The sequence below is a fragment of the Myotis nattereri genome (genome assembly GCF_964212035.1).
Source record: "Myotis nattereri genome assembly, chromosome: 1".
In the NCBI taxonomy this organism is placed as follows: Eukaryota; Metazoa; Chordata; class Mammalia; order Chiroptera; family Vespertilionidae; genus Myotis; species Myotis nattereri.
This window is the reverse complement of record NC_138075.1, coordinates 191,440,351-191,512,439: the sequence shown is the minus strand read 5'-3', so window position 1 is coordinate 191,512,439 and position 72,089 is coordinate 191,440,351.

Below are 72,089 nucleotides of genomic sequence, written 5' to 3'. Positions count from 1 at the left end.
ATATATGTCTAAAAATCTATATTATTATGACATGGCTTTTTCATTAGGTCAAATTGTTACTTTTACAATTAAGTTAACTAATTTCTATAATTTATCTTGGTGTATTTACTAAACATGAAAAACAAAAGTAAGTTTAATGTTTTAATCCCTATTTGAGTACAATGTTTAAATTTAACTAAGCCATAACAAAAATTATTTAAGTACAAGAATATTGAGATATGGAGAAATTCTAAATTTTCTTAGAAATATACTACAGTAAGTTCAGAGGTATTAGTTAAATAATTTAGCTCTCCACTAAAGCAGTTCATAACTTCAGAAAAGGTCATAGTCCTATATCATTATTATTTGACATCTAAATATCACCCAGGAATCTATTGCCCTTTGACATATGTCATAAACTATAGGAACTCCCTTGATTTACTTTCAGAGAGTACATTTAAAATGCCAAGAGACAGTGAGAAAAGTGGAGGGAATGTACAATCTTAATTAAAAAACCACAGTAAATGATAGACAAACACAGGTTTTCTCTAATTATGACACTTAAATATTTATTATAAAAATATAATATCCAAATAAGGTAAATGAAGCTTCTTTGGACCAGTCATATCTCAATAAAATATATAAAAGCATGAACAAAATACAGAACTGCAAATGAATACACTTTAAAACAGAGATCATCTTTCTGTGACTAAGCTCTGGAGACTGACATAACAGGGTCAGCATTCTGCCATGATCTGTTAAGGATGAAAAAAAGCCTAATCAAAATGTTCTTAGACAATTTGACAAATAGACCTACCAATTGCCTCAGGCTATACGTCCATGATGCCAAAGCAAATGAACAAAAAACTAATCACTTAACATTGTCAAATGTTTTATTTGTTGTTCTTATTTTCATATGAAGAGAACTACGATGAATAAATATAGATGACTTTACTATATTTAAATCAAATAATATTTATGTGGGTTTATTTCCAGGATTGGAATTCTATTCTTTTGGTCTATTTGTTTATTTTTTTCACCAATACTACACTCTTTTGGTTACTGCAGTTTTATAGTAAATCTCAAAGTTGGGAAATATTAGTCTTACAACTTTGCTCTTTTTCAATATTATTTCGGCTATCCTAGATCTTTTGTTTCTTCATATAAACTTTAGAATCGGTTTTTATATATCCATAAAATAACTTTCTGGGGGTTGTTATTGCTATTGAAGTGAATCTATAAGTCAAGTTGGGGAGAACTGACATCTTGACAATATTGAATTCCTGTTCATGAACAAGAAATATCTCTCTATTTATTCAATTCTTTGATTTCTTTCATCAAATTTTATAGTTTTCCTCATATAGACCTCATACATATTTTGTTAGAGTTATACCTAAGATTTAAAATTTTGAGCACTAATGTAAATTATATTGTTCTAAATTTTAAAGTGCAATTGTTCTATGCTGGTATGTAGAAAAGTGATTGACTTTTACATTAGCCTTGTATCCTATAACATTGGTATAACTTTTTTTATTAATTACAGTATTTTTTCAATGTTGGTCAATTTTCTCTATAGATAAATATGTCATTGTGAACAAAAAGTTTTATTTCTTTCTTCCTAATTGTATGCCTTTTATTTTTTTATTATAGAATTTTTAAAATATATTTTTATTGATTTCAGAGAGGAAAGGAGAGATAGAAACACCAATAATGAGAGAATCACTGATTGGCTGCCTCCTGCACGTCCTCTACTGGAGATGGAGCTTGCAACCCAGGTATATGCCCTTGACCAGAATCAAACCTGGGACCCTTCAGTCTTCAGGCCAATGCTCTCTCCACTGAGCCAAACCTGCTAGGGCACCTTTTATTTTTATTTCTTGTCTTATTGCATTAGCTAGAACTTCCAGCATGTTGTTGACAAGCAGTGGGGAGAAGGAAAATTCTTGCTTTATTCCTGATCTTAATGCGAGAGCTTTGAGTTTCTCACCATTAATTATAATGTTAGGTGTAGGACTTTTGTAGATATTCTTTATTATTTGGAAGTTTCTATCTATTTTTAGTTTATTGATAGTTTTTCTATTATTACAAAATGATGTTGAATTTTGTCAACTACTTTTTCTGCATCTTTTGATAAGGTTTTTTTTGTTTGTTTTTTGTTTTTTGTTTTTTTTTAGCCTGTTGATGTAAAGAATTACATTAATTGATTTTTGAATGTTGAACCAACCTTGCATACTTAGGAAAAATCCCACTTGGCCATGATGCATATTTTTTTATATACATTGTTAAATTTTATTTGCTAATACTTTGTTGAAGATTTTTATGTGAGTAATCATGAGCGATATTAGTCTGTAGTTTTCTTTTTTTGTAATGTCTATGTGGTTGTGATATAAGGTGATGTTGGTCTTATAGAACAAATTAGAAAGTATAGTGTTTGCCTCTTCTGAAAGTGATTATAGAGAGTTAATATTTGTCTTTCTTAAATGTTTGTTAGAATTCACTAGTGAATCCATATGGACCTGGTGCTTTATATTTTGGAAGGTGATTTAATATTAACTCAATTTTTTAAAATAAATATAGACCTATTCAGATTTTCTTTCTTGGATGAATTTTGAGCATTTGTGTATTTCAAGGAATTGTTCTACTTCATCTAGATTATCAAATTTGTGGCATCGTTTTTTTATAGTATCATTTTATTATTGTTTTTATGTAATGGAATGGAGTCTCTAGTTATATTCCCTCTTATATTTTGATATTAATAACTTATATCCTTTTTCTTTTTTTCTTAGACTTATTTTAATATGACATTATACAAAGACTATGCTTACTATATGAACCTCAAATAGTTTTATGTTCATATACTTTTAACATCACTAATTTTTGAAACAGATTATTTTATTTAAACTGCTTTCTTTTCCACTTAAAAAATGTGAGAACTTGTGTAATTATTCATTTACCTTTGTCTGAATTGTACTATATTTGGTTGTTAGCTAATGATCAAAATAAAATAAAGTACTCGGAAAATAATTTGAATGCTAGTATTGCTATAGTCATTATTATAATTTTAATTAATAGTGTTGTTATTCTAAATTTCTGTGTTAAATAATATTGTGGAATGCAAAATAAAATTAAATGTATTAAATGTTCAATTCATTAAAAAGTTGTCATTAAATTACTAATAAAAACACAAAATTAAATAAAATCCAGGACTTTATCAACAATTTAATAAATTTCTATACATTCACAAACTGAATTAAAAATCCCCCCAAAATATTGATGTTTTTCATTGGAACTTTTATAAATTTAGTATTAATTAATCTGACCACAAACTTTTTTATTAATCTAAACTTCCTTCATATATATAAAATTCACATACATATGCACACAGCAACAAAAAAAGAGGAAATTTCACTATAATAAAATTTATATTGAAACTGCTTTGTTACTTAATTGTTATTCAAGTAAGAAAATTGCTATTTTGTAAATGATTTAAATGCACAGAAAATCAACTAACTTCATCTCATGAATGAGAAATGTATTACCTCTAGAGGTCACTATTTTCCAACAATATTAGTATTGTCTTCTTCAAGCTAGTCTCTTAAATTAAGCACAAGAAACTTTAGAATGTATGTACTTTTTCAAAAAGTCTCCATTTTTTCAATAGAAATATGTTCTACTTGACTAGGTAAAAAAGATTAGCTTAATTTTTACATAAAGTGAAAAAGAGCCTAGAATAATAGCTGACTCTTCAGAGTCAGAAAAAAACATTTGATGTTAAGCCTTAATTTTGCTTTTTATGACAGGACATTTAAAAATGTTAATGGTATTTAGTAACGCAATATATGGAGATCTATAAAGTAATAAAGTTATTATTATAAATATAATATTAAAAAATAGAGGTAAAAATTACTCTCAAGATCCATCAAAATTTTTAATTCTATTTGAGGAAAGAAAACAGATTACAATTGTTGTGTTCTTTACTATATCATAAACTTTATTCATTTGTATTCAAAACATTTAAAATCAAATAATTATATAAATTTCCCCTTACAAGCAGTTTTTGCTTTATGGTAATAAATAATGACATTTACAGATGAACACTAGCTGGTCTTAAAATGCTACCATGTATGTTAATGTGACACAGACATTTCTCAGCCAATTCTAGCACACTAATAATAGGACAAAGAAAAAGCAAAGCAGATAACAGAGAAGTGGATGAAGAAAATTACAAAGAGGAAGAGATAGAGAAAGACAAAAAGTAGAAGAGGACAAAAAGGAGAAAGTGAAAATTGAAAAGAAGTAAAGGAAGAGGAGCAGCTGGTATAAAAAGAAGAGGAGGAAAAAAGTCAGAGAAAGAGAAACAGGAGAAAGAAGAGAAGAAACTGGAGGAAGAGAAAATGGAGGAGGAAAAGGAAAGCAAATAAATAACAGAAAAAAGGAGTGTAGGGAGGAGAAAAAGATAAGGGGGGGGGGGAAAGAAGGAAGAAGAGGCGAAAAAAAAAGAGTAATTGGTAAAAGAAGTTTCCCAAAATAAAAAAAAATATGTTGTAATATCCTATATAGTAAAAGGCTAATACGCAAATAGACCGAATGGTGGAACGACCGGTTGCTATGATGCACACTGACTACCCGGGGTCAGATGCTCAATGCAGGAGCTGCCACAAGTGGTCAGTGTGCTCCCACAGGGGGAGCGCCGCTCAGCCAGAAACCGGGCTCACAGCTGGCAAGCACAGCGGTGGTGGCAGGTGCTTCTCTCGCCTCACCTCTGTGGCAGCGCTAAGAAGCAGCGAGCCGAGCGGTAAGGAGCAACAAGCAGGTGGGTGGTAAGGAGCAAGGGGTCCCGGACTGTGCTGCGAGAGGGCACAAGCTGGGCTGAGGGACCTCTCCCCCCCGAGTGCATGAATTTCATGCACCAGGCACTAGTATATTAATATTCCCATAAGAATGATAAAGCTAAAATACAATACTCATAATATTCTTTATTAAATAAAGTAGAATCAAAGCTCTAAAAAGTTACTTGGAGACATTTGATCCTTTTCCAGTCTAATCTTTTTCTCTTTGTTCTCAATTCTTTTAACATTAATCCATTGATAAATCAATCAAAATAAATTGTGCATAGTAGTATTGTATAGTTTTAATATCACCCTATACATTTGTAATTATAGATTTTCTTTTGTGCCATAATATAGTGTCCTTTGATTTTATTCATTGAATGTGCCAAAGTATGTTTTGCTCTTTACAAAGAACCAGATTTTGCTTTAGTGAACTCTTGTATTTAAACACAAAACAAACAAAAAAAAAAACTTTTGTAACTTCAAATAACTTTAAACTAAAGGAAAATTGTAAAGATAGTACAGAGAATCTTTGTGAATGCCTCACATATCATATTGCATTAGACTGTTTGTCTTCTTCATCTCCTTCAAACTCTGACAATTTGGCATTCTTTCCTTGTCTGTATTCCTGGTTTGACCCTTCTTAAAATGCCTGTCAGATAAGTAAGCATAAGACAAATCCATGAGAGGGTATACGGTATTATAGTTATGTAATTTGTGAAGAATACCACAGAGGAGGTGACTTAATATAAATTAAATAGGGATAGAGAAAATCATGAGAGTTAAGCAAATTGAAAGTTTATTCCATAAAAAAAAAATAACATGGTTAATTGAAGGTTTTTAGCATACAAAAATCAAGGGAGCTGGTGGTGAAAAAAATAAGCCTTAAATAAGAGTGAGAAGCCAGATCATTAAGAACTTTGAATTCTACAATAAGAAATTTGGAATTTTTGCTTGAAGATACTGGATGGCAGATGAATAATATATTTGATTATTTATTTGTTTGTTTGCTTATTGCTTCGTTTGCTTTCATGACAAAGATGACTCTGGTTTTATGTGAAAAATAATTTAGAGTTAGATGAACTAGAAACCACGGGGAATAGTCAATAAGTTTCTGGGCAGTTTGATGGAAAGATGGACGCTGATAAATTAGATGCTGCATCTACAGTTGGAAGAACTAGTGTGAAAGAGAGGAGAGGTCTTGACTAAAGACATTTATTTTAATAAAGTTGGTAGATATATGCCTAATCATTAGTCTGTTTAAGAACACCGGTTTTGTTTGCTTATTTAGTTATGATGCAGCCTCCTAGAAAGTTCTGCTTAGGGACACTTCATGTAAATGAAACTATTCATATGTATAGCTCTCGTTTCTCCTCATTCTGGGTGCAGTCTGCCATATAAAACCACTGTGGGTATTTCAAGAAGAAAACAACTATGAGAATTAAAGCTTTGCTCAACCTTTAGAAGGATTACTAAAGTCAAGTTCAGCTAAATCATTGACTGTTTTTTTCCTGTTTTGTTGTTGTTGTTGTTTTAAGAAATCTGAAGGGCAGAAATCTCAGCTCCTTTCAGCTCCAAAATGGATAAGATACAGGAGCTCTTCCAGAAAGCCATCACAAAATCCATGTCTATCCTATTCCACAGGTCTGCCTGCCACCAGAGAATAATGCCTTTTTCTCTTGCACCTTCCATTAACTGTGCAAGTGCTACTTATTGGTGGTCAGTCTTACCTAGTTTCCCTCGAACAGGAAACTGAATAATTAAGTTCCCAGGTTCTTACCGATTTGCAGGATAGTGTGTGGGATAATGTTGCCCTGAGAAACAACAATTAGCATAATCCTATAACTCTTTCTAGTTTTCTACTCTGCATAGCTTTGGTGAACACTGGAAGCCATTTATATTTATACTGGAAGCTGGCCTATATAATTTGCCCAAAAAATAATCATTAAGTTATTTCTCCTTAGAAGATGAGAATATGTCAGAAGAATTAAGTAAATTTAGGCAATCAAAATCAGCAGTTAAATTTTTTCTCATCATTCTATGCCTGCATTTATAATCCTATCTAATAAAAGACAAAAGGGGTAATTCACCATACCTCCACTACATTTCCCATTGGCTAATCAGCGAGCTATGCAAATTAACTGCCAACAAAGATGGTGGCTGGCAGCCACGCAGCTGAAGCTAGCAGGAGGTTTGCTTGCTCCAGTGATGGAGGAAGCCAAAGTTCCCCCCCTGCCGCAGCCCAGCTCTAAGCGCCGAAAGAAAAAGCTCCAAAAGCAACAAAGTTTCAATTATAGAAGCCAAACAAACCCCAGATACCTGCTTTCAGCCAGCCATGGCCTCAGAGCTGGGAACACCAGTGACAGCAACAAAGTTTCAATTATAGAAGGTAAATAAATTCCAGAATTAAAAAAAAAAAGAAAAAAGGAGAGGAGCTTCAGTCACCGGCCAGCCTGAAAACGGCCCTCAGCCCCTCACCCAGGCTGGCCAGGCACCCCAGTGGGGACCCCCACCCTGAAGGGGGTGTGGCCAGCCTGAAAACAGCCATCAGCCCCTCATCCAGGCTGGCTGAGCACCCAAGCAGGACCACCACCCTGATCCGGGGCATCCTTCAGGGCAAACCAGTCGGCCCCCCCACATGCACCAGGCCTCTATCCTATATAGTAAAAGGATAATATGCAAACTGACCCTAACAGCACAACGACTGGGAATGACTGGTCACTAGACACACACTGACCACCAGGGGGCAGACACTAAATGCAGGAGCTGCCCCCTGGTGGACAGTGCATTCCCACAGGGGGAGCTCTGCTCAGCCACAAGCCAGGCTGACGGCTGCCAGCACAGCAGTGGTGGCGGGAGCCTCTCCTTCCTCCTCAGCAGCGCTAAGGATGTCTGACTGCAGCGTAGGCCTGCTCCCCCCTGGCAAGTGGACATCCCCCAAGGGCTCTCAGACTGCCAGCTTATGCCCAATTCCCCGGGGAGTGGGCCTAAGCCAACAGGTGGTCATCCCCTGATGGGTCCCAGACTGCGAGAGGGCACAGGCCAGGCTGAGGGGACATCCCCCCCCCCCAAGTGCACACATTTTTGTGCACTGGGCCTCTAGTACATAATGTTTATATATTGTTAAATAATGTGGTAAATAAATATCATTAATTTTAAAAACAAAAAAATAATCAGTTGACATTAAGTTTTTTTTTAGAGCTGTTTTGTATTTTATTCAGTAAGCTCAGCCTCACAAATGCAAACATTCTCTGTCACAGGCACTGTGTCTGGCAATCGTTTTTTTTTTTAACCTAATGTTGGTCCTGATAATAGTCTCTGCAGGTAAAACCAAAGGTTTAGGGAAGGAAAGAAAGATGTCTCTTTTAACTCAAGGCAATGAGACTACCACAACCTATATTTTTAAATATGTTTACATATGCACTAACAGATTTCAAAATCCCTGTGCTGAACTATTTAAAAATAAAGTTGCTTAATTTAAAAAATAAATTAGATAGGTAAATTTGTACCACAAATGCAGTGTTACAGTATTTTTTTTTAATTCAGTCTTAGTTGTACTTTTTTTAAAAGCAATACTACAAAAAATATGTCACATAGAAGTTTAGTTTTAAGACTTGTCAGCAAAGTCATGAATCAACCACTGTATTTTTTTTTTTTAGGTGGAATCTCAATGCAAGATGTCCTGGTAAACAGTTTTCTATCGTGTGAAAAGAGAACTGAAATGATTCGTGTACTGTTTAGAAATTTGGCTGGTTTCAAACAGATTGAGCAACTGGACAGAGAAATGTGCCATAGGCAGAGATGTGTGTAATTCTGTGCACTGATTTTCCCCAGAGAACTCAATCGTGAATAAGCAGGCCAGACATTTCCCTTTATCTTGCATTCTGTTCTCAAACACTATGCCAGCCCGTCTTCTGAACACATCACCTCACTGTTCAGCCAAGTTATAAGACCATCTGGTGCACTTAGCATTCCAGAAAACTGAGATTCTGGGAAGCATTGGTCCCTAAGTGCCTGAATAAAACACTCTTGTCTAAGCTAATAACTTGACAATTGTATGTTCATCTAAATGTAGATCACTGTATTTAATTTTTTACTTCAATATCAAGTATACGTATGTTTGCATATGTGTGTCTGTGTGCCTGTGTATCTCTATGTCTCTGTTTTTAAGAGTTGAGATTCTCATTAACTAACTTTGGGTAGCTTGTTAAAAGATTTGAATCTTAAATGTGGTGTGCACAAATATACATATAATATTATACATTTCAGGAAAAAATATTTCATCTCAGAAAACAATTATTAAGAAATTTTAAAAAACTGAACTCAATTTCCCATCTCCAAATATGTCCTTCATGAAATCTCAGTTACAGTACATGTCAACTTATCTTGGTCTAGTTGTTTGGCCAAAACATTGGAGTTTAATTTATTTCTTCTCTTTCTCACTTTTACTTATTTATTCTTTTTATACATCAAATTATCAGCAAAGCCTTTTATTTCAATTTTGAAACATATCCAATTTCTAACCTGTTCTTTCTCTGATCCTACCCATCAAAATCTCTCTTTTGGAATATTGCACTCACCTCCCAGCTTGTCATGACTGTACCCTTGCTCTTCTTAGCCTATTTTTGCCATAGTAATAGAGTGGTATCACTTTAAAATGTGAGTTAGATCATGCCACTCTTGGAATTAAGCTCTTCAATGACTTGCCATCTTAATCAGACTAAAAGTTTAATCTTTGCCCATAATTTACTAAGTGACTCTCCCCACTCTCTGACCTCATCTCCTATAACATCTCCCCTACTATTATTCTCTTTGAAGCTGTATTTCTCTGTATCCAGGAAGCTATTCACAATTCCATCCCAAAAGTTGTTGATCTATCTGCCTGAAATAATTATTTCTTACATTCTTCAAGTTGCTGCTCAGAAACCATAGTATCAAAAAAGTCTTTTCATATCACTGTATAAAGTAGTAAACCCTAACCTCTGATCTCCTGTCTTGCCAGGTTATATTATTCTTCATAACACTTTTTATCATCTGACATTCATCTAATAAAAGAGTAATATGCAAATTAGCCATCACTCCACAAAACAAAGATGGCAGCACCCACAGCCAATAAGGAGGGAATATGCAAATTGATGTCACTCCATGACAAAATGGTGGCGGCTGGGCCAGGACGCTTGCGTCATTGCCATGATGACAACACAGGTGTTCCGCCCCACCCTGCCCGCAGAGGGCCTCTGGGCCTGCTTCATCACTGCTGCTGCAGGGGCTGGAGGCGATGAGACATGAGCCTGCAGCGGGGCCTGGCACCCAGCAGCTCCAAGCCCCACGGCTGCGGCAGTGCTGGTGCTGCTGGGGCTAGAGGAGCAGAGACACAAGCCCACATGGGGGCTCAGCACCCTGCAGCCCCAAGCCCCATGGCCGCTGCAGCCCTGGGATTGCTGGGGCTGCAGCAGAAACACAAACCTGCAGGAAACCTGTGGAAAGGGAGATAAACTATCATAACTTTATCTCCCCTTCCACAAGATGAGAAAACTGACCCTATTTACTTAGTGATATGGCCCACACCTTTCTACAAGCACAGGGTATGTTATGAACACACCCAGGAAGGTCTGGTCAGAATACTGTCTCCAGGGAATAATGCTACTGTGGCAAATCATCTAAGAGAGGAAACAAGCTTTTGTTGGGTTTATTCTGAAGGTCAGTGACTATGCCACCCCAACATATGCCATGTTGTTATATTGATGATCTTGAGCTGCAGATGCTTGAAAAACAGCAAATCCAAGGAGAGGCTTTCACTGAAGTCCCCTGATCTGCCTAAAACTGGACCCCCCCAAAAGGAGCTTAAATGTCATAGGTCCCCTCATTGGGAAAAGTGTCATCAGGCCAGTGAAGACTGACTCCTGTCACAGGACAGGAGACTAGAAGTTGACATCACACCCAAACTTTGTTACAAACTATCTCTCCCCACCCCCATTCATCTTCCCTAAATGTCATCTATTCTCCTCTAAGAGGCCTTTATCTCTTGTCCCTTTTCCCTAGGAAGAGGGTATTTAAATCTGGATTCTAAGCCACCTTGGGGAGTTATTCATTTTTCCCTGGGATCTCCCATATATACATGAGTTATACATGTTAATGAACTTTTATTTTTCTCTTGGTAATCTGTCTTTCATTACAAGGGCCTCCGCTAAGAACTCAGAAGGGTAGAGGAAAACTATTTTTCCTCCTCCATAATTCTATCTCAGGAAATCCAGTACCAGGCTGAACAGTGAGGTTGGCTCAAGTGCCAAGCAGTCCCAGCTGAGGGGAGGGAAGCTTCTAGGGGGAAGTCAATGATATTGGCATCAAAGTAGGACAGAGGGAACATTCATAGTTGCTGGTGGGAGTTTAAAATGGTGCAACATTTTTGGAGGATGATTTGGCAAAATCGATAGAAATGTTCAAGGTACATCCAAGAGTCTTCTAGGAATCTCATCTGCTGAGATAAAGCACAAGATAATAAGCCCTGGTCAGAACCCAGGATGCTACTGTGGGCTTCCCTTCCTTGATAGGAAAACCTGCTAACAACCTGCATTTTTAGGAAAAGGTGGCATCTATATTAATAGAAGGGTAATATGCTAATTAGACTGAACATCTTCTGGACAAAGCCATGGTGGCAGAGCTGAGGCAGAGGTGGTTAGAGGCAATCAGGCAGGCAGGGGAGAGCAATTAGGAGGATCAGGCTGGCAGGGGAGAGCAGTTAGGGGTATCAGGCCAGCAGGCAGGTGAGCAGTTAGGAGCCAGCAGTCCCAAGGGGTCCCGGATTGGAGAGGGTGCAGGCCAGGCTAAGGAACACCTCCCCCCTCCCATGCACAAATTTCATGCACTGGGCCTCTAGTCCTATATAATAAAAGGCTAATATGCAAATTGTCCCCACAGGTGGGAGTTTGACTGACTGGGAGTTAGACATGCACTGACCACCAGGAGGCAGCACAAAAATGGCGGCTGTCGGCAATACAGTGCTGGCAGCGGGCAGCAGTGGAGGTGCTGCTGGCCCTGATGGGCCCAACGAGAGTGGGACCGTGGTGGCATAGTGGAGCAGGTAACCAGACCAAGGTGGATGTAAGCGGGGGCCCCAATCGCCCCGCCGACCAGGCCTAGGGTCCTTACCTGTGCACGAATTTCATGCTCCAGGCCTCAGTTTAGTTAAATAAGACATCATTGGTTATAAGACATTATACTAGTTTATATAGCAGTAGCTCAAAAAGAGCCTACAGTTAAACTATGATATATTGCTTTCTCATCACTTAAACATTTTTATACTTTTAAAAGGAGGTCTTATACATACTTAGATATTTTTAAACATCTGTTTAACCTTGTGGAAAATAAAATTAACTGGTAAAGGTATTCCTAATTTATTTTTTCACATTTGAGCCATATTTCACTAGAATATATTCTCTTTCTTTTTTGTTTTGTTTTGTTGTTATTGTTGTTGTTAATCTTCACCTGAGGATATTTTTCCATCGAATTTTAAAGAGTGGAAGGGAGGGGGACAAGCAGAGGGAGAGAAACATTGATGTGCAAGAGATACAGTGAGTGGTTGCCTCCCACATGTGCCCAAAACAGGCCCAGGAATTGAGCCTGCAAACAAGGTACCTGTCTTGACCAGAATAAGTCCCGGGACTGTTCAGTCCACGGGCCTACACTCTATCCACTTAAGCCAAACAGGCTAGGGCTGAAATATTTTCTGATTCAGCATTTTCAATGTCCAAATTTTCCCATAAAATGATGTACTTTGTGGCATCAAGAAATTTTGAAATGCAACATTTCCTAAAAGTGTTGTCTTCTGAGTCCCTGTGTCTTTCTTCAAAATAGATGACACCCAGTGCTTGTATTGATACTTTTCAAAAAATACTATTCTAGGTGATGTGGCTGGACCTGGTCCTCACAGGACACTTTGTATTGCCTAGTTATTGCTGCATGGAAAACAACCAAATATATCAGTGACATACAATGATGAAGTCACCTAGCAAAGTCAGGATCACTGGGATGGAGAAGTGTGCTCTTCTCCTAGAGACCAGGGATGGTGATAGTTGTACAGGATGCCAGTGATGAGGGGATTATTAACTGTTGAATAATAATTATACCTAAATACCAGAATGGCAGTATTCTTAGGATCTTTCTCTTGCATTGGTCACATTCTTCAGTAAAATTATCCTAGTCTTCTTGTTAAAGGGTAAAAGGCTGGCTGTCATAGTTTTAGACACATATGCATACAATTGCTCCAAGTTGAATGTGGCACCTTTTCCTTACTAACCATGCTGTGGTATGGTCCTTGTATCTTTGATTGTGCCTGGGTCCAAAGAATCTTTCACCCACTCTATAAAATAAAACCCCAGACTTCCAGCCAGCTATGTGAAGTGGCTTAGATCTCTGCATTCAACTGTTAATTACATAAACTTTCAAACAACCTTCTTGTTTATACCTTTTCTTTTGTCACTACTTAACAGTTAAATATAATTGAATCACTTAGTTTTTTGCTCTGTCACAAAGTAGCCCAAAATGAAGTGACTTAAAATGACAGGCATCTATTTGCTCATGATTCTGAGCTCAATAATTTAGGTAGAGCTTCATTGGAGTGACTCCTTTCTGATTCCTGTGTTCTTCCTTGGGCTGACCTTCCTTGGGTTTGTGACTCAGCTGGAACTTCTTTCATGTCGTCTTCCATTCTCTAGCACAGGCTTGTTCGTGAGTAGGAGCTGTGCAGTTTCCCGTGCCTGGGCTCAGGACTCCAACAAGGCCACTCCTGCCACATTTTGGGTAAAAGCAAGCCACAAGGCTCACCCACATCCTAGGAGTGGGGAAATAAACCCGCTGTAGCTACTATATATGTGTGGCCATGGGCAATCTATATACCGGTGCAACACAGTCTGAACGTTAGGAGGCTAGCGTGAAAGAAATCATGTGCTTCTCAGATTTCCTCACCAAAGTATTCAGTTTCTTAGGTCGCCTAACACAGTTCCCACACTAGAGTTTCCCCGCTTTTATCAGTTTGTTTCTGCTGTCTTCTCTGCTATTGTGTCAATCCTGCCAAGTCTATGCCACCTCCTGTGCCTCAAATTAGCAAGGAACAAAAAAATTGCGTAGTTCATTTATTTTAATAGAGCCCAGGGAGGAAACATTATTAAAAGCTTCTGTGAAATTCAACATCCTTGACTTGAAGATACTTATCACTCCTTTACATGGAAAATTCCTGTTTAGGCTCCATAATTGTACCTTCAGGCTCCACCTCAATGAAGTCTTCTTTAACCATCTCACAGAGAGTTTTGATCACTTCTCTTATTAAAATTTATATGTTCATTTAGGAGACTATCATCTATATTAGAACTGAATTTTTAAAAAGGCAAGATAGTGAAAAGTCCAGGCTTTAGAGATAGACTCTCTGGGCTCAAATCTCAACTTTCACGACTTACTAGCCATGTGACCTTGGCACATCTCCTAAACTCTTAGTATCTGCTTCTATTTCTTATACAGTTGTTTTCAGAGTTAAAGGAATTCACCCATGTAAATTACTTAGAACAATGCATGACACATACTGAGGGATCAATAAGTGTTATTTATCATTACTACACTAGGGGCCCAGTACATGAATTCATGCACCTTGAAACAAACTGTGGGCCATGAGGCTGTGGTAGGCACAGGGGGCGGGTCTCGGCCCATCTTCCCCTCCCCCACCCAGCCCCTCCTGCCTCAGCCCTTGTCCCCTGTCTGTTGGCATCCCAACTCCCGCCACTGTCTCCCACATGCTGATGGCGCCAGCCCTGCTCACACCTGTTGAAGGCGTGGAGCAATTTGGGATTGCACCAGCAGCGGGTGCTAGCAGAGCTGGCACTGTCAGCAGGTGTGAGCAGTGACTGCTGCCCCGATCACCCCTCAGGAGCAGGGGGAGGTGGAGAAGCCCTCAGGGGCTATCGGGGCCAGCAGCCGCCACTCACTCTTGCTGTCAGTGCTGAGTGATCAGGACCAGCGCCAGGTGCCAGCAGTGGGTGCAAATAGCAGTTCTAGTGCCAGCTACGGGTGTGAGTGGGGCCAGCGCCAGCAGTAGGTGCAAGCAGGGTTGGTGTTGGCAGCAGGAGCAAGCGCCAAGTGGGACCGCGGCACACGAGAGCAAAGAATTTTCAGTAACTACCAGAGGCTCACTCCAATGACAGCGACCAATGCCCCACCTTAATCTGGCACCCCTGATCACCTGCTCCACCATCCTGCCATGGCCAATGCCCACCAAATTCCGCACACACACCCTGGTGGTCAACACATGTCATAGCGACCAGTTGTTCAGTTGTTCGGTTGTTCTGCCATTTGGTCTATTTGCATATTAGCCTTTTATTATATAGTATATTTGTGTCTTACACCAGAATATGAGCTAATTAAGGATGAGCATCACATATTACTCACCTTCACAAACCTAGAGAGATACAGAATCATCCCTCAGTATTTGCTGTATGAATAAGGGAATATTATGCACCTCACAAAGCATCCTGTGTCACCCTAGCACTGTAAGTGGATACATTTATTTTGTTTAAGCCACCCATTCCTGGTTCTTTATTATGGTAATCCTAGCAAACTAATGTAGATGCTAATTCCTATTGTTACTATCTTTAAAATACATCCATAATCTATCACTTCTTACTACTCTGCCTCTCTCACTCTGATGCAAGCCACCATCAGCTCTTGCCAAGATTATCCAACAGTCTCTTGATTTCCAAGTTTCTGTCCTTACCCTTATAATTTAATTTAATTTTTCACAGAGTAGCATATATGTATGTGTGTGTATATATATATGTATATATATATATGTATAGATATATATAGATATATATAGATATAGATATAGATTCATGTCTCTCCTCAAAACTTTTAGAACTCCCCCATCTTTACCATGAGAAAAAAAAAAAACAAGTCCTTATTATGAATGATTAAAGAATACAGAAGTGAGTACTCTGTGTTTTCTCTGACCTTATCACCTACTATTTTTAGTTCTTCGCCCATCACTAGGGTCTGTCCCACCAATACTGGCCTCCTTGCTCTTCTTTGAACCTGCAAACAATGTGTTTGCCTCTGGGTTTTGTACATATTCTTTCCTCCCCTGGAATGCTCAACTCTGGGATAGCTGAATGGCTCTTCCCTCCACTTCCTTCAAGTTTCTATTCAAAAATCACTTTGTCAGTCAAGTCTCTAATGACCACACTCTACAAAATAGCACTCAGGTTTCTCACAATACTCCATTTCTCTCACCTAGATGTATTTCTTTCCATAGCACTTATCACTCTTTGACATAGTGAAGAAAGATTTAAACAATTCCTAAAGAAATAAAGTAATAATTCAAAGTGATTGATGGTATTTTCTCACATGTGAATTGAACACAATTGAATTTAAAAGAGAAAATGAATATTTATGTGCCATTTCTTGTAATGAGCAGTGGGAGCCCCTAGTTTCTAGAAATGTGGACTAAAACTCAGCTACTGCCACCTGGTTGCTTACAGTCTAATCAGAAAAGTGGTTATAAAAAAGTGGTCTGACGTCTCTATGTCTCAGAAAAAACATAGAGGATTTCATAGGACTTGAAACATGTGTAAAAGGTCAGGATGCATAAAAGAGAAAAGATATTCCATCAGAGTGCCAGCATGCACAAAAACACAGAGCCCTGAAAAAGTGATGGCACACTGAGTAGCTGATGGGCAAGGACAGGGAGAAGCCAGGATGTTTTCTAATGATTTCATGGTATTCAGATCTTTGGATTTAAAACTAAAACAAAGTTTGAAAATACATTCTATCTTTCCAAATAATCATTGTAGTGTAGCATAACTATGTAAAAACATCTGCTACCGTACAATATTTTAAGTAGGTTTTATTTTATAACACTAATTGGAGTATGTTTGTAGAATATCTTCTTCACAACTTTTCATCTATCTTCATTTCAGGGTATCAGCCATGTTTTAGGTGAGTCATTATCCAAAGGATATCATTTTACAATGAATATAAATTCATTAAAAAGAAATAAAACCCCTATTACTATGTGGAAATTATTTATGTTTTACTATTTTACTTCATTGTTGCCAAGTTCATGGAATAAGCCAGTCCAAATAAACTTTTGCTTTTATTTTTTCTAAAACTCCATATTTTCATTCTCTGAATTATGTGATCTCTCTCTCTCTCTCTCTCTCTCTCTCTCTCTTCTCTTCTACTATTATCGGTTATGTTAAAATAAGTGAGTATATCATTCCAGTATACACACACTTGTCTCCTGCAATGCTGGATAAAATTTTTAAATGCAATAAATTTACACTGAATTTAAGTCTCCTAGAAAATAGGATACTTAAAGAAATTGTTTGTTAAGAATAATGTTACAAATAAAATGCATTAAACTTGTTTAATTGCAATGGCTTCTTAAATGTAAAAGTTTGTAGTGAAAACTAAATTAGTTTATTTTCTTTCTGCATTTTATCTAAAAATAAAAAGCTAAAGTGATCTAAACAGATCTGTTCACTAATGTGTGACAAACAAGTGTAAATTTGTTTTTGTTTAAAGGACTAGCTTCCACTTATGATTTATAATATTTACATTTTAATGTATATCTAATTTTACCTAACCATTGTGGGTTTTATACATTTGGCTCTGGCAGTAAATACTATCTTTTAATATGAGGAAAGTATACTTACAAAACTTTAATTTTTAGTAATATAGATTTGAAACAACTGCCCTTATTAAAAGGACGTGCTATTCTAACCATTGTGAAACACGCTGTAAGAGACTGTGCTTCTATTTCCTACTCCATCACAAGAAGCTTTAAAAAAAATTAGTATAATCCACAATAATATCATATAACAATGCTATTTTGTAGCTGGCTTTGGCTCCCAGTTGCTTTGGAAATTGTTTCAAGGGAGATAAAAAGTCTAAGTGCAAGAGTGATGCCAGGTATACAGTTGGATAGCTGTCAATGCTTTAGGAAGTAAATGAAAACATCCAGCAGACAGTGCTTCTAAAAGTCAAACAATATTCAACCTTTTGCAGCATACTTAGCCAAACACTGCTCTGGTAATGTCTTTAAAAAGCCCTACTCTCACATTACTTAATTTAAGCTATTTTGCCATTTTATGTTTCTGTCTTACATTGAAGACAAGACTTTTTGCATACATTTGAAATAAAAATAAAATACAAATCATTTTAAAAGCATCAACCAGCATCACAGAAAATAAAATCAGTCCCTCTTCCAATGAAGAGACATTATTCAAGATGGCCATTAGGCAACTCTAAATATAAAATTATAGGAATTTTCTAAGCAATTCCGTTTCTCTTTTTTAAAAAAAATCACATTTTTTGATTGGTGTTGAAATGAATTTCTAGGCCCAAGCTGGAGCCACCCCATTCATGTTCCTGTGAATATTCCACCTGATCAGAAAGACAGTATATCAAGTCAGCTAATCCTCAAACTCCAAGCCAACTCTGGGCTTTCTCCCTCCAAATAACATTACTTCCATTAGGTGTTCTTTGCCTGATATGAGAGGGACCAGCCTAATGATAACATTTTTATTTTTATTTTATTTTTTTTTTCCAAGAAAAAAAAACACACATGGTTGGTATTTATTTAGCACTTAAGCTATAGCTCAAGGGAACACATAGCAGTATTATATCTTTGGTGATCAAAATAAATAAACTGAAATGTTAAGAGTATAAAGAATTGGATTTGAAATCAGGTAGATCTGGTTCAAATGATATGCTGATGGTCTTAGGCCATCATTTAGCCTCTTCGCATCTCAGTCTCCACATCTCTAAAACAGGAAAAATAGTTACCTTATATTCATTCCTTCAACATATATTGTGAGCCCCAAAATGCTCGGTTACAGCTATAAACAAGACAAGCTCCTGCCATTCCATAGTTTACAGTATAGTAGGAGGGGTAAATAAGAAACAAAAACACAGAACTAAAATAATTCCATGTAAGTGGTGAATGAAATAAAGGAAATAAATCAGAGTAACAGGGTGAAAAGTGATGGGGGAGCATAGAGAAGGGGTGTGGCCATCGGATCAGGGACGTCTTCTTTGAGGAGGTAGAGATTTCAAGCTTAGACCCAACTAATGAGGGGAGAGACATGGGTATATCTAGAGGAGCAGTATCCAGGAAGTGGAAAGTTCTTGAGGCAGGAAAGAATTTAGCATTTTTATTTTATTTTATTTTATTTTTTTTATGTTTACATAGATTAATGTTTTTTCTTTTTTTATTTATTTTTATTTTTATTTTTTTAATTGCTTAAAGTATTACAAAGGGTATTACATATGTGTCCATTTTATCACCCTGCCCTAGACAGTCCCCCAGCCTCCCCTATGCCCCAGTGTCTTATGTCCATTGGTTATGCTTATATGCATGCATACAAGTCCTTTAGTTGATCTCTTACCCCCCTACCTCCTGCCCCCCAACCCTCCCCGGCCTTCCTGCTGCAGTTTGACAATCTGTTTGAGGCAGCTCTGCCTCTGTATCTATTATTGTTCAAAAGTTTATAATGGTCTCTATTATCCATGAATGAGTGAGATCATGTGGTATGTTTCCTTCATTGACTGGCTTATTTCACTTAGCATAATGGTCTCCAGTTCCATCCATGACGTTGCAAATGGTAAGAGTTCCTTCCTTTTTAGAGAAGCATAGTATTCCATCGTGTAGATGTACCACAGTTTTCTAATCCATTCATCTACTGATGGGCACTTAGGCTGTTTCCAGATCTTAGCTATGGTGAATTGTGCTGCTATGAACATAGGGGTGCATATATCCTTTCTGATTGGTGTTTCTGGTTTCTTGGGATATATTCCTAGAAGTGGGATCACAGGGTCAAATGGGAGTTCCATTTTCAGTTTTTTAAGGAAACACCATACTGTCTTCCATAGTGGCTGCACCAGTCTGCATTCCCACCAGCAGTGCACAAGTGTTCCTTTTTCTCCACATCCTCTCCAGCACTTGTCGTTTGTTGATTTGTTGATGATAGCCAGTCTGACAGGTGTGAGATGGTACCTCATTGTTGTTTTGATTTGCATCTCTCGGATGATTAGTGACTTTGAGCATGTTTTCATATGTCTCTTGGCTTTCTGAATGTCCTCTTTTGAAAGGTGTCTATTTAGGTCCTTTGCCCATTTTTTGATTGGATTGTTTATCTTCCTTTTGTTAAGTTGTATGAGTTCCCTATAAATTTTGGAGATTAGGCCCTTATCAGATATGACATTGGCAAATATGTTTTCCCACACAGTGGGTTTTCTCATTGTTTTGTTGATGGTTTCTTTTGCTGTGCAGAAGCTTTTTATTTTGATGTAGTCCCATTTGTTCATTTTCTCTTTAGTTTCAAGTGCCCTAGGAGCTGTATCAGTGAAGAAATTGCTTCGGCATATGTCTGAGATTTTGTTGCCTTTGGATTCTTCTAGAATTTTTATGGCTTCCTGTCGTACATTTAAGTCCTTTATCCATTTTGAGTTTATTTTTGTGTATGGTGTAAGTTGGTGGTCTAGTTTCATTTTCTTGCATATATCTGTCCAATTTTCCCAACACCATTTATTGAAGAGACTATCTTGGCTCCATTGAATGTTCTTGCCTCCTTTGTCAAATATTAATCGAGCATACTGGTTCGGGCCGATTTCTGGGCTCTCTATTCTATTCCATTGATCTATATGCCCATTCTTGTGCCAGTACCAGGCAGTTTTGAGAACAGTGGCTTTGTAATACAACTTGATATCTGGTATTGAGATCCCACCTACTTTGTTCTTTTTCAGGATTGCTGCAGCTATTCGGGGTCTTTTTTTATTCCAGATGAATTTTTGGAGAGTTCGTTCTAGATCTATGAAGTATGCCGTTGGTATTTTAATGGGAAGTGCGTTGAATTTATAGATTGCTTTGGGTAGTATGGACATTTTAATGATGTTGATTCTACCAATCCACGAACACGGTATGTTCTTCCATCTGTTTATGTCTTCCTCTATCTCTTTTTTCAACGTCCTGTAGTTTTCTGAGTAGAGGTCTTTTACCTCTTTAGTTAAGTTTATTCCTAGGTAGCTTAATTTTTTAGGTGCGATGGTAAACGGGATTGTTTTTATAATCTCTCTTTCTGAAAGTTCACTATTGGTGTATAGAAATGCCTCAGATTTCTTGGGGTTAATTTTGTATCCTGCTACATTGCCAAATTCATGTATTAAGTCTAGTAGCTTTTTGATGGAGTCTCTAGGGTTTTGTATGTATAATATCATGTCATCTGCAAATAAGGACAGTTTTACTTCCTCTTTTCCAATTTGGATGCCTTTTATTTCTTCTTCTTGCCGAATTGCAATGGCTAACACTTCCAGTACTATGTTGAACAGGAGTGGTGAGAGGGGGCATCCCTGTCTTGTTCCTGTTCTTAGGGGAAATGGTGTTAGTTTTTGTCCATTGAGTATGATGTTGGCTGTGGGCCTGTCATATATGGCTTTTATTATGTTGAGGTATGATCCATCTACTCCCACCTTGCTGAGAGTTTTTATCAAAAATGGGTGTTGAATTTTGTCAAATGCTTTTTCTGCATCAATTGATATGACTATGTGGTTTTTTTCTTTCAATTTGTTTATGTGATGTATCACGTTTATTGATTTGCGGATATTGTACCATCCTTGCATCCCTGGGATAAATCCTACTTGGTCATGGTGTATGATCTTTCTGATGTACTGCTGGATCCGATTTGCTAAGATTTTGTTGAGGATTTTGGCATCTATGTTCATGAGGGATATTGGCCTGTAATTCTCTTTCATTGTGTTGTCTTTACCTGGTTTTGGTAGATAACATTTTTATTAAAGATTATTTTTACATCCTCACCAATCATTGTGATGACTGTAAGTTGCCACAATTCAAATGAAGGATACATGGGTGGGTCAATACAGGAAGTAAAAAACAAAGAAGAGTCAGCAGACTTAAACATTTTTGACCAGAAGGGATCTGTGGATGCGGTTATTTGTCCATGGAAGTGATAGAAAACAAATAGATTGGAATGTTAATATTTTATTGAGGAAATCCTATTATCCAAGAAAACACAAACCTGTCCTATAAAAGCCTTTGTCCAGTCCCTGGATTCAGCAACACTTGTTCTCAATCATGAATCAACAGAAACCTGCCTGAGGGAGTCTCTTGGCAAAAGAGGATGCAAACAACTTTAGATACAGCTATTAAGGACATTAAACAATAAGGAATCTCCCATGGATCTAAGCCAGGAGCCACAGAAACAAGATAGAAGAGGGTTACCAGCAAAGAATCAGAGATACCTTCCTGAGATAAGCAAGACATTTGCTTTACATTTAATAACTCTATTATCTAGGTTAAAATTGAATAGATGTTTTAATAATAATAATAGAATTAATTGTAAATGTTTATGAGTAGTTTAATTATTACATACTAAAAATATCAAGAAATTACAATTTTACTTAGTTTTATTTTATTAAACCTTAACTTGTTCCTTAACAGTATATAAATTTACTTTTCTTGAAATTCCCAAGTAGAAGTTGCAAGAATGTTTGCATAATGGTGATATTCATATCTAAATTGCAATATTTGTGGAATACAAATTTAGTTAGAATGTCTAGAACAGGGCTTCTCAATCTTTATAATATTGTCATTTTGGACTGACTCATTTTTTGTTGCAGGAGTCTTCCCAGTGCATGGTAGAATATTTTCCACACACCAGATACCAGTAACACCTCCTTGACAAGCAAAGGTGCCTGCAGACATTACTAAATGTCTTGCTGGGGTTGAGTTCTCTCCATTTGAAAGCCACTGCTCTGGAACTCTTTCAGCACTTCCCAGGACTTCCTCCAGAGAGCCGCCGTCCGTGCTGAGAGCCTGGAGAACCTAGAATGTAGTTCATATTCTTGTTTCCACTGAAGGGCTTTCTACCTATATTCTAGGAACTTTTCACTTTCTTCGCCTTCCTGATAAGAAAAATGAAAGTTTTTTTTTTTTTTTTTTTAAGTTATGATATCTTTCTTCACCATGTTTGAAATAGGTACTTCTGAAATATGGGAGTCAATGGCCAAAGATTTCTCTCTACCAGCATCAGTTCTTGCTTCAGTGTCTGTTCAAATTAATGAGAGTGGCAAAAAGAAAGAAAAAAAAATCAAGAACACAAAAGAAAAATGTCATACTTTTATATGTGAGTTCTGCTGTTTTTAGTACCAATTACATAACAATATTCTAGAAGTATCTCTATACTGGCTTTGTTTTTTTGTTTTTTTTCATAAATAATATAAAAAACCCCAGAAATTTGCACTTGAAAAACAAAGTAATCTGTACTCAGAGGCTCACATCCACTCTGATATGAGAGTATTGAAGAAGAGCTTTCACATGTCACATTTTAATACAGAAAAAGGTACAAATTTCATGAGCCACAATTCAGAACTCATACAAATTAATAAAAAACAAAATAAATTGGTTTTTAACTCCAAGCTCTCATTAAATACAAAATTTAAAATAATAATGCTAATGTATCAGTTTTTAAAAATTCTTCAAATGGAAATATAGTCTTAGAGAGTAAGGCTCAAATGCATTTTTCTTATTTCTGGGTCTAAAAAGGAATTTTGAAATCAGTGGTTGCACTTGGGCTAGTGTGCCCCATAGTAAAACAAAAAAGACTGTAATTTCATCTTGTAATTTTTACACATGCATAGAAAACACAAAATATCAGATTATTTTATATTATTAGTGACTAAGAAATTATAAAAGCTAGAGAAAAAGAGAGAATTAGTTAGAACAACTGTTTTAATTAATTATAATTAACAATATCAAAATAACCTGTGAGCTTTAGTAAGCCAACTTGAACTTTTTCTGATTCCTTGAATTGATATAGGATGATCTTCAGCAATCAGTCAATGACACTTCTGACTTTTAACTCTGTTCTTAGATGGAGCCTTATTCAATTTTTCATATCATCCTTAAAGTACAAAAGGCTATAAAACAAGTAGTAGCTCTCCTCATTTGATAACTTTTATTCTCTCTAGTTCTTAATGGCAGCTAATCTTCCAGGCTTTGACAATAAAAGTGAAATCTATATAAGGATTTATTATCAACAGTAAGGTAGTCACTGGGAAATGCTATTCTACCTTGTATGAAAAATCTATTAGTGTCATATGCTACCCACCAAACTAATCAGGGGATAGTTATTATTTTTTTAGAGATGAGACTTTATGAGGATTTGATTTGAAAGTGTCATAGAACTTTGGCAAGCATGTTCTTTTCAAAAAAATGTATTAAACATTTATTTAGTTTCTAATATGTGCCAGGCATTGGTCCACTCTAATTAGTTATATGAAGAGAATAAATAGAGGGATATGATAGAGAGGGATATGAAAGTGTGATTTATGCAGGGTAATCATAGAACTCCAAAAAAATAAGAAGACATTTAGACTAAAACTTAGTTTTCAAGTAGATTGCAGGCATCGAATAATTCCCAATAAGCAATCCAGACTAAATGAAAACAATAATTAAAAAAAAAATCAAAGGGTGGATTTTTGCCCTTCAGAAATAAAAGAAGGGCCATGCTCTTGACAGATAGTAGGTAGTGAAAGAAACAATCCTATATAATAAAAGCCTAGGTGGCATCACCTCCTCCCATGATGTCATCACAAGATGGCCACCACAAGATGGCCACACGCACAGCAGAGGCAGGGCCGGTGGCCTGCTCCATGTGGTGAGTCCTGGGGGTCCCACAGCTCTTTTAGGTGTGGAGGAGGCTGGCCCCAGCAGAGGAGGTGGGTCGCAGCAGGGGAGGGCAGTTGTGGGTGATCAGGCCAGCAGGGGAGCAGTTAGGCATCAATCAGACTGGCAGGGGAGCGGTTAATAGGCAATCAGCCTGGCAGGCAGAAGCAGTTAGAGACAATCAGGCAGGCAGGCAGGCAGGCAGGCAGGCGAGCAGTTAGGAGCCAGTGGACCCAGATTATGAGAGGGATGTCTGACTGCTGGTTTAGGCCCGATCCCACAGATTGGAGAGAGTGCAGACTGGGTTGAGGGACACCCCCCTCACATGCAAGAATTTCATGCACCAGGCCTCTAGTAGAAAAATAAAACACTTAAAATCAACAAAATATACCAAATAATGGATAGAAAATCATAAATATTACTATTGAAAAAATAAGTTATTATTGAAAGGCAAATCTATGTATTGCCAAGACAGTATTTTCTAAGCAAGGTGATTTACTAGTATGTTTTAAGTGATTCCTAGTAATATCCCAAGTGGCTTTTTCTAAAATATAAAAAGTTGTTTCTAGAGATTTTCTAATTATTAATAATTCGAAATTTTAGAAACTAAGTGATGCATTTGCTTTCTTTAATTTTTGCCATTTCCGAATCCTCACTGTTATTATAAGTGAGAAGCTGAACATCAATTTGAGAGGATCATATGAACTTGAGGTAGAACCAGAGAAGGACAATTTTTATATTCAAGAAAATAGTAAAATCAAAAAGTCTGTGGGGATGTCAGTCTGACCATGAACAGGAGCTAACGAGATGGAATTCTGAGTAAGGTAGTATCTATCAGAAAAAGAGGAACTATGTGGCAGATGAGAGGGAACTTCTTGGAAAGCAAAAAAATTCATGGTGCAAATTCTTCCTCTGTCTCTCCTATAGAACTTCAATAAAATATACAGTGATGCCTATAATTGATAATACTTTGGTGGAAAAAAATAAGCTGAAATTCTTCTGCAACAAAACATAAATATTCTGGTTCAATATATATTTCAGTCATAAACAAATTCATGACTAAACTTATAAGATTGGCAAGAAAATTATCAGAGATCAAGAAAGAAGCAAGATGAATATTTAGAAAGAAATGCTAGTTCTATCCTGTTTAAAGCATTTTTTCCAAATGACCACAAAGGGAGCTACAAAGTTTATGCAAATGATGAATTAGTTGAGATGACCATAATTACTCTAGAAGAGATTCATGGATTAAGCAGCATGTTAAGGGAGACTGACTAAAGGACACTACAATTTTTCTTTATTAGAGTAGGCAATAAGGAAATGTGTTTGGATTCAATGGAAAATAGCACTGCCCCTGTGAGGTACCTGGCCCGCAGGTAGATTTAAGGCCTGAGTTCACACTCTACAAAGACATAAACAACAATTTAATTTTCCTTCATTTAACTGTCCAAGGTATAGGGCAAAGGCAAAAGCAAACCTCTCCTGGAAGAAATCACCCTAAATTAGAACTTAAATAATGACAAAGTCTATTGAACATATGATCAACTATCAGACATCACAAAACATAAGATTATAGAAATTTTCTTTCATGAGGGTGCACAAAACGTTTATACAATAATATCAGACATGAGAAAACTTCAGATATAAATATCATGCCTGATAGATTATAGTGGATATCTATGGAATTAAAATTTAGTTAAGAATCATGAGATTAAAAATGACAAGACATGTTTGAAAATGACAAACAAAACCTCCCAAATTCAGATAATAATTGGTCAAGAATGATAATATTTAAAATTAAAAGGATTAAGTAGCAGATTTGGCACAGTTAAAACAGAAATATCCTTTTAGTACAATTCTTTAACAAATGCCTTCATATACAGGGGTGGTAAAATTTGTATAGAAAATATAATAATTAATAAATAATAATACAAGAGTAAATTCTGTGTTTCCCGTATGTCCAACTGTAAACCTAATTTTGTTCACACTTGTATTTTCTCCAAAGATGGATCAAATTAGACTAGGCAAGGCTAATTACTACTTTAATAATTGTTTACGATACCTGCATTTACTATGCCTGACATAAAATAATGTCATTACCATAAGACAGATGTCCTGTTGTTGTGGCCAGCAATTGATGCATATATATATTTGAAATGTTAGCCTTAATCAATTAAATTCGGCAGTGTTCATGTTTTTGCTCCTTTATTTTATTTTTTGGTGGTTCCAAGAATGTGAACATTCCATCTATTTCCATCTTATTTTCCCTTGATTTTGTCTCTCTCTCTCCTCTCTCTCTCTCTTTCTCACTCTAGTTCTCACAGTTGTTCTTACTCTCAATCTGCCTTTCACGCTGCAAATTCTTTCTGGTTCCTCATGAATGTAAATACTCAGCATCCTGTATTTCTACAAACAAATCTTGAGACTACCATAGAAGGAAGAAAACTATTAGCTAATACACTTGAACAACATCTAAGATTTGGAAAAGGAAGGGAGTAATGTAGTTTTTGTCTTATATTTGTATCTTTGAATGCTCATATAATTTCTAGATTTTACATAAAGTTCCTACTCATAAATTATACTGATGCGATAGGATATAGAAAATGAAATTTAATTTTAGAGATGAAGTAATAAAATATTTTAGACATAGAGCAATGGAACGAAAAAAAACCTTTATAAAGAGTATTAAAATATTTATATAAGTATCAATCTATCTTCAAATAACACTTCATTTTGCCCCGTCAGTATGTAATGATAATTCTGATCTTGCAAAATACTTTGCAGAGCTGGTCTTTTTAATGCAGTGTTGTTGAATCAGTCAGTTAGCTTTTATAGTTTCAAAAGTTTGAATGTTTAACTTATCTCCTTAAAGTCATTAAGGTTATTTGGCTAGTAAATAAGGTATAATCTTTCACTTCTAGAGGAGAGGATGTACAAGTATGTGCTGGTATCTTTTTTTAAAAAATATATTTTATTGATTTTTTTTACAGAGAGGAAGGGAGAGGGACAGAGAGCCAGAAACATTGATGAGAGAGGAGAGAGAAACATTGATCAGCTGCCCCCTGCACACTCCCCACCGGGTATGCGCCCGAAACCAAGGCACATGCCCTTGACCGGAATCAAACCCAGGACCCTTGAGTCCGCAGGCCGACGCTCCATCCACCGAGCCAAACCAGCCAGGGCTGTGCTGGTATCTTTTGAGAAATAATCAAAGGGATAATGGAACTACCATGGGAAATAATTGTAGAAATAACAGCAATTTAAAAGAAAACAAAATTGTGATTACAAAAATGTCCCTCTAAATATTAGGAACTTCTACATGTTCCTCTGGGGGGGGGGGGGGAATTATATACATATATTTCTTCTAAGAATATTCTATAAATTGTCAAGATCATTCTTTGTATATCTATATTGTAGTTTTATGGCTGATTTTTAAGTTATTCTGGATTTTTTAAATTTTATTTTTTATAAAATTATTCTAATTTTATAAGACTATTGACCTTTTAAAAAGTTTAAAATTCATGAAGGCTACAGCATATAAAAGTCATTGTAATAATGTCAGTATTGTATACTAGTATCCTATATAATAAAAGGGCAATATGCAAATAGACCAAACTGCAGAACAACCGAACAACCAATCAAAGCATAATATGCTAATGATATGCTAAGGCTGCTCAACTGCTTGCTATGATGTGCACTGACCACCAGTGGGCAGTCAACTGGTTGACCAGTTGTTATGACATGCACTGACCACCAGGGGGCAGATGCTCCTATCGGTATGTTAGCTTGCTGCTGGGGTCCAGCTGATCAGGATTGAACAAGATGGGCCGGACACGTCCTGGAGCCCTTCTGCAGTCCTTCTTGATCATGCACCGGTGGGGTCCCTCAGCCTGGCCTGTGCCCTCTTGCAATCTGGGGCCCCTCAGTGGATGTTGGAGAGCTGGTTTCAGTTCTATCCTGCAGGCCACTCCCCTTGAGAGGGCCCCAGACGCAGGGTTCAGGGCTGGTGAGCGCTGCTGCGGCAGCATGAGCCTCTCCTGATCAGGACTGATTGGGCAGGAGCCTGCAGCAGGCACAGTGGGGCTGGGATGAGCGAAGCGGCAGGTAGGAGCTACAGGCAGCGTTGAACTGCAGGTTTTGGCCCAATCCCTGCAGGCCACCCAGTGCACGAATAGTATCTATATATTTGGAAGTATATCTTAAATATTATTCCTACAGCCCTCTTTGTTTGGAAAACCTTAATCTCTTATATTGATATATATATGGAATTTAGTACATTCCAGGAAGCCCTTCCAAATTTTTTGGAATTGCTCAGCCTGGATTTCTCAGGGGGGAAAAGAAGACCTCCTTGGAGGTTTTTTGTACAAAGAATATATAGAATAAACTTTGTTTAGGCTCTTCAACAGCATATATCCTCTCAGATGTTAAATTAAATAAAAAGGTTTATCTAGAAACTGAAATATAAAAAGGAAAGTAATATATATTATTGATGTTCCAGTTTTCTAAAATACTGAATATACAGTAGATCAAGAGGTAGACTGGCCCTGACTGGGTTGCTCAGTTGGTTAGAGAGTAGTCGAATAGCAAAGATGGCAGGTTCGATCCCAGGTCAAGACACATACCACAGGCAACTAGTGAATGCATAGACAGGTGGAGCAGTGGGTTGATGTTTCTTTCTCTCCATCCCGCTCTCTAAAAATCAATAAACTAAAAATTAAATTAAAAAGAGGTAGAGTGAAGGTCTTATGAATGAGATGTCCACAAGTAATAGTGGTCTTTAGTTAGGTTGCAAATTCAAATATTTACATTAGCCTGGTCTTAATGTATAGAAAAGATGGTCTGGGGGGTGAGGGGCTGGACTGTGATGAAGATACATATCTCTTCTATTTATTCTCCTTATCAGATTATAGGAATGTTACACTCAGTCATATGAATCTATAAAATTTTAAATACTGAGTAATTATTCATTTAGTTAAAAATATGAAAAAAATATTTGAAAATTAAAAAAAAATACTCACTATACTCACTTATTTATCTAATAGATATGTACTAAATCTCCATTGTAAACCATGCATCATACCATCTTACATAACATCCCCAGGAGTCATATCTCCAGTGAAATAATGTATGAGAAAAATATGGTCACACTTGATTAAATGGCTATTTTTTTTTTCAAAAATGCTATATTCAGTCAGTGTTTCCTAAAGTTTGATCCTCATATGTATGATAGGAAACATATGAGATATTGTAATTTTAGGAAGTACACTAAAGGGGGCAAACATGCCAGGGTTTATATGGCCCCCTCTTATTGTCAGGTGTAAAGGAAAAGGAATCTAAGGAAAGACGGAAAGGTCAGGCTAAGAAGAGGGTGATAAGCAAATCCCAGGCTATATTTTGCAGGTTCTGTGACATTGCTGTAATTGTAGAGTGCACATCCACACACATACAGCCTCCAGATACAGCCAGCACAGAATATGAAATTAAGAAACACTGCAATACTAGCAAGGGTGGGGATCCCAAGGATACAGTATGTGGCACCTGGGAACCTTAGCCTCGGATAACCATGGAAGTCTGGTTTATGAAGTCAAGGACCAGGTGCTTTGAGAAGATTAAGATGTATTTTCAATTCTAACTTAGAATGACTTCCTACTGATGGGTTAGAAAGTTTAAAACTACATTTACAGAGTACCCTTGGAGCTAATATTCTTGATGCATATAAAAGTCCATCAATGAGACATAATCAGACAATACTGGACAGATGGCAGTGGAGAATTAACTTTGTTTCAGTATCTGCTGACAATTTTAGGAGAGACCTGAATGTCTATGGGTGCCACACTCTGTATTCCAGTGGTTAGTCAACAGCAATTTGATTGGGAGAGCCAGTTTTCTAGTCAGCAGTAATGGTAACAGCAGTCCAAGCTTCCCAGCATGTGGTTTGCAACAGCTGTAATGTGACTTCTTCCTGTCTTCTACTCCTTCAGTCCTTCTAATAGTTCTGTAAGCACTGATGCCATGAACTAAAGAGTTTATCCCTAATACATTCAGGGTGACTTCTATTTTCTTCCTTGAATTCCGTCTGATATAGATGGGGACTGAGCGATAGCCCAGGGTACAAACATGATTAAGATTTATGGACTATACTAGGGGCCCGGTGCACGAAATTTCGTGCACTGGGTGTGTGTGTGTGTGGGGGGGGAGTGTCCCTCAGCCCAGCCTGCCCCCTCTCACATACTGGGAGCCCTCAGGCGTTGACCCCATCACCCTCCAATCACTGGATCCGCCCCTTGCCCAGGCCTGACGCCTCTGACCTAGGCATCCGGTGGGGGAGGGGGGTGCGATCGCGTGGGCTCCGCCCCTGCCTCTGCAGGATGCCTCTGGCTGAGGCGTCCGGCCCAGGCAGCGGGGACCCACAGCTGCAGTGGCCCCGCGATCGTGGGCTTCGCTTTAGGCCCAGGCAAGGGGCCCCTAGCTCCAGGGACTGCCAGCTTCGACCGTGCCCAGCTCCCATCGCTGGCTCCACCCCTACTTCCTGCTATCACTGGCCAGGGCGGCAAAGGCACTTCATTCTCCGATCATGGCTGGGGGGCAGGGCAAAGGCGGCCCCAGGGCCGCCTTTGCCCTGCTCCCCAGCTCTTAGCCCCCCCTGGGTTTCCGATCACTGTCAGTGGCAGGGGGCTTCTTCCTGCTTTCCCTTTCGCCTCCCTGCATTGTGCCTACATATGCAAATTAGCCGCCATCTTGTTGGCAGTTAACTGCCAATCTTAGTTGGCAGTTAATTTGCATATAGCCCTGATTAGCCAATGAAAAGGGTATCGTCGTACGCCAATTACCATTTTTCTCTTTTATTAGTGTAGATAACAACTGCTTTTAATGGGAGCTTCCATCTGACATCATATGGAAAGCAATACACTGTAGCTTTTCACCTGAAAATATATGCTGTTTCTCCCATTTGACTCAGGACAACCTTCATGCGCCAACTCTGGTTCTAGAAAAATTGAATCTAGGATCTGGGAGGGATATATCTCTGATTGCTGACTTCACTGCTTTCTTATGTTTCCTCCAGTTCTGATTTTTTTTTTATGATTATTATTCTTGGAGTCCCTGAACATGTTTTTCCGTTAACTCTTCCTCCCCCAATCTGCTCAGCCTATTTCATCTCTTGGAAAAATCAGGTTTTTTTTTTCCATAAACCATTGTGAAAAGCACAATTTTTAGGCTCTGAAAATCCAAAGCAGAAAACTCAGAATTCTTCTTTATGAATTTTTGGGCTCTAATATGTAGTGAATGATTCATAACTGGGGTTTAAGGACAATTAAATAAGTATCACAAACCTCTTAACTCAATTAAAATTGTATGAACAAATTGGAAACAGAGTAGCATTTTGCTAGGGGAATAACCTAAATCTTTATAATATGCTAAAAATAAGTCCCTGATGGGAAAAACAACAATTTTTAGACTCAAGCACTTTATTAGAACCATTGTGATATACTCTTTGGCTGTCATATTTATATTGTAGTTTAAAACAAACAAATAACCTAAAAACAACGTTGACTAGCCTGACAGTTACTAAGTTACCATTGGCATTAATGGTTTAGATTCATTTATTTTCATTACTTGGGTTCCATGATTCTTCCCTATGGCAGGTTTTTGCAGAATTTTGTTCCAACCTAGACAATTTTCTATTTCTTATTTCCTACATGGAAGAAAGATGAGAAAGATAAGAATTAAATTCTATATATTATATGTCTGATTTAATCAAGAACTGATTTGGGTGGGGGTTACTTTATTTTAGCTTGAGACATTTTTAGCTTTATTTGGCAGATAGGTACATCGATTGAATAGACCCATCTGTTGTCCCAGCAATTAGTTGGCTTGCATCTAGATGAACCAGGCGTGTATCCAATGTGAGAAGAGTCCTCTGTGGGAGGTCTTGATTATGAAAATAAGATTTGGCTTCCAAGAGAAGTGCCAAGTGAATCTAGGCCATAAGCCTGTGCATTCATTCATGGCATATTGGCTTTTTTCTAAGACACGTTTATTGAAAATATTAATTGAAAAAAGTTCATTTTTTCAGAATTAAATTGGCTTAAGCTTCACTTTGGGTAATTTCATGGTGTCTTAAAACACCCAAAGCATAATTGGTAAAGTGGGAATCATTTCTTGTCAGATTTACTTGAGAGTTCTTCTAAAGCTTAACATTAATATTTGCGTATTTTGCAAATATTTTCGCAGGATATTTTTATATAGTTCAGCTTATAAAAATTATTTGTTGAAACATAAGATCAGAATTGAAAACCAGGTTAGTAGTGAAAGTGGTTATTATCTATCTACTGAAGCAATTTTCAACGTTTTTCATGTCATTGCACACATAAACTAATTGCTAAAATTCTGCAGCACACCCAAAATATTGTATTTGAAAAAATATAGATCTGACCAAAAATCGTTATAATTTTCATTCATCCACACTGGATAGTTATTGTTGTGTTGGCTATTTGGACAGTCTAAGGAAAAGAGGTCAATGCCCCTGACTAAATAGCCAGGTATTGCATGTTTTAGAAATTCTTGCAGCACACCTGTTGAGTAACCGATCTACTGTCATCTGAAATCCAGAGAACAAAATCCACTTTTTTTCACAAAACATCTCTCCTCTTGATTAAATATGGTATTGCTACTGTTCTTTACTGGAAACTATCTTAAGTTATATAGATTTGATGTATCACAATAAATTAAACCACTTATTCACATAAAAAATACTTATTAAGGATGAACTTTGTAGTAGCCTCTTAGATCCAGATGATAAAGTAATAAAAGAAACATTCAAATTTTAATGAATGTACAAACACTGCCCTTATTGAATTTAGATTCTGGTGTAGATAAATAAGTATTAAATTGAATAATTAAATAATAGTTTATCATAAATAAGTGTTCTGTACACAAATATATGACAATGAAAAGAAGTGTTACAGTTGTGTCCCAATTTTAAATAGAGTGGACAGAGTTATAACTGAGAAAGCGATATTTGAGTGAATCCTAGAATGACAGGAGAGAATGAACCCTGCCAATTTAGGGAGCAGAGACTACCAGGCAGGGAGTTTAGCCAATGCACATGTCTTGGTGATATAGGAGATTAGCCAGAGGTCAGTCTGTTTGCAGCCAAGTTCTGGCAGGGGGCACATGAAGATGAGGAAGAAGGTAGTAGACATGTATAATTGCTTTGGTTTTTGAACAAAGTAGAATAAGGATCACTGGGAGGTTTTGAACAGAAAAATACATAATCTGGATTTTAAATGTATAACTGTGGTGGTTGATCTGTATAGAATTAAGGACAGAGACATGATGGTATAAGAAGGAAGTCCAATTAGTAAGAAATAGCAATTTAGTTGACAGTTGATGGTGATTTTGCCCAAAGTGGCAACAGTGGAAGTAGTGATAAATGTTTAGAATTCAGATTTTTCAGATTTTTTTGTAAGTAGTACCCAAAGAATTTGCTGAAGATTGGATAGGTGTCAAAGAAAGAGAGGACCCCCATAATGATTTTGAGCAGGGGTCCTCAAACTACAGCCCGCGGGCCACATGCGGCCCACTGAAAACATTTATCCGGCCCACCGGGTGTTCTTGCCGCCGCTGCCTGTCCTGCTTAGCAGCCGACTCATCCCAGGCCCGCAGTGCATATGTGTGGAATGTCTGAGGGACAGTGAACTGGCCCCCTGTTTAAAAAGTTTGAGGACCTCTGATTTTGAGGTTTTGATCTCAGTTACTAAAAGGTTATAGAACAATATATCTGAATGGAATATTGCCCAAATTAATTTCCATGTGTGCTTCTTAATTATTTTGATAGGCCATTTGCATCTTTCTTCCTACCTAAACACAAAATCCTCAACTGCATGTATTATACTTTTGCAATACAATTCCATGGATAAATCCTATATTAGAAACATGCTACATTTGGTCCTGTTAACAAGCATCTCACTATTCAAACTGTACTATTCTTCTCCCTTCTTGTTTATTCAAATAACTCATTGCACAAATTCTTCAACCTCATTAATACTCCAACCTATAGACCTACTCACTATCTTCACTTCTTGTTTTCCATAACAGAAATTACATGACATCATTTTAACCACTTCTGTACAAACAGTTTTAATATCAATACATTTCTCCCTCGTCTCATCTTATTTAATGAAATTATTACAATGTTTCAACTCAATATTAATTACTTCAGTTCTGCATCTAATTAATTGCAGGTTTCTTATAAAATACACAACTAAGTAGATTGGATTTATTTAAAAATCATACCAAATAGATTAAATAGTATTGCTAAGCCTATAGTGATTCCATAAAATATTTGTTTTCTTCCTATCTATGAATTATTAGAAACACTCATATGTCTATATTTACTCTCTGACATAATTGGCTAGGTGTACACTTATTTCTCTAGATGAGTTTTCTCTTTAGATTCATTTAAATACCATCTATATGGTCCATGGTAATTTTCAAATTTTTATCTATACTCTAGGCTTCTCCATTAGCTCCTAATTAATGTATCCAACTGCCTACTTGACTCCACTTAGATGTTTCAGATGCAGGTCAAACTTAATTTATAGTTTGCCATTCAACAGGCAATCCATTTTGCTTCCCCAATGGAAGCAGCCTTTATTCAGATAATCAGACCAGATATTGGGGATTCTACACTAACTTCTCCATTTTCATTATCTACACTTAAGTTCATATAACTTAATCAAATATGAAACTTATATAGGGCTTATAGCTTTAGAAAGAAAGACTATAACAACAGGTATCGTATATAATGAATGCATTAAGGTGACATGTGTCCCTCAGATGACTTTTTGGTCTCTAATCGTTCCTTATTGTTTCATTCTTGTTCCATTATTTAGCTATCCAGCTATATCTTTATCACTGATACTATTTTATCATCATTAACATGTTTTAAGTTCCTTTATATCCTTGTAAAGACCCAAACTTGAAAATAGCACAATTATCTTAATTATTATGTTTAGAACTGTGTTATTAATACAACTGTTTAAATGAAATAAGGCCCTGGCTGGTCTGGCTCAGTGGATAGAGCGTCGGCCTGCAGACTCAAGAGTCCCAGGTTCGATTCTGGTCAAGGGCATGTGCCTTGGTTGCAGGCACATCCCCAGTGCGGGGTGTGCAGGAGGCAGCTGATCTATGTTTCTAACTCTCTATCCCTCTCCCTTCCTCTCTGTAAAAAATCAATAAAATATTTTTAAAAATGAAATAAGTGTAACATATACTAGTAATCTAACGCTGCTCATAAAAAAATTTACATACTACAATCCAAGATGCTGTGAACTTTCAGGACCTTAATCAAATTATTTTTTATCTTAATCAAGTTATATTTTGGAAAACATTTCAATAAAATACAAAAGAGCTTTTCATAGAAATGTCTAACATGTTCTCTTTATAATTAAATACACTTCAATACAAGTCATCACTAATATTCTACTACTGAAGTAATGAACCTGTGAAAAGAATAGGGCAATCAAGTTGTATCACACTTATTGCAGTTTTGTTTATTTTAGAAATAAATCATTCTAACAGATAGTCTAACAGTCCACCTAACACTACTATTTACTTGCATATTTTGTGTAAAATTAGTTTCTATTATCTGTGATGGTTAATTTTGAATGTCAGCTTGGATAGACTATGGTACCCAGTTATTCAGTTTAAAACACTAATCCAGGTTGTTGTGAAGGTATGTTGTAGAGTGGTTAACATCTACAATCAAATTACTTCAAGAAAATATCTTTGATAATTTGAGTGGGACTTATACAATCACTTGAAAAGCCACAAGAACAAAGCTGAACTTCCTTGAGGAAGAAATTCAGTCTCAAGACTACAGCATTAACCCTTACTAGAGAGTCTTCACATTTTTATCTATACTTCAGACTTCTCCCTTAGATTTGCCAGTTCCAATAATCATGTAAGCATATATATATATTCACAAAACTGTAGCTCTTTGCTTCTGTGTACAAATAGACTTAAAGAAATGAAACGGTTTTGAAACAATCTATAATCTATTTTTAAACTATGAATGTATGTGTGCGTTTGTGTGCAAGTGTATTGAGATATAAGTTTAAGAGGTGGAATTGTGTAGAAAACTTCTTTATTCTTAAATGTACTTTGTATTTAATTTTTAGCTCTGGAATGAAAAACATAAAAATTAAAAAAGGAATTCTTGATATAATATTTGCTATTTATTTCTCAGGGTCATTTTCTTCAAAATTATCTGTAATTTATCATGTATGTTTGTGTGAAGCACAAAATTAATTAAAGATTAGAGGACATTATCTATATCTTACCAGTTTGTTATCTGTGCTTTATTTATATCTCTTAAAACAAATCATACAATGTTATTTAGCCACTTTGCTTCTGGAGTGATAAGTTTATTGATTCCAATGATTGAATATGTGTAGGCCACAAAGTATATAACAGTGGCCTATCTGTATATTGCTAACATCAGAGATAAGAAATAAAAATATTAAAATAATAAAAAAACAACCACAAAATAAAAGAAGAGTCTTACACTAACCAATGAGAATAGTGTTCTATAAACTGAAGAATTCAAGCAAACTAATTTTGTGTAACTAAATGCACTGACTTACAAACAAGAAAAATATTATTAGAGTAATATTGTGACCTCAATTATTGTCAAAGGTTCTTATGAAAGAAAATTCCACTTATTATCATTTTATAAAATGTATATATGCCTAGTTTTCACTTCAAAAAAATCATAGCACTCTTTTTTCTATCTTATAAATATTCAAGTGACAATGAGATTTATTAAAATTAAAAAATATGAATGATATTAAATAAAAACAGATTTTCTGCAAATGCTACCTACAAAGGAAACACTAGATAACAAAGAAATCTGAAATATTCATATAACGTCCAGGGCCTAGTAAGTTACATAGGAAAGGTTTGTCCTCTTCTAATTTAAAGAGAAAAGAAACTAGAAGACATGTCAATGCACACAAACAATTCTTGAAATTTGTATATATAATGACATTAAACTAAAAATATCCATATGAGGAAATGAAAACTGTCCCTTATTATTGGATATACTAGTAAACAACATTCAGTGATTAAAATTAATTTATAAAAACCAATCCTGCCGAAACCGGTTTGACTCAGTGGATAGAGCGTCGGCCTGCGGACTGAAAGGTCCCAGGTCCGATTCCGGTCAAGGGCATGTACCTGGGTTGCGGGCACATCCCCAGTAGGAGATGTGCAGGAGGCAGCTGATTGATGTTTCTCTCTCATCGATGTTTCTAACTCTCTATCTCTCTCCCTTCCTCTCTGTAAAAAAATCAATAAAATATATTAAAAAAAAACAACAAAAAAAAAACTATTCCTAAAATATTATAGCTTAAAACTTTCCCTCAGGCTATGGTTCTAACAACACAACTTATATTTCCGACATAATCAAGTGGAAATAGAATCAGAAATGAATACGCACACCACAAGAATTTATTCTTAACTTAAATTCTTTCTCTTAATTACCACCCTTAAGATAAATGATTTTTCTTTAGCTACCCAGTGCTTGTTGCTCCTGGCAAGGAAAAACCTTTAATGTAATCATCATTCAATGGACATTTTTATAAAACTCTTTCTTATCGTATTACAGTACTTTCACTATCACTATTCCTAATTAAATTCAGTATTTTTAATATTATAATATAAACTATATGTATATTAGAATTCCAATTCCAAGCTTTTCAAGTCTTTGCCCCCTCAATAATTATATGTTCATTCAAAAAATAGACCCACCCTAACCGGTTTGGCTCAGTAGATAGAGCATCGGCCTTCGGACTCAAGGGTCCCGGGTTCGATTCCAGTCAAGGACATGTACCTTGGTTGCGGGCACATCCCCAGTGGGGAGTGTGCAGGAGGCAGCTGATCGATGTTTCTCTGTCATTGACGTTTCTAACTATCCCTCTCTCTTCCTTTCTGTAAAAAATCAATAAAATATATTTTTAAAAAAATAGACCCAAGGTTATGAAACACAAACATAAACACAAACACATCTTGAGTGAAATGCCCTAAAATGTTCACAGTTTAAATTGTGGGAAAATAATTTTCTTTATTCCTCTTTTATTATTTGAATACAATTGCTTTCATGATCATGTAAGGTTTCATGGTAAAAAAAAAATGTAATAAAATAGTTATGTTTAATTTTCTTTCATTTCCTCAGGAGTAAAAAATCACATTGCACTGGGTTTAACAAAGACTTTACACAAAGTAGTGATGCACAAACTTTTGCCTCATGGCACATAAGGATATTTTAGGGCACTTTAGGTTGAACAAGGCTGCCTGAGCCAACAGTAATAGTCCAGTCGCCTGGCCTCCCAGATGCTGAGGCCATCAGTACCTTGGCACATTGGCAACTCATAAACTCTACACCAGTTTGCCACACCTCGATGGGGAGCTCTGGGTAATTTTAAGACTTACTATTATACAAACATTTTAATTACTCTTCAGAGCACTGCGACTAAATGTTTGGTAGTACAATTTCCATTATTGATTCTCTGTTTACTTGTTTGATGATTAGGTTTTCAGAATCAACTAAAAGAATGTGAAATAATAATCAAGTATTTGTCTCTTAATGTTATATATTGAGGTTAAATATAATAGCTTTTCTCAGTATTTTCCTTTGCTTTTTATGTGTAAATATATTTTCCAACAAAATAAATCAATGTTTAATACTGAGAATCTTATGCTCTTGGTATCTTGTAAAGTGAAATGTTAAGCCTTTCTATTTCAGATGATTATCTTTAAAATTAAAAAGCGTATTTTATAATGTGCTTGTTTACAATCATTTGCATAAGATTCAGGACTATTCTGTAAATATATTACTCTAAGCCATTGTTATATATTGAGTGTGGCTAAACATAGGAAACATAGGTATTTAACATGTTAATCGTCACTAATTGAATAACAAATAAATGTATGAGTTGTTAGTGTATAAATCAAACAGCATTAAATTATCTTACTTAATAAAACAAGTAAATCACATTGGACTTAAGCAGGACTAAAACAGTATATTAGTTTTTTACATAATAATAATTTTGCTTTATAAAGTTATATTTTAAATAACCCTTCCTTCATTGTCACCCCCTTTCAAAAATTTTTCTGCTATGGTCCCTCATTCTGACAAATACCTTTGAACAACATTTTTCACCCTTGTGACTACAAATGTATTCCTTAATCCTTCCAATAATGATTTCTTCTTGCCACTGAAGAAACTTCTGTGAAGTATATTAGTGACTATCTACTATCTAAACCTGTAGCACCTTTTTCATTTCTTTTTCATTTGATTTCAATAGCACATAATCCAACTGGCCTCCCAGTATTTTCTTGCCTTCTATCAAAACACCCACCTTGGGTTTTGCTTTTTTATTGTTGTTTTGTTTCTACTGGTTTATTTTTCTGTAAGTGTCCCTAGAGTATTAATGCATAAAGACTCAGAATTATGCCTCCAAACTCTAGCCCAATATTTCACAAGTCTTGAGTATTCAATTTTTTAAATATGGTGGGTCCAAAACTGAATTATCTTTCATTAGCATCCCAAATACCCAGTTAGCCAATTAAAAAAATAAAAACAACTATAAGATATCTATGGCTCACTTATCTTCATTATCTGTCATATCCAGTGATTTACTAAACCCTCCAAATGCTACTTCCAAAATAATTAGTACATCCATTCTTTATTTTTTATTCTTGAAAATCCCACCATCATTTTGCTGGGCAAGACACTTATTTGCTTTCAAGAATATTATGAGTCTCTTGAATTCCCTATCAAGAGACTCTTAAAGCTGCAGCATTATCATCCATACTGATACTACAGCCATTTTTCAGATGCAATCCTAATGAGATCAATTATTCTGCTTAAGATACAGTTATGAATTATTATTGCCTACAAGCAAAGGTCTAAGCTTTGTGTAATGCTGTAAATCTTTCTAACCGATATTACATTCGTCTATTATTTGAATCACAGCTCTTTCTCCAAAACAGACATTTTCTTTGTGTTGGTTATCCATATCACTCTGGGAAACTAATGGGGGTCAGATATTTCTTTATTCTATTTTTAGATTATTTGTCAAGCAAGTGCTACTCCTAAGAGTCGGAACCTTAAAGAAATTATGAAATTTGAGAAATAGTGGCAGGAATGACAGCATGGAATGCGTAGGTATCTCTATACCAGGTAATAACATGAATAGTAATTTTCTTGGGGTTCATATTGCCTTATTTCTGCCTTACTCTGTGAAACAGATTCTCCAGTCTTCCCCTTGAATCTGGAACATATCAGATATCATCCCAGTTAATTTATTTCTCTTTAAGTTAACCAAAACCTGTCTCTTACTTTCAGCTAAGAGCTGCAACAGATAAAAGCCCATCACAGGCCTGGCAGGGGTGGCTCAGCGGTAGAATGTCAATCCAGGAACCAAGAGGTCACCAGTTGATTCCTGGTCAGGACACATGCCCAGGTTGTGGGCTCCATCCCCAATGGGGGCCGAGCAAGAGGCAGCTGATTGATAATTTTCCTCTATCATCAATGTTTCTATCTCTCTATCCCTCTCCCTTCCTCTCTCTCTCTCTCTAAAAATAAATAAAAAAATATTTTAAAAAAACCATCACATATGATCATAAAGGTACATTGTAAAATATCACACCAAACTTTTACACTGTTCTGATTTCCAGGAATTATTTTCTTGCTCTTATAGTATCTTAAAATATTTCTATTCTTTATCCAAGAAATGCATGTCTCTTCTATTGTTTTATACTGTGATAGTCTGCATACCACCTAAGCTGAATTACTCAATTACTTGTTATCCCTATCTATAATTTATATTTATACAGAACTATGCATTTCATCATGATTATTTGTGACTTTCAGTTTCCCTCCCTTTTATTTTACACTTCTGATATTAACCGGTAGACTATCCTAATTTTTCACAAAGCAAATGAATACTCATATATCTTAGCACCTTTTTATCTTTTCCAATTTTCTAGAGTAAAAATATACCTTCTACACAGCCTTCCTAATTGCATATTTTATAAATTCACTTTTAAAAACAAGAAAAAATAATAAATATGCTGCAGATGAAACAATGATAAGAGGATTCATAAATGTACACAGCTCATATCTAAAGTGATCCAAGGCAAATTTGTGATTTTTAGACAGCCAATTCTATTCATTACTTAGAGAACATCAATTAATGAATATTAATAAGGAAAGAGGAACATCAATTTGAAATTCTGTCCCTAACTGATATTATTCTTTTAATGTTAAGAATCGGATATTAACATTAGAAAATAAAAGAGAAAGGATTTGGATTGAATATGCTTATGATAACAAAATATCCATAACCTACAAATATATACAATGCTGTAGAATCTTGATTTCACATAGCTTTTTATGTCTAATAATGATAAAAGGCCAACTGTATCATACTCAATTAAATATTATACAACTATTAAAAATCTATAGTGAAATATAATATTGCAACATATAAAGTACATACAACCAGTTAGCTACTACAAAAAGCACGCTTGGAAATATAACAACAGATTTTAAATATGTAAATATGCACAAGAAAAACACTAGAAAAGAATAATGCAATATGCTATCAGAAATTGCTTAAGATGCTGCAGTAATAGCTTCAATTTTATTTTTTAAATTTCTCTTTATTTTCTCCCACTTCCTTTGTTTTAATTACTTTTCATTCTCTAGAGAAGATTTCCATTTTAAATTATTTTGTTTTCATTGCTTTTTATTATTAGAAGTTGAAGCTAAAATATAGAAATATAAGTCTCATAGTCCTTGTGTTTTCTTTATAATTGGGAATTCTAGACCCATTTCTATTTGATGATGCCATTATGTCTGCGAGAACACTGGTGTGTTCTACGGGCAGCGGGTGGCATAGGGTTAAATGCACTAAGTCCTCTCCTGTGCCTGGACCCTCTTTCTGTGAAGCAAGTTGATTAGCCTTGGAAGAGAAGAGGTTTTGATGAAGAGCTGCTTTTGACCCCTACTGCATAATTGGAACTGCACACATCTAATCAGAAGAAAATGGAATCTCTTTACAGGAAGAGGACCCTTTAGCAATAGATTCTCTATTACTTAATGCAGGTGTATTCCCAGTGACACTGACTCCTTCACCTGCATAGAGATGGGCGTGGCTGCAGAAAACCAATGTGTTTAGGTACTGCCCTTTAGAGCAGGGGTTTCTCTGGAGTTTCTTCTCCCTGAAACTCAACCCATCCAAACAGGGACTGCTGGGACTACACACTTTGTAAACAAAAAGCCAACCAATACCACAATATTCCAAAGCAACTGTACATTGTCAATAGTTTATTGACATCCTCATGCATCAGGGAGTGTAGCATTCTCACACATAGCTCAGGTCAAGTTACGTCTTAGTGCAAAATCCTTGAAAGGCTCCTCATTTCAAACACTGAGGCCCTAAGTGACCTGACATTGTGATTGTGTCTCTTGTTTCATCGCTCACATTCTCTCCTGACCACTTAGTTCCAGTTATTAACACTCCCTGAAATATTAATTTCCTCAATTCTTCAGTATTTCACCAGAAACACTTAGCTCACTCCAACTCGTGGCTTTTCCATTAGCTATTTTCTCTAATGAGATGTGTTCTATCGCAGGGATTCCTATGGCTAACTCCCCTTTCTCCTTCCATCAGCAGTAGTTCCTTTTCAATAAAGCATGCTCTGAGCACCAATTACAACGTGCCAAGTCAGCTCTCTACTTGTCAACCCCTCAACCTCTAAACTTTGGTATTGTGTCTTCTTTTTTTATTTCTCTGTTACAATTTTTTACCTTCTAAACAACTATATAATTCACTTATTTATTGTGTTTATTGTCTGTCTGTTGCAACTGTAACAGAGTGAAATGCTTGGCTTCTTTGACTCATCTAGCTCAAGCCTAATTTGTTCCAGGACCTTTAGGTTAATAGATTCTGTTGAATCTTGCATGTAGCATTTGGAGGAGTTCTGCTGCAGATTGAGTTTTACAAAAACTGCCCCTTCCTGGAAACTGCTTCTCCCAAGGAGATGTTCAACCTCATACCTGGAATCACAGCAACGAGACTCAACACACTTAAGTACAAAGATCCTCCTGGGATCCCTGCTGGTGCCCAAATGTCTATGATCCTCAATCATCCCTTGCCCCTCCCGTTTCCCCCTTCCCTTACTGTAAAAGGAGCACGCATTCTGTACCTCCTCAAGATGGTTCTGAAGATGCTAGTCCGCCATCTTCTTGGATTTCTGGCTTTGCAAATAAAGTTACTTTTCTTACGCCCACACCTTGTTCCTTGACTTATTGGCTGTCATGTAGTGAGTGGTACCAGCTTGAATTTGGTTACAAAACCTAATGTTAAAATTTAAGTTCTAGAAGATCAGAAGATTTTAATCTGAAATGCATCAAGTTGTTGATGCATTTCAACCACACACACACACACACACACACACACACACACTTTCTGAACATAATAGGTGATCAGCAGTATTTGTTGAATGAATTGAATCCTTGTTTTCTTTTGTGTTTTCCTTAAACTAATCACATTAATTTATTAACTTTACTGCTGACTTTATATTACCCTTCTGTTTTATGACTCTAAATGACAGAGCATGCTGTGTTCCTTCCTGACAGTGGGTAGATGAAATCGGTTTAAAACAGTATTTGTTACAATTAAAGAACTTTCCATTGACATATGTAATTGTTGTCAATTCAACATGCAATTTCTTTAATCTGGTATTAGAACCTCTTACTTTTTTATGGAGAAATATCCATTTCATCAGTGCCAGTCCTATGTGTTTGAGATGGGATCAAGATACAGCCCCACTTAACCAGGAACTGAATTATCAGATTTAGAATTTTTAAAAAATCTCTTTTACACTAGTTTCAGGAACTCTGGAATATTAAATTCTAAATTTCCATACTCTGATCATATACTCATATATCTCCAGACCACTGTTCTTCCCACTGCTTATGTTTATGACTCCAAAAATATTGCTATTTTATGAATTTTTAACTTATTCCATTTAAATGCGTCTTACTCTTTCTAGTCTGTCTCTAAAATGAGCCCATGTTTCTGTCAATACTCTTTAGCATTGCCTTATTGCTGCCTTATTATTCCAGCACAGACATGATAAAATGCCTAGAATGTGGGTCATTTAAATTGTTTCTACTTACTGAAACTATGAAATGGTTGATTAAATCACCTGCACACACTAGTATCTTTATACTATTTTCTCTTGATTTTAAAGTGTGTCTTCAAAACTGACTGCAGTTCTTTCATTTTCCTAGTCAACATTCTTTCCCATTAACAAAGTAGAAGTTTTCAATATATTCCCCTCTATTTGGATCATCTCCCAATTACAACTCTGTTCATTACCAGCAGCCTCCTTAATATTTTGCTTCAGGGAGAAAATACAGCCCTTAATTTCTTACACACCATCAATAAATATCAACATCTGTCTTTCCTTCCTATTTCCCGTCATAGTGGCACAAGGTTCTTCCTACATGCAGTCAAGTTGCCAACACGAGGTCTGGATCCCAGCACTAACTTCTTCAACAGAAACATCATTTCACTAAATAGCTCCTCATTTTTCTAATTCTCTCAACAACATTCACAGAAAATTATTGAATTTCTACCTTAGGCCAGCTGTGTTCTAGGGATTAGAATAGAAGGATTAAACAGTCAGCCTTGGTTTCAGAAACTTACCCCTTGTTTTGATGAGTTATATAAAATTTAAATAATCACACTTAAGATGAACAATTTCAAAATGGATGTTTATATGAAAGAGGTGAAATAAGTAGATAATTTGATAAATAAGTTAATGAAGTAGGACCTCAGGGAGGCTTCCCTAGAGTACTGATTATTTAGATAACAAAGGCAAAAAGGCATTTTTGAAAAGCCATTGGGAAGTGTTGAGAAGCAAGAAATAACTCTGCAGCTGGAGTGAGCATGAGATTTTCATATAACAGTAAAATAATAAAATCCGGATGACTGAAATGCAGAAAATTAAGATATCTGTGGATGCTGAAGCTGGGAAAGTATATGCAAATCAACTAGGTGCTGTGTTATTTGCATAACCAAGTTTCAGTGCTTAGAAGAGAAATCATTCCAGATATTGCAAACATGAAGAGAGTTACCACAGGAAACTAGGACCTTTAAATGTTCTTGGAGTCACTGGAGAAATATCATTCTACATGCTGCCACATGACTAGCTATGTAGGCCACCTTCACGAAGCCTTTCCAAAGATCAGAAGGCCGTTGCCTTTTGTAGTGACAGTAGTACTATCAGTACTATTAGTACTATTAGTACTATTTCTTCATGTAAACATATGTCTGCACATGAAATGCGACCCTGGTAATCATAAACACTAAAGTCTTTCAAAATTTATTTTTCAACATCATAGCATCTGGCTGTAATAAGGAATTTGAACTTAAAATTCTGTTTCTGTTTCAGGGAAGCACATCTCAGTGAGAGACTATAATTCCTATCTTAAGCCCACACTGCTAATTAGCCCAGGAAATGAAGTATTTATTCACTCATTGCAATTCAGAAAGGTGCTTGGAACTGAGTGAAATGGATGCTGAGTGAAAATATAGCATCAATTGTACACTATGTAAAATGCATTGGCTTTTAACCTGAAATCCATATAATCCATTAAGTAGTTTTAATATATTGTCATGTTTGCATTTTGGAAACATCAGGGTTTACAGTATTTAGAATGGCTTAAAGAGATGCAGAATGGATTTTTGGAAAGAAGTTTGAAAGCTATTGCAGTGCTGGTCAAAGCCGAGAAATGATAGGAAACCGGATTTATGTTATGGCCATGTAAGTAAAAGTACAGATTTTTAAAGCAGTAAGGGAAAAAACTGGTCAGACTTGTGCATTTATTAATGTAGTTTTCTATGAAGCAGAATTTAGACAAAGGATTAAGTGCAATAACTCTTTTTGTATGATTCAGAGAAGCACTAATCAGGCAGGTAGGATGTGAGATGAAAAAGGAATGGAGGCTAATTCAGGTGTGTTATCAAAAAATGATTCCACTGTGGACACTTCGAGCCCATTGCTGCTGAGTTCTTCAGGAGACAGTGTAGAGAATTCCTGATCATATTCCTATACAAGGGGAGAGGATGCTGGGGAATCAATCTTCCAAATCCCACACATCATTATCTAAAGATTGCTTCTAAATTATTCACTTTCCAGCACTTCCAATCTGCCCCGCATGATATCTGAGTATGCCAGAGAAAGACATTGGGTGAAGTGTTACAGGCACTTGTAATAGCTAGCCAGGAGCATAAACATGAATGAGAGCCATGAGGATATGGATAGGAACGTAGCAGCATCTGCTGCAAAAAATGGAATGAATATAGATGTTATGGAAGAAGAAGATATCAAAGATAGCTGTGAGATTTACATTATGAGCAAATAAGTAAATATCAATGTCTTTTACAACCAAGAAGAACAACAGAAACCATGTATCGAGAGAGATTAAGAGCACGATATTGAGAGTAGTGGGGTTGAGGTGCCATTGGTATATCTGTAGAGTTGTCAAGTAGGCCCTGAATACATGAATTATAATCCCAGAGAAGATATATGAGCTGGGAATTTACATTTTGTACATATTAAAACTATGTTTGTACAGAGGTCATTGTGGCTGCTGTCACTATCTTGCTAAGATTTGCGTAGCCACGCCGTGAACCCATGCCCCGTGTGTTATTTGGGGTAGTAAAGAGCTCACAGCTCTTCCCTCTCTATAGAACTTTCCTCAGTTAGCATGAGTCTCTTCACCTGAGTTTTTAATTTAGCACCACAAAGATGGACCATAACATATCCATGGCCACCACGTTCCATTTGTCTAGCCATCGTTAGACTATTTCAAACAATTTTCTTGCTGATTTTTTTTCTTCTTCACATTTCTATATTACTCCCCAATCCATTATATTATTTCCTTATAAACAATCTCTCAATAAATCTCATGCGCCTTGATCCCTGTCTCACATAAATAAAATGCACAAGCAGTTGGCGCAGAACCCCACATCACCTCCAGTTGCTGCACTCATGCTTCAAGCTCAGCTCACACCTCTGGTCTCACGGAAGATTTGTTTTGAATTGCTGACAGAAGAGGAAATATCCCAGCCTCAGTTTACTCATGTGTTCCCTGGGACTGTAGGTGGAGAGGTGAGAATATCCTGTTGCTGAAACACAGCTCCACTCAGGGGCTGCCATCAAAGGCAGTTATGAAAGAAAATCTCCTGTTAAAGAACCTTAGACATTCTCCTGGTCATTCCCTTTCTGTGGAGAGCAAAATGACCTGAAGTAAAAGAGGGCACAGAGTCCTGGGCAGTGGCCAAAGGCTAAGCTGGTCTGAGGTCTGAAAGGGAGATTGAGGACAATGAGGCATGAGGAAGAGATAAATATCATCCTACTGGAGGTGGCAGAGTGTAAAGATCTGTCATGACTCCGTATCTCTCACCAGGAATGGACTCCACTGAAGAAACACTAAATAACAAAATGGACATGATGATACACCCAGATATCAGTTAGCCTGTGTTGTTGGCTAAATCTAGACTCTCATAAAGGCACATACTCATAGTAGCAGAGATGAGTGCTACACATGGAAAGTTGGAGAAAATGAGGCCTTACATATTCTGGATTCTGATCTTACTCCACTAGAAATTATCACTAAAGTCACTGATGGCATCCTAAATTATAAAATTTAAATTATTGTAATAAAACCTAATAATAATTCTATTTCCATTCCCATGACTTCTGGTGAATTTGAGAATATTGAATACTCTCTATGTTGCTCAGTTCATTGCTTTTGACATTTAATGAACTATCCAAGTTTTTTTTCTTCTCTAGAACTATTTAGTCTTTTGGAAGATGGGTGTTTTCATTGTCTTAGTTGGCTTTTCCCATTCCTCTCCCTTGAGGGTTTTATTGATGCCCAGGATTTTAATCAGATTTAATCAAGTTTAATCAAAGATTCTAAGAAGCTCTTTTATTCAATATTGAGACAACATGGGATATCAAAAATAGATACATAATTGTCACGGGAGATAGAAGAGAGTGATTTTATTTGTATTTTCTGGGTTTCCAGGGGCTAGGAGAGTAGAGGGGTAATGAAAAGTGTTCTTACTTTTCATGGTCCTTATGTCACATTACTATTAAAATTAATAAACTATTATTGAAAATTTAAAATAAGTTAAATAGAATGAAAAATCTTATGTAGGTAAATTCATTTCTTTATAAATGGCTTTCTTAAGCAATTTAAATTGTTAAACTATTTTCATTGTGAAATACAATACACATACAGAAAATGCTGCAAATTGAAAGTGAAAAGCTCAATAAATTATAAGCTCATTCATGCAACTTTCACCCAAATCCTCTATTAGTACCTCTATTAGGGCCTCTATTAGTACCCAACATGGCACCCTCTCAGCCCCTTCTTTATCAGTCTTCTCCCTCCTTCCAAAAATAAACGTCTAGATTTTTATGATAATCCATTTCTTTATTTCCTGTATACATTTAGATCTAAGACATGCATACTTAGGCACTCTTTTTTTTAATGCTATATAAAACAACAAAAATATTTATCTCTAAACCTAGTTGGACTTTGAAACTCTGAGGCCCCAGAACTGCTTTTCTTTCCTAGTGTGCATGAAATTTAAACTTTCTAGCTGAAGCACGTTTCTACTTGAGCAGACAGTTGAATGAATTATTTTTGTTGACTGTGTCGCCTGCAGTGACAATTCTCAGGGGTTTTAAAGGATTTGTGGCACTTATCTTACACTTTCCTATTTATTGCTGGATTTACTTGTCTGTTCTGGGAGACTGTTTACTAAATTACTAAAAGCATCTCTCATAATTCCTGAGGGTTTGCAATATTTGTCTCATATATAAAGTCAGAATAGTAAATAATTTTCCTAAACATTTCCTGATTCAACTTTTAATGACTCTTAAGACACTAATAAAAGTCTACATTATTATTCCATACTTCTACTCTTGTTTTTATGGGTAAAAAAAAAAACCAAACAAACCATTAGATAAACTAAATTTTGTGGTAGATAAAGAACAATAAATTCAACACTACTTTTCAAATAAAGCAAAATACCATCATGATTTTTTTGTTTTGTTTTGTTTTTGGCATAGAAATGTGTGACTTAGGATACTGCATTTGCTTAGAGTTTACTGATTGTTAAAATAGTGGCCCTGGCCAGGTAGCTCATTTAGTTACAGGATTGTCCCCATATGCTAAAGATTTGAGTTTGATCCCTGTGGGGGCCCTATCTAGAGTGCACCAGATGTTTAAGGCCACTCTGAGTATGGGAATCCTAATCAGGGTGTTCAAGGTTACTTTGCTGTATGCAGGGGCAAGAAGCGAAGACACAGCTCTCTTACAATATGTACACTATGCAAGCGTGCCCTTCTATAACCCAAAAGAATGAGTTCACTATTTGGCAAGAAGCCCTTTTTGTCTAAGTTAGTATTAAAGAATGTTACTGACCAGCAGGCAGGGACCTGGGAGGCGGCTGCTTAGGGAGGCTGTAGCTCTAAGGATGGCTCCTGTATAACTCCTATGTTGGAGGCTACTGGTATTTTGTAGGAAAGATGTATTGTTATCTAGCTGGTGTACAGCTACTATATGGGACTTTACTTTGAAGAACTGCTTTGTCTAATAGCTCCTGTCATAGCGATGGCTACTTGGGCTACAATAAAGACTCTCTTATATACCCACAACTTCTCATGGCTTCTCTGTCAAATACCTGGCGTCCCAGGAGATTCCGTCCCTAGCAGAGAGGCTAGGACCTGACAATCCCCAATCAGGACACATACAAGTATTAACCAATGAATGCATAAATAAGTGGAACAACAAATCTCTCCTCTCTCTCTCTCTCTCTCTCTCTCTCTCTCTCTCTCTCTCTCTCTCTCTCTCTCTTCATCTCTCTCTCCAAATCAATCAATCAATAAAAAATAGTTTGAATTTCACATATATTGTATGGTCTTTGACTATAATAAGAAAACCTCAAGATGAAACACTAAATTAAATCATAGCAAAATAGCTGAAACCAGTTTGGCTCAGTGGATAGAGCGTCAGTCTGCGGACTGAAAGGTCCCAGGTTCGATTCCGGTCAAGGGCATGTACCTGGGTTGTGGGCACATCCCCAGTGGGAGGTGTGCAGGAGGCAGCTGATCGATGTTTCTCTCTCATTGATGTTTCTAACTCTCTATCCCTCTCTCTTCCTCTCTGTAAAAAATCAATAAAATATATTTAAAAAAAATAAATCATAGCAAAATAGCATTCTATAAAACAAGAAAATAATTTTCTATAATAATAACATGTACTGTCACAGTTTTTCCCATGAGAAAGTAAGGATTATAAATCCAAAATGTCAACACAGCATTCATAGCATTTGGGAAATTTGCTGCACATATAAAGGAAATGGTCATAATATCTTGTAGGCCTTTAGTTGACTTTTGTGCTACCTTGAGGGATTTCTAAGTTATAAGTATATTTAGAAAATACTTTAAAATATCACATTGTTAACTAATAGGATTAACTTGAATTCTTAAGTCAATATTCTATTTCTTCTTATTTCCTACAGAATAAAGTCATAGAACTTGCACGGAAGAAGTGCAATTTACTTGGTCTCTTTAAAATTTGTTATATCGTTGTCTATGCAGTGCTACTTAATTAAATTAGACGTTTAATTCTGACTTGATCTGAAATTCTAATATGCAACATGTTAGTTCATTTGTCTTAGTGTATATTTTTATTGGGGCATTCTGCTTTATAATATCAAGATATATGGAACCAATATTTAATTTATTAAACTTTATCCACAGAGTGTGTTTAAGAACTTGAATATTAGAATGCCAATAGTTGTCTATGCAAGTGTTTAAATTATTAGGTTTTATTTAAAAAGTGAAATGATCATTTAATTTTGTCCAGAAGCAAATGAGAGCAGAGGCTTTACTCTACAAGACACATTTACTTATTCACTCATTTGCTTATATTTTATTCAATGCATATTTACTTATAAGCTGCACTGTATAAATATATTTAAAAATATATACTTATTAACATTTGTGGTAAATTTTACAATTAACTGCAAATTCATATGAGTAAAAATACTATGTATGACCTTAAGCCAGTATCTTTAAGCCAATATTATTCTTCTTAAGAGTTTATACAAAATAAAAGATATATAAATTTAGTTTATCAAGAGCTTGACATATAGTATATTCAAAGCAACAATATATATGACCATATATTAATGTATTCATTTACATACCTATATAAATACACAGAAATATATCCATCTCTCTTTTTTTCTTAAACAATCTGTAGGTATTGAGCTCCATAGTATAACAAGCAGAGTAAAATTTTACAATTTCTATGAGAGAGTTCAACATTTAGAATTATTATTAATAATAACTCAGTTGTATCTTGAAGGCCATATCTAGTCAGGGAAATAAAATATGGTGGTGATACAGAGAAATATCAATGTGACCATTAAAAAACAGGGAGAGTTTGAATAAGTAAAAATATGACAAAGGTCATCCCAGGCTTAGCAAAACAAATGGTATGATTGGTTAAAGCTGAGAGTGTGTAAAGAAAGGTTTCAAGATATAAAGTCAGAGTGAATCAAATGGCCAATTAAAGCATTTTTGCTTTTCTATTATGCTGTTAATTCCAGTTATATAATCAGCAAAATAACATGATCAGACTTGTGATTTACAGTTGCTTAGCTAACTAAAGTGTATGATATCACCAATAATACCAACAACAATGGTATGATTTTTGGACTCTAAAACATCTATACTAGTAAGAGGGTAATATGCTAATTAGACTGGGAAACCTTCTAGATGTCCTTCCGGACAAAGCCATGGTGGCGGGGCCAAGTCAGAGGCAGTTAGGGGCAATCAGGCCAGGAGGGGAGGGCATTTGGGGGTGAGTAGGCCAGCAGCAGGTGGGGCAGTTGGGGGTGATCAGGCTGGCAGGGGGGAAGTTGGGAGCAAGCATGCCTGTGGGGGGGGGGCAGTAGCTGGGGGCAAGCAGGCCAGTAGGAGGGGCCGTTGGGGGTGATCAGGCCGCCAGGCAAAGTGGTTAGGGGCGATCAGGCAGGCAGGCAGGTGAGCAGTTAGGAGCCAGTGGTCTCAGATTGCGAGAGGGATGTCCCACAGGGATCGGGCCTAAACCGGCAGTCGGACATCCCCTGAGGGGTCCCAGATTGGAGAGGGTGCAGGCCAGGCTGATGAACACCTCCCCCCACCCCCGCATGAATTTCATGCACCGGGCCACTAGTTATTATATAAGAAGTTTATATAGCAAATTATATAGACTAGTCGCCAATCTACCTATTGGTGAAAACAAATAATACAGTTAATTGAAAGTAAACATTGCATTAAGGTATTTTTTGCCTGGGTAGGATTTTTTTTTTTTCTGCCATCAATTTAGTAAGTTCAGGCTTTACCTAAATTTGGGAATCCCAGCCTCTTTCATTAAGAAATAGACATGATAGCATCATTAGGGTTTTGTGGAATTCTAATAACTCCATCTGCATCTGCAGGTGCAACATATGATGAGCATCTGTCTGTCTGTTAGATCTCTGCTAGTGGGGTTAGCAGTATTGCCAAGAAAGATAAAGATACTTATGGTTCCATTAATATGATGTCTAAATCTGTCATGTGACTGATTATAGGCCATGCAATTGTAATAGTTTCAGGATTATTCAAATGGTAACCTCAAAGTCTTTTTTCCCGTGGTCGGCAAACTGTGGCTCGTGAGCCATATGAGTTTTGGCCTCATGAGTGTGACTCTTCCTAAGCCTTAAGAGTACCCTAATTAAATTAATAACAATGTACCTACCTATATAGTTTAAGTTTAAAAAATTTGGCTCTCAAAAGAAATTTCAATCGTTGTACTGTTGATATTTGGCTCTGTTGACGAATGAGTTCGCTGACCACTGCCCTAGACCCATCTCTTATCTCCTGCTTCTATGTCATTGGACCATAGTTGAAACTGGAAATAGTATATATGTCTAATTCATTATTGAATATTGGCTATTTCATTACTAACAACTCATATTTTAAGTCTGTAAATTTCTGGATCAATTACAACCAATGCATTGGGTAATATCATTAGTTAAAAATAATTACAATACAAACAAACAAATAAGCAAGCATGGTTTATCTACAGATCCAGAATTTGGGCTTAATCTCTTACATTTAAAGGACTTTGAGTTGTCTCCCTGAGAAAAGCATAAATGCATTTTTCATCAGAAAAGGATAATTAATTAAATATTTGATGACTACAGTATACATTGCATCAGTCATTGTAATTATTAAAATAATGATTCTATTTTCCTCCCAGAAAAAAAAAGTATGGTTTTACTTTTTGATCCCATTTAAACTTACAAATGTTTGCATGGGTCAATGAAATGTGAGCTGACCTGATATCTGTCACATCTCAATAGAAGCTTTAATAGCCAAGTAGAATTTTCAACACTTTCTTTCTCTTACCGTGGTGATCACTGAAACAAATATTAAGATGATTCCCTAATGGTTAAGTGACTAGGTTGAGCAGTGCTCCTTTTGAATGAATAGTGTTAAAAAAATTATTCTGACATGAGTTCACAATGACAAGAAAGAATACTGGAATAAGGTTTTTAATTTAATTTATCTTTTTTTTTTTTTTTTTTTTTTAGCAAGAGATAAAGAGGAAGGGAGAGATAGAAACATTGATGAGAGAAACATCGATCAGCTGCCTCCTGCACACCCCCTACTGGAAATCATCTATCTATCTATCATCTATCTATCTATCTATCTATCTATCTATCTATCTATCATCTATCTATCTACATATATATCCTATTTAATAAAAGAATAATATGCAAATTGACTATCACTCCAACACACAAGATGGCCGCCCCCATGTGGACACAAGATGGCCAACAGGGGAGGGGTGTTGTGGGTGATCAGACCTGCAGGGAAGGGCAGTTGGGAGGGACCAGGCCTGAAAGGGAGGGCAGTTGGGAATGATCAGGCCTGCAGGGGAGGGCAGTTCGGGGGAACCAGGCCTGCAAGGGAGGGCAGTTAGGGGTGACCAGGACAGCAGGGGAGTGGTTAGGGGCAATCAGGCAGGTGAGCAGTTGGGAGCCAGCAGTCCTAGATTGTGAGAAGGATGTCCCAGATTGGAGAGAGCGCAGGCTGGGCTGAGGGACACAATACCCGCCCCCCACCCCCCATGCACGAAGTTCGTGTACCGGGCCTCTAATATATGTGTGTGTATGTGTGTGTGTGTGTGTGTGTGTGTGTGTGTGTAAAATCTCATTTTACCTCACTGTATTTGGAATTTTCATGCTTATGTAAATTCCACATGCACATGTATTAAAATTTGATTCACTCCTGTTTATCATTCTCTATTAATTTGATTATTAGCCCAGCTAGCAGAAATAGAAGGTGAAAGGGAAAATAATTTCCTTAGTCCCTACAATGGCAATTTTCACATATTTGGAGCTGGAGGTTTTCAATCTCCACATGTCTGAATTATGGTTAACATTTCTTAAGATCAAATATGGTTGGAACAAATAGTCTTTAAATTCTCAGAAAAAAAACAAACTAAAAAACAGGTTACTGAACCTCAATGTGCCTAGTGAAGATGATCATAAATTCCATGTATATGACATCTGTTATATTTGTTGCCAGGATCTACTGCTCCTTATTTTGTTAATTGCATTCAAATTTCTGCTATGGAAACCACCCTCTCTCCTCCTCAGACTATGTGAATATAATAGGGCTGAGCTTATACAGTTGGTATTGAATCAGACACTTGACATTGTTTTTTAGAGAAATTGTTGAAATATCTTAACCAATCTGGGGATTGTCCCAAGACACAAAGCAATAAAATCCTAGGTGTCTTTTTATTGCTTTTTCTAACTTTACATGTGGCATAAACTTGGGATTTCAGGTTTTTAACATGTGAGAAATCCAGACTGAAATAAATAATGATTCAGGGTGAAATAAATCAAATGCTTGCCTGTGTCATGATATAAAGCGATTTTAAGTTACCATATAACCTTTGATGTGCAGATATTTTTTTTCTTAAGTATATTTGAGTAGAATATTTCTAATAAACAAAAAATCAGGAGTAATTCATTCAGTTTTAAATGGTCACAGATCACAGACTTTGATTATAATTGAACACAGAAATGGATGTTGCAAGCAAACTGAAACAAGGGAAACTATTTCTGAGCAACAAACTCATTTCTGGCACTAAAATCAGAAAACAAAGTTTTCACAGCAATCCCATGAGAAAGATGGCACTAATTATTTTTCTACTCAGTGTAATTATTAAGGCTCAGAAAGTATATGTGGAAACAGAATTTAAACTTATGTCTTTCCGATTTCAAATGTTTCATGATTTTCAACATTGATATTTATTGTGATTAAATCTCTAGTAATTCTACAAGGCCTGATAATAAAAATTTGTCCTCAAAGTTGGTTAGCATAAATTTTCTTTTAGCTTGATGACTTCTATTGAGAACAAATATCACCCTTCCTTAACATTCAATGTCATTTTTGATCAATAATCACAGGTTCCCAGTCTCATAGCCAGTTGGCCTGGAGGTCAAATCCACCCAGTATTAACTACAACAATCAAGGCTTAACTACAACAAGACTGCACACAAAGACCACTAGGGGGTGCACCAAGAAAGCATAAAAAAAAAAATGCGGAGACAAAGAAACAGGACAAAATTGTCAATGGAAGATATAGAGTTCAAAACCACACTTTTAAGGTCTCTCAAGAACTGTCTAGAAGCTGCCGATAAACTTAATGAGATCTACAAGAAATCTAATGAGACCCTCGATGTTATGATAAAGAACCAACTAGAAATTAAGCATACACTGACTGAAATAAAGAATATTATACAGACTCCCAACAGCAGACCAGAGGAGCGCAAGAATCAAGTCAAAGATTTGAAATGCGAAGAAGCAAAAAACACCCAACTGGAAAAGCAAAATGAAAAAAGAATCCGAAAATACGAAGATAGTGTAAGGGGCCTCTGGGACAGCTTCAAGAGTACCAACATCAGAATTATAGCAGTGCCAGAAGATGAGAGAGAGCAAGATATTGAAAACCTATTTGAAGAAATAATGACAGAAAACTTCCCCCACCTGGTGAAAGAAATAGACTTACAGGTCCAGGAAGCGCAGAGAACCCCAAACAAAAGGAATCCAAAAAGGACCACACCAAGACACATCATAATTAAAATGCCAAGAGCAAAAGACAAAGAGAAAATCCTAAAAGAAGCAAGAGAAAGAAACTCAGTTACCTACAAGGGAATACCCATACGACTGTCAGCTGATTTCTCAACAGAAACTTTGCAGGCCAGAAGAGAGTGGCAAGAAATATTCAAAGTGATGAATGCCAAGAACCTACAACCAAGATTACTTTATCCAGCAAAGATATCATTCAGAACTGAAGGTCAGATAAAGAGCTTCACAGATAAGGAAAAGCTAAAGGAGTTCATCACCACCAAACCAGTATTATATGAAATGCTGAAAGGTATCCTTTAAGAAGAGGAAGAAGAAGAAAAAGGTAAAGATACAAATTATGAACAACAAACATGCACCTATCAACAAGTGAATCTAAGAATCAAGTGAACAAATAATCTGGTGATTATAATAGAATCAGGGACATAGAAAGGGAATGGACTGACTATTCTTGGGGGGTAAAGGGGTGTGGGAGATGAGGGAAGAGACTGGACAAAAATCGTGCACCTATGGATGAGGACAGTGGGTGGTGAGTGAGGGCGGAGGGTGGGGTGGGAACTGGGATGGGGGGAAAAAAGAGGAACAAATGTAATAATCTGAACAATAAAGATTTAATTAAAAAAATAATCACAGGTTCCCAATAACAGAGCAAATGGAAATTGAATACTTGTCAGACTAAGTATAACTTGCATCATGGCTAAACAGTGCAGTATAATTTCTCAAATGTTATTTCATTGAAACTAAATACAAGGAAGACTTATTATTTATACTCAAAATTCATATAAAAAGAAACAGAAGCTCCATTTTCTCCATTATTTTCTAAATAGTAATCTTGTTTTCTTTTTCACTTATCTTACAATGGGTGGAAAGTGATTCAGCTACTGGAAAAGAATAAATGCTATAAATATTGAGAAAGTTTTATGTATGTAATTAATTATTTTTTTAAAATATATTTTATTGACTTTTTACAGAGAGGAAGGGAGAGAGATAGAGAGTCAGAAACATCGATGAGAGAGAAACATCCATCAGCTGCCTTCTGCACATCTCCCACTGTGGATGTGCCCGCAACCAAGGTACATGCCCTTGACCGGAATCAAACCCGGGACCTTTCAGTCTGCAGGCCGACGCTCCATCCACTGAGCCAAACCGGTTTCGGCATGTAACTAATTATTTTACATTAATTTAATTAGTTCTTAGTTAGGTTTTTCAAAATATTGTGCTAATATTTTTTCAGTGATTCATCTAAAATGATTAGAAATTATGCATTAAAAATTTAGAATTAAAAATAGAATTAAAAATTCATTTTTAGCAAATTTGAATGTTATACATTTATGGGAAATAAAAATAAAATTACTTTTATCAGAGAATCTTTATTAATCTAAGGTACCTTGGCACATATTCAAGTATCATAAGCTTTGGGACATTGTTTGGTGTTTAAAAATGTAATTATGAATACTTATAAATATTGTAATTCTAAATATTGGTTAATATTTTTGTGTTTAACCAGCTCTCAAATTGTTTTATTTCCTCAACTTTATTTTATTTCTATTCCTCCAAGTTGTATTAATAGAAGCCAAAGATTGATAGAAAACTATGGGAATATACATTTTAGGAGTCTAGGTTTCTTATGATAGATAATTTATATATATTGTTCATGTTCTTAAGCAATAGCTTCCAGTCTATATTTTTAAAAAACATCTGTATGAAAACTTTACATCAAGAAAATAATGAATGGAGAAAGCTTTGTCAAATAATAATAAAGAAAGCAATGTACTTGGGAAAATATCATACAAATGAGGATAATCAACATAGTTATTATGTATTGACTGCTTATTCTTATGCTTACATTTAACATTTTTATGTACTAAATCCTTTGGTAATAAAGAAGTTAACAGTTTATAATAACTGGGAAGTCTGGATAAAATAATTTAAATCTATTAAGCCTATTATTATCATTAGTATTGTCATTTATAATTAACATAACACTAAAAATTTATCTATTTTCTACAGATATTATTTTTATTCAGGTTTGCACCTTGCTGTAACTTACTAAGATAGGAGCACCATTACTATTTTATTTTATGTATTAAAAATTGCAGGTTAGGGGGAACCAAGATGGCGGCATAGGTAAACACCTGTACTTGTTGCATCTCACAACCACATCAAAATTAAAGCTAAAAGTCAGAACAACTATCATCCAGAACCATGGGAAAGCTGGCGGAGTGGAAGTTCTACAACTAAAGAGGTAAAGAAGAATGCATTGAGACTGGTAGGAGGTGCGGAGGCATGGAACAGGCTGGCACCCGGGTGAGCTGCTGTTTTAATCAGAAGGGAGATACAAACTCCTGCTTGCTCTGAACTCCAGTTCTGGGTGAGACTCAGGGGGAATCAGACACATACGGGGAGAAACTGGACTGCCTGGCATTGGGACAGGAACACGAGGGCGACTTTGTCTCAGATGGAGGTGCATGCAGCAGTCATTGTTCCTGCACAGGGAACTCTCTGGTGCAGGGCTGACTGGCAGCCATTGCTGTTTGCTCTGCCCTGGTGATTCCTTGAGACCCTGACCCACCCAATTTACAACCCCACCTAAGCTATGCGCACAGGGTTTTGCATATGAATGGCATATCCTTTCTCAGCCTAAAACCTGTCAAACAGGAAGCAGCTGGGTCAGGGAGCCCCAAAGCAATCAATCCGGCAGCAGCAGCCTGCCTTGCTACACAGTTGGGCCTTGTCTGGGAACTTCCAAACCTGATACAAAGAGGAGGAATCTGATACAAAGAGGAGGAATCTGCAGATCTCTCTGTAGCTCCTATTGGGTGACCCCAGGCAGTGGCTGACTTTGATCCAAGAGCCAGTGTACCCAGTGGTCAGTGTGAGACCATACCAGATTATATCTCTTCACATACATAAGTGACACACTCAAGGGGCAGACTCAGTGAGCACCAAAGCCCCACTGAAGCAAGTCCTGCCCCATATGAGTGTCTCCTGCACAGCAGCTCTTCCATTGTAGACACAGCTGGTCCTCACAGTCAATTGGCCTGGAGGTCAATTCCTCCCAGTGATACCTACAACAATCAAGGCTTAACTACAGGAGAAACCAAGATGGAGGCATAGGTAAACACCGGAGATTGCTGCCTCGCACAACCACTTCAAAAATACAACTAAAATATGGAACGGACATCACCCAGAACCACAGGAAGGCTGGCGGAGTGGAAATTCCACAACTAGAAGAAAAGAGAAAAGCATACCGAGACTCAGAGGAGGCTCAGTGCGGAAGTGAAATACTAAGGGGCGGAGGTGCGCGGGGAGCAGGCTGGTGGCTGAGGGTGCGATTGTCTGTTTCAATTGGGAGGGAGTCTCAGGCTCTGAGCTCCAGTTCCGGGCAAGTCTCTAGGGACCCAGACTCAAATGGGAGAAGCGGGACTGTCTTGCATCGGTCGGAACTCGAGGGCAGCTTTCTCTCCAAGGTTTGCAGCGGTTGCTGAGACACTGAGAGGCAGAGCCTCTGGGGACTGGACTGAGAGCAGCCATAACTGCTCGCTCCTCCTGCCCTGTTGATACCCTGGGACCCGCCCTTCCCAAGCACTACACAGAGGCATTTGCGGGATAGCCTCAGGCAAAGGCTAGATTAGCACCTCCCTAGAGGACAGAAGTTCTCCCACTGCAGACACAGCTGATTCTCACAGCCAGTTGGCCTGGAGGTCAAATCCCTCCCAGTGTTACCTACAACAATCAAGGCTTAGCTACAACAAGACTGCGCACAAAGACCACAAGGGGGTGCACCAAGAGTGTCTACCTCAGGTAATTGGGACACTTAGGACAGAAAGCCACGCTATCAACACAGCAAAGCATAAAAAATGCGGAGACAAAGAAACAGGACACAAATGACAGAACTGGAGGAAAGCAGACTGCTGGATATAGAATTCAAAACCACACTTTTGAGGTCTTTCAAGAGTCTTCTAGAGACTGCCGATAAACTTAATGAGATCTACAAGAAATCTAATGAGACTCTCAATGTTGTGATAAAGGACCAACTAGAAATTAAGCATACACTGACTGAAATAAAGAATATTATACAGACTCCCAACAGCAGACCAGAGGAGTGCAAGAATCAAGTCAAAGATTTGAAATGCGAAGAAGCAAAAAACACCCAACTGGAAAAGCAAAATGAAAAAAGAATCCGAAAATACGAAGATAGTGTAAGGAGCCTCTGGGACAGCTTCAAGAGTACCAACATCAGAATTATAGGGGTGCCAGAAGAAGAGAGAGAGCAAGATATTGAAAACCTATTTGAAGAAATAATGACAGAAAACTTCCCCTACCTGGTAAAAGAAATAGACTTACAAGTTCCGGAAGCACAGAGAACCCCAAACAAAAGGAATCCAAAAAGGACCACACCAAGACACATGATAATTAAAATGCCAAGAGCAAAAGACAAAGAGAGAATCTTAAAAGCAGCAAGAGAAAGAAACTCAGTTACCTACAAGGGAATACCCATACGACTGTCAGCTGATTTCTCAACAGAAACTTTGCAGGCCAGAAGGGAGTGGCAAGAAATATTCAAAGTGATGAATACCAAGAACCTACAACCAAGATTACTTTATCCAGAAAAGCTACAATTCAGAATTGAAGGTCAGATAAAGAGCTTCACAGATAAGGAAAAGCTAAAGGAGTTCATCACCACCAAACCAGTATTATATGAAATGCTGAAAGGTATCCTTTAAGAAGAGGAAGAAGAAGAAAAAGGTAAAGATATAAATTATGAACAACAAATATGCATCTATCAACAAGTGAATCTAAGAATCAAGTGAATAAATAATCTGATGAACAGAATGAACTGGTGATTATAATAGAATCAGGGACATAGAAAGGGAATGGACTGACTATTCTTTGGGGGAAAAGGGGTGAGGGAGATGGGGGAAGAGACTGGACAAAAATCATGCACCTATGGATGAGGACAGTGGGTGGGGAGTAAGGGCGGAGGCTGGGGTGGGAACTGGGAGGAGGGAAGTTATGGGGGAAAAAACAGGAACAAATGTAGTAATCTGAACAATAAAGATTTAATTTTAAAAAAAGGCTTAACTACAACAAGATTGTGCACACTGCCCACAAAGGGGTTCACCAAGTGTGTCCACCTCAGGTGACTTGGGATTCTGAGCCACTGGGCCCTATTGGAATCCTCAAAGGATCACACCAAGACACATCATAATTAAAATTCCAAGGGCAAAACACAAAGAGAGAATCTTTAAAGCAGCAAGAGAAAAACAGTTAGTTACCTACAAGGGAGTACCCATACGACTGTCACCTGATTTCTCAACAGAAACTATGCAGGCCAGAGGGAGTGGCAAGAAATATTCAAATTGATGAATAGCAAGAACCTACAACCAAGCATACTCTACCCAGCAAAGCTATCATTTAGAACTGAAGGTCAGATAAAGAGCTTCACAGACAAAAAAAGCTAAAGGAGTTCATCACCACCAAACCAGTATTATATGAAATGCTGAATTGTATTCTTTAAGAAGAGGAAGAAGAAAAAGTAAAGATAAAAAAATTGTAAACAACCAAGAGACAACAAATATATATCTATCAACAAATGAATCTAAAAACCAAATGAATAAAAAAATCTGAACAGAATAAACTGGTGAATGTAATAGAATCAGGGGCATGGAAAGGGAGTGGACCTACCATTATCAGGGGGAAGGGGGTATCGGGGGTGCGGGAAGAGAATGGTCAAAGAGCTTAGAGTTATGGACAAGGACAGTGGCGGGGGGGGGGGGGGGGGGCGAAGGCCTGGGGAGGGGTGGAAACCGGGTGGAGGGGAGCTATAGGGTTATAAAAAAGGAAAATCTGTAATAATCTGAACAATAAAGATTTTAAAAAATGTAGGTTAGAGAATTTAAATGACAGACAATCTCTACCAAACATTTCATTCAAGAGTACTTATAAATTGCTTCTCTTCTATATATGTTCAAAGTACAAAGATAAATACACAGTTTTTAATCAAGAAGTGCAATTTTAACATATTTTAAAATTCATTAAAATAAATTTTAAATTCTATTGATTCTATGCATTGATCCGTATCCTGTAAACCTACTAGTACACATGCAATTTTTTTTTTATATTTTATATCTTAAAGGTCAATATTGAATAACACAAAGTTATGGAGTTGGAGGTTTCTATGGATACCGAATAGCTACATTGAAAGGACTTGTTATATTTTTAATTACCTGTTTGTGGCAAAAATCAAAGACCAGGTGTTCTTTGATTATCATTGTGAGCACATATATCTGGTAGACAAATAAAGCACAACATTTGCTTAATAATTTAAAGTGCCTATATTCATCAAATAATGAAGCTAAAATTTCTATTACTTTTTATTTATTAAGTATGTTTATGCCTTTCTGTAAAAGAATTTCATTGGTTTGTCAATATTATATGTGGAGATAAATTTAATAAAAAATTAAATTGTTTCACAAACCTTAAAAATAGTCTTCAATTTGATGATTTCTTAGGAATAGATAATGTCAACTAGTTCCTATTACTTTTGAATATTCAGAGTTTTAAATAGTGTAATTTGTATTATTTTATTAAAATGAAATTGCAGGCCTGGCCAGTTATTACAGTGGTTAGAGCATCACCCCCAGGATCATTGAAGGATCACGGGTTTGATTCTTCGCCAAGGGCATGTGCCTGGGTTGTGGCTTCAAACCCCAGCCTTGGTCATGACGAGAGCAGGAGGCAATCACTTGATGTGTCTCTCTCATGATAATGTTTATCTCTCTTCTTCCCCTCCACTCCCTCCCTTTCACTCTCTCTAAAAACAATTAATGAAAAAAAAATCCTTAGGTGAGGATTAAAAAAGAATGAATAAATAAATAAATAAATAGTCAAATTTGTAGTTTATTCCTAGGAATGTTATTTTAGTGTCATGCTATCAAAGACTAAATATTCCAAACATTTTAAAACATAAAAATAAAGCAGAAAAAGCAGACACTGTATTTGTGAGCATCTATATTACTAAAAGAGTTATTCAATATATTTCTTTAAGTGATCACAGGATATTGTAGTTTTGCAGATGAATAATGTACAATAGAAAAGTCACCCAAGAGTAATTCAGCATGTCATTGAAGAAAAAGTGCATTGTTTTCATGTCTCCTATTATTCTGATCCAGTGCTCATCCTTTATATACAGCAGTTCCTCATTCATTTATTCACTAAATGCTTATTGAGTACCTTCTAGGTTAAAATGTGAATGAAACATAGATAAATATTCATATTCTAGGAAGACAGATAATGAAATATCTAACTTCATGGCATGATTTTAAGGCTCCAGTGAAATGTTTGAAAGACATAGCGTGTTACACAAATAGCTACATTGGTAGGACACTTTTTAAATGTTTGGAACCCAACAATATTGGAATTACATGATGGTTATCATGGCTATACTACCTAATATAGCACTAACAAAATTGGTTTAAATCATGGTTATATTACTAATATATACCTAATACTGCAATATACCTAACATCTTGTAAGCTTGCAACAAGCTACAAGTCTCATCCTATATAATAAAGAGCTAATATGCAAATGGGTGTCACATCCTTGTGCCCTCGTGCCCTTGCGCTGGGCCAGAGGACCTGAGGCTGCACCAGGGGATGTGAGGCTGTGCCCCCTGCCTGGCTCTGGGGCTCCCCCCATCCCTGTGGGGCTTGACGGGGGTGGGGCTGGATGGGTGTGGGTCTTGTGCAATTTTTAGGGGCGCATGCATGGGCAGGGACTTGACTCTTGGTCCTGCGGCATGCCCCAGACTCTGACAGGAGGGAGATTTTCATATACATTTTACTAATCTATTATAGAAAACGGCAAATATTAAAATATTTCCTCTAATCAATTCCCTTTTAATGTGCACACATTTCATGCACCAGGCCACTAGTTTATGTAATAAAATCAAGTAGATTTAATAATTGTTAATTTGCCATTTTTATACCATAGGAAAATTTATATATAAAGACACATGTACCCAGTATATGGTGAAAAAAGCATGGACTCAGACCCACTCTGTAGTTATGTGATCCTGAGATATTTTATTTTCAGCCATATACTTCAGTTTATGCATTTGTACATTTTTCTAAAACACCTTTTCTCCTGATGATGTCCTTTTAAAAAATTGAATAAAACTGCTATTTGTAACAGAATTCATTAATTTGATTACACTAAAATGTAGAATTTTTCTTGACAAAGATATAATAGGAGAAAATTAAAATACACAAATAGCCCTAACTGGTTTGGCTCAGCGGATAGAGCGTCGGCCTGCAGACTGAAGGGTCTCAGGTTCAATTCTGGTCAAGGGCATGTACCTTGGTTGTGGGCACATCCTCAGTAGGGGGTTGGCAGGAGGCAGCTGATCGATGTTTCTCTCTCACCGATGTTTCTAACTCTCTATTCCTCTCCATTCCTCTCTGTAAAAAATCAATAAAATATATTTTTTAAAAAAACACCAAAAAAACCACAAATATTTTACCCAAAAAATACATATAGTATATTTCAATTTATATAAATTTCCAAAAAAGTATAAATTAAACTATTATATTTAGAAATCCTATCTAATAAAAGAGAAACATGGTAATTAGTGTACATCCGCTACCCTTCCCATTGGCTAATCAGGGCGATGTGCAAATTAACTGCCAGCCAAGATGGTGGCCTGCAGCCAGGCAGCTTGAAGCTAACAGGAGGCTTGCTTGCTTCAGTGACGGAGGACTCCCAACGTTCCCCGCCTGCCTTGCCGGCCTCTGAGCTTGCAGTTTGAAACACTGTTACAAATATAGAAGCTAAACAAAACCCCAGAAACCTGCTTTCAGCCAGCCTGGATCTCAGAGCTGGAGTTGATACAGTGTTTTGATTATAGAACCCAAACAAACCAGATACCTGCTTTCAGCAGCAGAGGCCTCAGAGCTGGAGCCAGAGCTAAAGCTGGCCCAGAATAAAAAAATGAAAAAAAGGAGCAGTTGGGAGCTTCAGTCGGCCTGAAAACAGCCCTCAGCCCCTCACCCAGACTGGCCAGGCACCCCAGTGGGGACCCCCACCCTGAAGGGTGTGTGACCAGCTGCAAACAGCCATCATCCCCTCACCCAGGCTGGCCAGGCACCCCAGTGGGGACCCCCACCCTGATCCAGGACACCCTTCAGGGAAAACCAGCCAGCCCCCACCCATGCACCAGGACTCTATCCTATATAGTAAAAGGGTAATATGCCTCCCAGCACCGGGATCAGCGGAGCCGCAAGGCCTCCTGGCACCGGGATCATGTGTGACAGGGGGCAGGGCCACAACCTCCCTATCTGCCCTGCTCTGTGTGTGACAGGGTGCGACGCCCAACCCCCCCCCCCCACGGGCCCTGCTCTGTGTGTGATGGGGTAGAGCCATAACCTCCCCATCGGCCCTGCCCTGAGTGTGAGAGTGATCGGCCCTGCTCTGTGGGTGATAGAGGGCAGTGCCCCAACTCCCCTATCAGCCCTACTCTGTGAGTGACAGGGGGGAGCTCCTCAACCCCCTGATGGGCCCTGCTCTGTGCATGACGGAGGGGGGGTGCTCCCCAACCCCCTGATCGGCCCTGCTCTTTGTGTGACAGGAGGCAGCGCCCCAACCCCCTGATTGGCCCTGCTCTGTGAGTGACAGGGGTGGCGTCGCAACCTCCCCATCAACCCTGCCTTGAGAGTGACAGGGGGCAGTGCCCCAACCCCCAATCAGCCCTACCCTGAGCGTGACTGAGGGTGGCATTGCAACCTCCCAATCCGCCCTGCTCTGTGCATGACAGGGGGCGGTGCCCCAACTACCCAATCGGCCCTGCTCTGAGCCCGACCAGGGGCTGCACCTAGGCATTGGGCCTGTCCTCTGCCACCCAGGAGCAGGCCTAAGCCAGCAGGTTGTTATCTCCCGAGGGGTCCCAGACTGCGAGAGGGCACAGGCCGGGCTGAGGGACCCCCCCCCCCCCGCCCCCGAGTGCACAAATTTTTGTGCACCAGGCCTCTAGTATCCTACATAATAAAAGGCTAATATGCAAATAGACTGAACAGGGGAACAACTGAACAACCGGTCACTATGACGTGTGCTGACCACCAGGGGGTATGCATTAAACATGGCAGGTGTCGACAGCAGAGGGCAGAGCTCAGGGCATGGTGGGTGTAGGCTGAGGCGGGATGGTGGACCACGTGAGCAGGTGTGCCAGACCAAGGCGTGTTGCCGGTTGCTGTTACTGGGATGAGCCTCTGGTGGTTACTGAAAATTCCTTGTTCCCACATGCCATGGTCCTGCCTGGCACTCACACCTGCTGCCAGTGCCAGGCACCAGCCCCAATCACTTGGCACAGTCAGTTGGTGTGAGCAGCAGCTGCCAGTCCTGATTGCCCCTCAGGGCTTCTCCACCTCCCCCGGCTCCTGAGGGGTAATTGGGGCCAGCAGCCACTTCTCACACCCCATACCAGCAACAGTCCAGCTCACACCCCATGCTGGCACCAGCCCCAATTGCTCTGTGCCCTCAGCGGTGCGAGCGGGGCCGGTGCCATCAGCGTGTGGGAGCAGCGGTAGTGGGAGCAGGCCTGCCAGCAGACGGGACTGGGGGCTGCAGCAGAAGGGGCTAGATGGGGGTGCAGAGGATGGGCCGAGTCCCTCCCCTGTGCCCACCGCAGTCTCACAGCCCACAGTTCCTTTCAAGGTGCATGAATTTGTGCACTGGACCCCTAGTACTAGCATATGATAAATTTAAAAAGAAAGAGAAAGAAAAACAAAAGCATCGAGACATTGTTTTTCTCTAAATTACGGGGAGAGGGTGATGATTTACAAGAAACATATTGTAGCTTCTAGCAAAATTCTATTTCTTGACTGCATTTGTTGTTTTTTACATTAAAAAATGAGATAAAAATAAAGTCAAGAAAATAGCTCAAACATAAGTGAATACAAGAGAGAAGATATGAAGGCAAACAGGGTTCATTGGGGAGGTGTCACACTGCTTACTGGAAGTGCCAGAAAAAGAAGACAGATATGTAAATTAAGCCTGAAACCTCATTGGAGGCAAAAATGACAAAACTGAAGTTGTCCTACTTCAGACACATTATGAAAAGCCAATAATGTTTGGAAAAATAATGGCAGCAGGACAAGAGGAAGAAAATATAAGATGGCTTGACTTTATAAAAGGAATTATAGGCATCCTATATAATAAAGAGGTAATATGCAAAATTACCATCATGCCATCACAAGATGGCGGCTGCCCAGCTGTCCAGGGCCAGCCCGAGGCAAAGACAAGCCTCGGATGGCAGCTGCCCAGCTGCCCAGGGCCAGCCTGAGGCTCAGGTAACCATGGCTGCCTGAGGCTTGTGCTGCTGGTAGTGGCAGCAGCAGAGGTGTGATGGGGGCATTGCCTTCCCCTGATCACCAGGTCGCCTCCTGCCCCTGAGGCTCTGGACTGTGAGAAGGGGCAGTCTGGGCTGAGGGATTCCCACCCCCCCACCCCCCTCCAGTGCATGAATTTTCATGCACCGGGCCTCTAGTGAATCTATAAGGAGCTGAGCAGCACTATTAAAGACAGGACATAGTAGACATCAATATTTATAGGGTCACCTGGAGTTGGAGTCAACCTAATGGCACATGACACACATAAAGATTGAAAGGACACACCAAGTGCTAAACACAAAGAATGAAAAAGGCCTCACATCTATGCAGACATCTCTTCATAACATTTGTGAACACCAAGGCAAGAAAATAGGTCTTGAAATCTGCTAAAATCTTCTAATGTGTAAAATGTAGTTTACTTACAGGGCAATAAGGTTGGAACCTACTTCTTTTCAGCAACATAGAACACCATAAAGAACAAATAAATTGCCTATAGTGTCCTGAGAAAAATATATAATTGATAAAGCATATTTTTTCCCCAGAAAATGTTTAATGAAATAAATCAGGGGAGAATTATGACATTTTCAGATATTCATGTGTTTAAAAAGAAAACCTCCACATTCTATTTCTTACAGTGATATTTAAGGATTAACTCTAGCTTGCTGAAATTATAAATAATGGAATACATGGGATCCAGTGAATATTGGTGCCATCCAGAACAGTGATTAGGGACTTAGCACATGCATTTTGGAGAAACATAATTCAGACCACAGTATCAGGAAACCCTACATTTAATATGTTATTTTTAAGTATGTGACTTGTTAATGTATACATATATAATCTTGATAAAAATCAATGTGATTAAATATATCAGGCTCTATTAAAAACAACAACAATGCAACTTACCAAGTTGGCCATACCTAAATTAATTAGCAAGTGCCAGATAGGTATTAAAGTGTTATCTAAAAAAGAGGAGAAATATAAGTAATACTTTCAACATTAAAGATTTAATAATAAATAAAACAGAAGAGAAATATAAAAACAAACAAATCTTGTTCCTGTTTCTCATTATGTAGCTTTTTAACTATGAATTATCAAGGGGAAAAAAGCCAATAAACATGAAGGAATCACAGGGATAAATTTTAGAAAGCTAATTGCCCTTTGAAAAAATGATGCAGAAAATGGCATTATTCATTACATTCATTCTATGAGCAAGCAATTCTGATACTATTTATGGTGTTAAAAACCCTCAAGAATGAAAATTTCCACAGTGCTTATGGCTCCATCTTTCAATTAAAATTAATTAAGTAACTTTAATTAACATCAAACACAATTATTATAAAGAAAAGAACATATAATTGTAAATTGAATGAATTATGTACCTTGACAAAGTTGGTTTTCTTTCTGTAAGAAAAGATGATTACTATAATTCACTATTTTAATAGGTAATTGAGTAAAATTCATACTGTTCTTAATTGTTGTTGAAGTTAAACAAATATCAATATGTGCTATAACTCAAAATTATTCATATAACATCCAAAATTAACAGGAAAAATTTAACACATATTATTCTATAAAAATAGAGATACAAGACTCCACATATGAAAGTGGAATGTAAGGAGTATCCTGGCACAAAATATTTACTATATAGAAATGCAGAAAACATTAATATCCATAATGTTATAAAGGGCCTGTACATTAATAAGAAAAATTGCCCAGCTGGTGTGACTCAGTGGTTGAGCATTGACCTATGAACAGGGCACATGCTCAGGTTGCAGACTCAGTCCCAGGGAGGGGACATGCAGGAAGCAGCTAATTAATGATTCTCTTTAATCATTGATGTTTCTATCTCTCTATCCCTCTCCTTTTCTCTCTAAAATCAATAAAAATATTTTTTAAAATAAAAAATAATTAAAAGAAAAATAACAGATCCTAGAAAAATCAGAAATGAAAATATATAGTCCATACAAGAGAAAATGAAATTATTTTACAAATATATGCACATATTCTTTATAAGGACTCAAGGAACCAGGAAAGTGAGGTCATGAAAGAGTAAGAGCCAATTGGAAGATGCATTATCAAGCTGGTCAGTGGAAAGGTGATTAATTACTACATCCCCTGGACCTTACTCATGTGAAACTATTTATGTAGTATGCTATATCTTAATAGAGAGAAATAAGGGAACCAATTTTCCTAATCTAATACTCCTCATCTTCCATGAGTGAAAGGTTCATCATGTTTTGCAATAACTTGTACATGGATGGGCCCACGGCTGGGCCCAAGATGTACTGCATCTTTCTGTCAGCAGGGACAGATATCCTGGGCCAGGACGTAGGTTTTGTTTTGATACATCTGTGGGCAACATGAGAAACTGCTACTCTGGACACTTAGGCCTATAGCAATAGAAATCATAGTAATCTGACTTTGCAAAGAACATGAGTTAATGCCAGAGCTAATCAGGTCAAATGGCAAGAACACAAACTGGAAGGTGAACCATCAGGCATCTATAGAGGATCCAGATCAAAAGAAGAAACAAACAAAGCAAGTTAATAATAATGTAAACTTCTCCACCTATAAGAATAAAAGCATAATATGCTAATTAGACCGGACGAAGCCAGGGCTGTGAGGGAAGCCTGCGTCCCTGGTGCCGGAGGGAAGCCGGTACTGGCAGCCGGGGGAAGGAAGGCCTACTCTTGCACGCATTTCGTGCATCGGGCCTCTAGTCAGTAATAAAAAGCATTTGTGTAGCGATCGTGCTATGGTCTAAGACAAGTGCTTTGCATTTAATCTTCACAATGGTCCTATAAATAGGTAGAATTATTATGCTCACTTTATATGTGAGAATACTAAGGTTTAAAAATTTTAAGTAATTCAAGTAAGGTCAAATACTGTATCTAAAAAATAACTGGAATTGAGATATTATTGCCAGCAGTCTGCTTCAGATTCTCAGGCACTTATTTACTTTGTCAACCTATGGTTATTAGTGCCAACTCAATGCCAACAGGATTACCAATTTGGAGTGTGGTAAAGAATGAAACTTCATTCAGTGCAAAACAGCTCAATGGTGAAAACAGCAAGGCTGAGAGGCAACCCTGGGGCCAGGCTCCTCTCAGGCTAGACAGCTCTGTTCAGCTCCTGGAAAGTGTGCTCTGCTCTGCACTGTGCCAGACGCTTGGTGCTGTGTTGGTCTGCTTTTGTCTGCTCCACTCCTCTGGGTTGTTTCACGCTGCTCAGTCAGGGAGACACAGCCTTCATTTTTTAGTGGAAAGGAAAATTTCACTTTCCCAGCCAGAAGGGGAGTGGGCTTATATAGACAGAAGTCCCCGCTCCCACTTCCTAATTGGTCCATCCTCATGGAAATGAGGACCCCAAATCCTATCAATTAGATTGGTACAAAAGGCACTGTCCTGATTGGTCAGAATAATGCCCCTCTGATTGGTCAGAGTTGTGCAGATGTGATTAGATGGGAAAAGTCTCAGACCTATTGGTTGAAACAGGACCCTAGGAACACCTTTATAAGGGCTAGCTCAGATAGCAGAACCACGAAACACAATGCAGACAGGCAGTTCAGGATAAAGGCAGGCTGATAACCACAGAAGTTTCTATGAGAAGTGCAGTTTGCATGACAAGCCTCTGTGCAAAAATGGCTTCTAAGCTCTGCTTTTTCTATTTGAGTCCAGTTAGCCATCAGGAGTCCTTCTTAGTGTTTTGTTTGTTTGTGTTGTGTGTGTGTGTGTGTGTGTGTGTGTGTGTTTCTGCCTCAGTGTACAAACCATACACACATTTAGAAAGCTTGCATTTACAAATGCATAG